This window comes from Trachemys scripta, chromosome 1 (genome assembly GCF_013100865.1).
Source record: "Trachemys scripta elegans isolate TJP31775 chromosome 1, CAS_Tse_1.0, whole genome shotgun sequence".
In the NCBI taxonomy this organism is placed as follows: domain Eukaryota; kingdom Metazoa; phylum Chordata; order Testudines; family Emydidae; genus Trachemys; species Trachemys scripta.
Window position 1 is genome coordinate 131,948,859 of NC_048298.1, and position 71,125 is coordinate 132,019,983.

The 71,125-nt window shown below is 46.5% G+C and overlaps 3 protein-coding genes across 5 annotated transcripts in view; all 3 read right to left on the reverse strand.

Annotated features, from left to right (window-relative positions):
* Nucleotides 1–22,075: 22,075 nt before the first annotated feature.
* Nucleotides 22,076–31,643, reverse strand: LOC117872702 (C-type lectin domain family 6 member A-like). Its single transcript, XM_034761468.1, has 5 exons — nt 31,388–31,643; nt 30,688–30,792; nt 25,321–25,472; nt 24,991–25,124; nt 22,076–24,634 (listed from the first exon to the last, which is right to left on the reverse strand). Exons 1-5 carry the CDS (start codon nt 31,641–31,643, stop codon nt 24,475–24,477), a joined length of 807 nt encoding a protein of 268 aa, XP_034617359.1. The 3' UTR covers nt 22,076–24,474.
* Nucleotides 31,644–34,494: 2,851 nt separating this feature from the next.
* On the reverse strand, nt 34,495–50,251 carry LOC117884752 (C-type lectin domain family 4 member A-like). Of its 2 annotated transcripts, XM_034785483.1 has the most exons (6): nt 49,348–50,251; nt 47,980–48,111; nt 43,979–44,083; nt 36,927–37,078; nt 36,597–36,730; nt 34,495–36,213 (listed from the first exon to the last, which is right to left on the reverse strand). In XM_034785483.1, the coding sequence occupies exons 1-6, from the start codon at nt 49,412–49,414 to the stop codon at nt 36,054–36,056; spliced, it is 750 nt and encodes a 249-aa protein (XP_034641374.1). In that variant the 5' UTR covers nt 49,415–50,251; the 3' UTR covers nt 34,495–36,053. The 2 variants fall into 2 exon arrangements, with proteins under 2 accessions (XP_034641374.1, XP_034641384.1); XM_034785493.1 differs by lacking the exon at nt 47,980–48,111 and having other exon boundaries at nt 49,348–50,249.
* An 18,750-nt stretch (nt 50,252–69,001) lies between these two features.
* Nucleotides 69,002–71,125, reverse strand: part of LOC117884757 (C-type lectin domain family 4 member E-like) — a 14,665-nt gene continuing 12,541 nt past the window's right edge. For both annotated transcript variants that reach the window (XM_034785516.1, XM_034785506.1), the window contains 4 exons: nt 70,942–71,040; nt 70,246–70,397; nt 69,858–69,991; nt 69,002–69,514 (listed from right to left, as the gene is read on the reverse strand). In XM_034785516.1, coding sequence (XP_034641407.1) covers nt 69,364–69,514; nt 69,858–69,991; nt 70,246–70,397; nt 70,942–71,040 — 536 coding nt within the window. In that variant the 3' untranslated portion in view covers nt 69,002–69,363. The remainder of the gene's footprint in view (nt 69,515–69,857; nt 69,992–70,245; nt 70,398–70,941; nt 71,041–71,125) is intronic.

Consider the following 71,125-nt stretch of genomic DNA (forward strand, 5'->3'; position numbering starts at 1 on the left):
AATATCTAGTGTTTTGGCCCCACAATATTTTTTTTTAAAATACCTCCCTTCTGCTTATCTTTTTCGATAAAGCCACTCACTTGCATGTACAGGCTGAATCTGTGTTGAAATCCCTTCCACTTATCTGCTGTATTGCCAGAGAACTTCAGCTCCAGCAGAACTCTCAGCTGCTCCATTTTCTTGACCCCTTTTGTCCTGTATGCTCTTCTCCAGTCACTCTCCCACCACTCCTGTTACTGTGTAGGTTTGTGGGTGCTTTGTAAGGAGACTCAAGACTAGTGTGACCAGATAGCAAGTCTGAAAAATCGGGACAGGGAGTGAGGGGTAATAGGAGCCCATATAAAAAAAAGCCCTAAATATTGTGACTGTCCCTATAAAATCAGGACATCTGGTCATCCGACTCAGGACTGTAGGAAGATCAGAATATATGATTTATTATAGATTCAGCTCAGTGTCTGGTGTTACAGCTTAGATGGCTGCTTCAGAAGTGCTATCAGCTCCTCCAATGTCACCATATGTCATCTGGGTGCCGGCAGACGTAGTACTGCATTGCTACACAGCAGCAGCTAATTGCCTTTTGGCAGTAGAGGGTGCAGTATGACTGGTAACCGTCATCGGTTATCTAGGTGCTGGCAGACGTGGGGCTGCATTGCTATACAGCAGCAGCTCCTTGCCTTTTGGCAGTGGATGGTGTATTATGACTGGTATCTGTCGTCATCGTACTTCTCACTGAGTTCGGTCAGAGGCGTCTGGGCAGACATATTTTGTCTCCTGGAGACTCAGTCCTGCCGGCAGTCCAATTGAACCATCTTGACGATGATGGCTAGCAGTCGTAATACAGCATTTTCTGCCAAGCACCCAGAAGATGCCGATGGCTATCAGTCATGCTGCACCATCTGCTACCAGCTTAAGATGTAAAAAATAGATGGACCAGATTTGTTTTGTATTCATTTGCTTCCCCCTCCCTTCGTGAAATCAACGGCCTGCTAATCCCAGGGTTTTGAGTTCAATCTTTGGGGGGGCCATTCTGTGTGACAGTTGTTTGTGTTTCTCCCTGATGCACAGACACCTTTGTTGATTTTAATTCCCTGTAAGCCATGTCGTCACTCGCCCCTCCCTCCGTCAGACAATAGTTTTGTGCCTTTTTTCAGCCCAGACACCATAGCACTGGGATCATGGAGCCCGCTCAGATCACCGGAGCAATTATGAGCACTATGAACACCACATGCATTGTCCTGGAGTATAAGCAGAGCCAGAACATGCCAAAGCAAAACCAGGCGAGGAGGCGATTGCAGCGATTGCAGCGCGGCGACGAGAGTGATGAGGAAATTGACATAGACCTCTCACAAAGTACAGGCCCCAGCAATGTGCAAATCATGGTGTTACTGGGGCAGGTTCATGCCATGGAACACCGATTCTGGGCCCGGGAAACAAGCACAGACTAGTGGGACCACATCGTGTTGCAGGTGTGGGACGATTCCCAGTGGCTGCGAAACTTTCGCATGCATAAGGGCACTTTCATGGAACTTTGTGACTTGCTTTCCCCTGCCTTGAAGCGCCAGAATACCATGATGAGAGCAGCCCTCACAGTTGAGAAGCGAGTGGCGATAGCCCTGTGGAAGCTTACAACGCCAGACAGCTACCGGTCAGTCGGGAATCAATTTGGAGTGGGCAAATCTACTGTGGGGGCTGCTGTGATCCAAGTAGCCAACGCAATCAAAGACCTGCTGATATCAAGGGTAGTGACTCTGGGAAACCTGCAGGTCATAGTGGATGGCTTTGCTGAAATGGGATTCCCAAACTGTGGTGGGCCGATAGACGGAACCCATATCCCATAACTGCCAAGATAGCCCGGGATGGGTGGGGGAGAAGGGAAGGAAAAGGACACACTGCAGTTTAAAACTTTAACACTTATTGAAGGCCCCCCCACCGTGTTCTTGGGCGTCTGGTTGAGGAGGCTATGGAACTTGGGGAGGAGGGCTGTTGGTTACACAGGGGCTGTAGTGGCGGTCTCTGCTCCTGCTGCCTTTCCTGCAGTTTGACCATATGCTGGAGCATATCAGTTTGATGCTCCAGCAGCCGGAGCATCGGCTCTTGCCTTCTGTCTGCAAGCTGACGCCACCTATCATCTTCGGCCCGCCACTTGCTCTGTTCATCCCGCGATTCAGCCCGCCACCTCTGCTCTCGTTCATACTGTGCTTTTCTGTAGTCTGACATTGACTGCCTCCACGCATTCTGCTGTGCTCTTTCAGCGTGGGAGGACATCTGGAGCTCCGTGAACATGTCATCCCGAGTCCGCCGTTTTCTCTTTCTAATCTTCACTAGCCTCTGTGAAGGAGAAACATTTGCAGCTGGTGGAGGAGAAGGGAGAGGTGGTTAAAAAAGACACATTTTAGAGAACAATGGGTACACTCTTTCACGTTAAATTTTGCTGTTCACATCACACAGCACATGTGCTTTCGTTACAAAGTCGCATTTTTCCTCTTATATTGAGGGCCTGCCGGTTTGGTGTGAGAGATCACTCACGCAGTGCCAGGCAACAGATTTCAGCTTGCTGGCAGCCATGGTAAGCCACAGTCTTTTGGCTTTTTTCACCTTCTTAACATGTGGGAATGGTTTCAAACGGTAGCGCCCTCATTTCCCATACCAAGCACCCGTTGGGTTGGCCATTTAAAATGGGTTTGCAATGTAAAAGGAGGGGCTGCGGTTTCCGGGTTAACATGCAGTACAAACCCAACTACCCCCCCCACACACACACCCAATTCTCTTTGATGATCACTTCACTCCTCCCCCACACTGCGTGGCTAACAGCGGGGTACATTTCTGTTCAGCCGAGCAGGAACAGGCACCTCTGAATGTCCCCTTAATAAAATCACCCCATTTCAACCAGGTGACCATGAATGATATCACTCTCCTGAGGATAAGAAAGAGCGATAAGGAATGGATGTTGTCTGCATGCCAGCAAACACCGGGACCATACGCTGTCATGCTTTGTTATGCAATGATTCCAGACTATGTGCTACTGGCCTGGCATGGTAAAGTGTCCTACCATGGCGGACGGGATAAGGCAGCCCTCCCCAGAAACCTTTTGCAAAGGCTTTGGGAGTACATGAAGGAGAGCTTTCTGGAGATGTCCCTGGAGGATTTCCGCTCCATCCCCATACACGTTAACAGACTTTTCCAGTAGCTGTACTGGCCGCGATTGCCAGAGCAAATTAATCATTAATCATTAAACACGCTTGCTTTTAAACCATGTGTAATATTTACAAAGGTACACTCACCAGAGGTCCCCGGTGTGCCCTCAGGGTCTGGGAGCATGCTTTGGGTGAGTTCGGGGGTTACTGGCTCCAGGTCCAGGGAAACATATCCTGACTGTTGGGGAAACCGGTTCCTCCGCTTCCTTGCTGCTGTGAGCTATCCACATTATCTTCATCCTCCTCTTCCTCGTACCCCGAACCCTCTTCCCTGTGTGTTTCTCCAGTGACGGAGTCATAGCACACGGTTGGGGTAGTGGTGGCTGCACCCCCTAGCATGGCATGCAGCTCCGCGTAGAAGCGGCATGTTTGCTGCTGTACCCCGGACCTTCCGTTTGCCTCTCTGGCTTTGTGGTAGGCTTGCCTTGGCTCCTTAATTTTCACGCGGCACTGCTGTGCATCCCTGTTATGGCCTCTGTCCTTCATGGCCTTGGAAACCTTTTCTAATATTTTGATATTTCTTTTACTGCTATGGAGTTCAGCTAGCACTGATTCGTCTCCCCATATGGCGAGCAGATCCCGTACCTCCCGTTCGGTCCATGCTGGAGCTCTTTTGTGATCCTGGGACTCCATCATGGTTACCTGTGCTGATGAGCTCTGCGTGGTCACCTGTGCTCTCCACCCTGGGCAAACAGGAAATGAAATTCAAAAGTTCACGGGGCTTTTCCTGTCTACCTGGTCAGTGCATCGGAGTTGAGAGTGCTGTCCAGAGCGGTCACAATGAAGCACTGTGGGATAGCTCCTGGAGGCCAATAACGTCGAATTCCGTCCACACTACCCCAATTCCGACCCGCTAAGGCCGATTTTTATCGCTAATCCCCTCGTCGGAGGTGGAGTAAAGAAACCGGTTTAAAGGGCCCCTTAAGTCGAAAGAAAGGGCTTCGTCATGTTAACGTGTCCAGGCTTAATTCGATTTAATGCTGCTGAAGTTGACCTAAACTCATAGTGTAGACCAGGCCTATAAGTGCTTCTATTGGTGTAACTTATAGTCAAGCCCTCAGTTGAAAATCTGCCCTCTTTCTGCACCTCCTCACAACAGAGAATGTGAGTCTCTAACGAAAGGGCTGATTCTTTTTCCTCTTTTTTTCTGGTAAGAATGTATTTAAACTGTTGAAGTGAATCAGTGACCATAACTGTAGCAGTTTGTGGTTTTACAGAGGTCTTAACTGCCCTGCTGCTCCCATGCCACTTTTGAATATTTATTGCAGATCATAATTATTAGGAATAATAGACATTCACTGTTATTGCTTAGGCCTCATCTACACTGCAAGTACAACCATTTTAGAGGGCCCAGCTAAAGCAGGAACATTTCCCAGCACAGTTTAAGCAGGTCTCGATCTTGTTGGTTTTAACTGTGGCCTTGTCTCCATGAGAAAACTGCACTGATTTAACTAAGTGGGTTCAGAGACTGATTAAGTTAAATTGGGGACAACCCTCTTGGTGTGGACACTGCTATTTCTGGATTACACTGTCACATATTGATTTAGCTTTCGGGTGATTCCGTACTGACTTCAACTCCATTGGTACAAGACACTAGTGATAAACCACAATAAAAGCCTCTGCACAAGGAGGTTATCCCAATTTAACTAAGCCAGTGCCTAACCCATTTAGTTAAATTGGTGCAATTCCATGGAAAGACAAGCCCTGAGTCCCTGGAGTGATGCAAAAGCTTTGGACTATTTAGCATTGCTCAGGGACATGAGCAAAGTCCCTTCTCTACTGCAATGGTGGAACGGAGTTGTAGTTGAGTTAGGGGAAAACTGGTTGGACCTGGTTATAGTTGTAGTATGGACAGGGCCTTATGCCTGGGTTTAAACTTCCCTGCTGTGCTATGCAGAAAATGTAAGTTATTAACTTGACCAGCATTAGGAGGGTTAATAGGAGGTCTCTTTTTTCCAGTGCAAACCCTGCCCTTTCAAGCCTGCCTCCTGCACCAGACCTCTGGGAGCTTTAGTGACAACACACAGAGCTTGCTACACTCCAGCTTCCCCCCCTCCACTTTAAATACTTTTAGCAGTTTATATTTTTCCAGAATTGATCTTTCCAATATAAGTTTGGGGCCCAAAAGCCCCCTCCCTGCCACCATAATTACAGCTCAGAACCCAGGGTGATCCATCCTCTCCCCCCAGATCTGCCTGTGAGCTGACACTAGAGAGAGATGGGCTCATCTCCAGCCTCACATCCAGGATGGGGTTTCTTTCCTCAAAGTCTAGTGGATGTGGTTTCACAAATTTAATCAACTTTTACAGAACATAGGTCATTTGTGAAAGTCTCTACCCTTATGTTCAGAATTATGGTAAATTTTGTACAAAGTATGCCTTGTGAGGTTATCATTTGAAAACTCATAATCTGCTGAACATCATTGTCCTGTTAATATATGGCAACATTGTATATAAAGTTATAAGATTCTACTGTATGGTGTTACTGAGACATGTTGCAATTCTGGGGAACAGCCACAGACCAGTTCCTCAGAGACAAAAAGTCTAGCCAATGCCTTGTCCAGCTGTAAATAAAATCAAATGGACAAGCATCTAGTTAAGCAACCACTCCTTGGCAGGCGAGAGGGAGTGGGAGAAGAAAGGTACATTTTGACCCAGGAACAGCTTGAGGTTCTGTCCAAACAGACTTTGTTTCCTAAACCTCAGCTGAAGATGATTCTTGTGCAAGAGAAGAGCTATAAGAAAGGGGAACAGATGCCACAAGTTATTCCTTCCTTTCTCTGTGCTCATGGCATCAACATCACCTGAAGGACAAGGAAAACAACACTGGACTAGGGGAGGGATCCTGGCTGAAAGAAATCCAGCCAGTAAGACTGCTAAAGCATGTGGTGAGAGAAACATTTTGTTTTGAATTCACTTTAGCTATTAGTTGTGTTTACTTTTATTTTCTTGTAACTAAATCTGACTTTATGCCTCATTACTTTTAATCACTTAAAATCTATCTTTCTGTATCTTATAATTGTGTTTTATTGTTTTATCTAAACCAGTATGTTTGGGAAACTATCTGAGATAACAGGATTTGTGCATATCATTTCCTATTAATAAAATTACAGACTTTATATGAGCTTGTGTTGTCCAGGAGAGAGCTGGGCAGTACAAGAGAGACACATTTCTAGGGCGAAGTCTGGGACTGGGAGGTTGCTGGTGTCCGCCTGCAATGTAACTCAGGAGTGGCTGGCTATTGCACTCATACAGTACAATTGGGAGTAATTTACATGCTAGAGAGGCTGTGTGTGAACAAGGCCAGGAGTGGTTGCTCTCACAGCAAAGCAGTGTAAAGGGCACCCCAGATTGGAGAATTGAGAGGACACAGCTGTTCAAGAGTCCAGTTTGTACCCTGGGTAACATCACATCTTTATCCCAGTTTCTGTTTCCCTGTGCGTACATGACATGACAGTACCATCCTCTTTGTTGTGTTTACTGGGTCTCCAGAGCCCGTAAGAGAGAGAAGCTCATGTATGTGAGACGCATTGTTAAGAGTGTGGTGGGGGGAGAGAAGCTGAACCAGGGAGGATGCAACAAGAAGGAGAAATACAGCACTTGGATCAGCCAGAGAGATTCCTCTTCCTCCTTTACACGGTTCCCAAAGCTGAGTTTATAGCCTCTGACCATGTTCCCTGTGTAAATTCTCTCAGTAGTGGGTATGGCACTTGCTCACGCTCTCTCTCTGACACCCCCCATTACATTATATATTATTATTAATCATGGCACTAAGTGGAGGATGCCACATAGTCTCCTCAAGCTGCAGTTTCTTTATACAGAGTTTGAGTCAGTGCCACTGGGCTTCTGTCTCCCAAGCAGTCAGACAGAGACCACAACTCTTTTCTTGGCTGCTTGTAACTGTTCTATTTACCTGAGTGAAAATAAAATGGTGGAAAAATAAAATAATATCCGATGCAGTCACTGAACAGACAGTAGGAGACTGGGGTCCCTATAGGGGACGTGATGGAGCTGGTTGTGATGGGTAAAGAAGCCTAGGATTGAATGGTCACCGAGCCTGAATATGCTGCTCATCTTCAGTTGATTAAGGCATCTGGGAGTGGGGGTAGAGAGGGGAAGGGAAACATCCTCTTCAAGGCTGTGCACTGAGTACCCAGAGGAGTCCATCCCTGGCTAGTGACCTGATCAATTGCTGTCCTGACCACCACCAGGATGGGAGCCCGTCCTTGTGCCGTTCTTCTCACTGTCATCACAGGTCAAGGTGTCATTAGAGAAGTAGTAGCTGCTGGAGTGAAAAGGCTCCCGGCCCTGGGGCAGCATGTTCCAACCTGCCATGTGAGGAAGAGAGGAATGAATCACTGAAATTTAAAATGGAAAGGACTTTATAGAGACATCCAACTCAGTCCCTGGGGCCAGCGCAGGATGGTTATATGCAGAACATCTTCATTTTACACATATCCCATATGATGGGCCTTCCTCTACTTCTTAGACTAACAGATGCCTTCAATCTTCAGTGACCTGAAACTCAAAAAAGAGTCAAACAGAAAGTGGAAACTAGGGCAAATTACAAAGGATGAATATAAACAAACACCACAAGCATGCAGGGACAAAATTAGAAAGGCCAAGGCACAAAACGAGATTAAACTAGCTACAGACATAAAGGGTACAAGAAAACATTCTCAAAAAAAACCATTAGAAGCAAGAGGAAGGCGAAGGACAGAGTAGGCCCATTACCCACTGAGGAGGGAAAGACAACAGAAAATACAGTAATGATCGAAGTGTTAAATGCCTTTTTTGTTTCAGTTTTTGCCAAAAAGGTCAGCAATGATCTGACTACTAACATAGCAAACATCAGTGTAAATGGGATAGGGTATGAGGCTAAACTAGGGACAGAACAAGTTAAAAATTACTGGACAAGTTAGATGTCTTCAAGTTGGAGGGCCTGATGAAATACATCCTAGAATATTTAAAGACTTGGCTGAAGAGATCTCTGAGCCATTAGTGATTATCTTTGAGAACTTTTGCAGGATTGGGGGGACCCCAGAGGACTGGAAAATGGCAAATACAGGGCATCTATAAAAAGGGGAAAAAGGACAACCCAGGGAATTATAGACCCGTCATCTTAACTTCAGTTCCTGAAAAGATAATGGAACAAATAATCAATTTGTAAGCACCTAGAACAGTGGTTCCCAAACTTGTTCCGCCGCTTGTGCAGGGAAAGCCCTTGGCAGGCCAGGCAGGTTTGTTTACCTACCACGACCACAGGTTTGGCTGATCGTGGCTCCCACTGGCCGTGGTTCGCTGCTCCAGGCCAATGGGGGCTGCAGGAAGGGTGGCCAGCATGTCCCTCGGCCCACGCTGCTTCCAGCAGCTCCCATTGGCCTGGAGCAGTGAACCGTGGCCACTGGGAGCCATGATCGGCCGAACATGCGACAGGTAAACAAACTTGCCCAGCCCACCAGGGGCTTTCCTTGCACAAGCGGTGGAACAAGTTTAGGAACCACTGACCTAGAAGATAAGGTGATTAAAATAAAAAAAAAAGAGTCAGCATGGATTTGTCCAGAACAAAACATGTCAAACCAGCCTAATATCCTTCTTTGACAGGGTAACAAGCTTTTGGATAGTGGACAAGCAGTAAATGTGAGACCGTATCAAAAGCCTTCTTAAAGTTGAGATATATCACAGGACTTTCTCATAAACAAACTAGAGAAATACAGCCATGACGAACCTACTATAAGATGTATGCATAACTGGTTGCAAAACCATAATCAAACAGTAATCATTGGTTCATGGTCAAGCTATAAAGGCATATAAAGTGGGGTCCCACAGGGATCTGTCCTAGGTCTGGTTCTATTCAATATATTCATCAGTGATTTGGATAATGGCATAGAGAGTACACTTACAGAGTTTGCAGATGATACCAAGCTGGGAGGAGCAAATGCTTTGGGGGAGAGAATTAAAATTCAAAATAATCTTGATAAACTGAAGAAATGGTCTGTAATAAATAAGATGAAATTCAATAGGAGAAATGCACTAAACGTACTACACTCAGGAAGGAATAAACAGTTGCACACACGCACACACACACACAAAATGAGAAATGATTGCCTAGGAAAGAGTACTGCATAAAAGGTTCTGGGGGTTATAGTGGATCTCAAGCTAAATATAAGTCAACTATATAAGACTGAGGCAAAAAAAGTGAACATCCTTCTGCAATGTTTTAGCAGAAGAGTTGTAAGCAAGACATGAGGAGTAATTCTTCCACTCTACTCTGCACTGATAAGACCTCAGCTGGGATATTGTGTCCAGTTCTGGGCACCCCACTTTGAGAAAGATGTGGACAAATTGGACAAAGTCCAGAGGAGAGCCGCAAAAATGATTAAAGGTCTAGAACAGGGGTTCTCAAACTGGGGGTCGTGACCCTTCAGGGGTTTGCAAGGTTCTTACGTGGGGGTCATGAGCTGTCAGCCTCCACCCCCAAACCTCACTTTGCCTCCAGCATTTATAATAGTGTTTAATATAAAAAAGTGTGTTTTTAATTTATAAAGGGGGTCGCACTCAGAGGCTTGCTAGGTGAAAGGGCTTGCCAATACAAAAGTTTGAGAACCACTAGAAAACATGACTTATGAGGAAAGATTGAAATAATTAGGTTTGTTCAGTCTGGAGAGAAGACTGAGGGAAGACATGATAGTCTTCAGTACTGTCTGTGAAAGGTTGTTATAAAGTGGAGGGTGATAAATTGTCCCCCTTAACCATTGAGGACAGGACAAGAAGTACTGGGCTTAAATTGCAGCAAGAGATTTAGGTTAGACATTAGGAAAAGCTTCCTAACTGTTAGGGTAGTTAAGCACTGGAACAAATTGCCTAGGCTAGGCGGGTTGTGGAATCTCTGTCATTGGAGGTTTTAAAGATTAGGGCAGACAAATACCTGTCAGGTATGATCTAGATAATACTTAGTCCTGCTTTAGTGCAGGGGAGTGAACTAGATGACCTCTCAAGTTCCCTTCAAGTCCTACATTTCTATGATGAATCAGATAATGATTCATGACCTCCAGACTGTTTTTTCCCCTACTACTTCTTCCTCTTTAAACTAAAATTTTCCCCCTAAAACTTTTCCCAATCAGTTCCTTCCCCACTTTGGTGCTTTCTCCCTTTGTAGATGGTTAATGCACAATAACCAATCCTGTGCTCAGCTACACCCCTCCTACTTCTGTGCTTGCTCCAGCAGTCTCTCCCTTAGTGTCTCCTCGTCCACTTTCTCCCCTTCTATCCATTTAATTCATGGATCCATCACCAGTCTCCTTCTCTTCTCAATCTACACCCTCACCCATAGATGACCTCATGAACTCAAATGGCTTCATATGTTGTCTTTGCTACGTTGATTCAAAAAAAAATATACCGTCCATTCAATCCCACCTCTCTCCATTTGACCCAGAGCTCCCTCAGTGAAACCCTCTTCTATTCCCTTCTATATCATTGACAACTATTTCACCATCCTCTCAGCCACTTAGGCTTGCAACCTTTGTGTCATATTTGATCCCGTCTCTCTCCTTTATCCTCACATCCAGGTGGCTGCTCAATACTGCCAGTCCTTTCCTCCCTCTCTCGCCATCCCTACTGCCAATTCCTCAGGCCATGCCTTGGCCATCTCTCTCTAATCTTGACTGCTGCATCTACCCCTCTGTAACGTCTCCAGGTTTCATATTATGCCCTCAAGTCCATCCAGCTTGCTGCTGCCATTTCATCTTCCTATCCCTCCCCACTTGAGTCTCTTCACTGGCTTTTGTTCTTCTATGTCAGATTCAGAACACTCACCCCACCTTCAAGGCCCTTCACAGCTTTGAAGCATCTCCATCTCATCTATAGTTGCTTCCTACTCCTGTGTTCATCCACTTCAGCTCACTCTTCTGTCCTTCCACAAGTAACTCTGCACCTTTTCTCACTATGCCCTCAATACCTGGAATATCCTCCTTGACTATGTGCTCCTGCCTCAAATCACTCCTCAAAACTCATTCCTTTCAGTCAGTCTTCCACCCTTGCCCTTTCTCCTGTCTATAATTTGTGATATTATGGTGGAGCAGTAATGAAGCCATAGTTGAGGTTGCATCAGAAATTTGTGTTTAATGGGAAAAGAATGGGAATAGCTGATAAATATTTTACTACACAAAAAACAGAGTGTAGCAGGGCTTTTAATTTTCTATCTAAATGGAATTTGTAAGAGTAACTGTATTTAACAATGAGTGTTTTGTTATTGGAGCCCTAGTGTCTCACTGTTGCAAGAGTACACATGAAAGAATCTATAATAAACTTCCCATAGAGGTACCCTTCCCATGTATATCTATATGTAGTGAGTCGGTGTGGCTCCCCTCCTGCCCAGAAGAGGGAGCCCACGTGCAGGCACCAGAGTGGGTGGAACCACCGCCGCCTGTCCCCACCCCCTGGAAGTCAAGGGGCGGGACAGGAAGTATAAAGGCCGGCCGCCAGAGCTCAGTCGGCGGCCAGCCACCACAGGGAGCAGACGTGCGGCCGGGAGCTCCCGACCCGGAGACCTCCAAGGCCCGAGGCCTGGGCCCTAACTGGCCTGAGCTACCCCGGGCACGCTACGAGGAGGAGCCGCCGGAGCCCGTCCGCTCCCGTCGCTGGGAGGATCCCGGGGAGCCCCCCCCACTAACACCGAGGGCGAGACTGCACCAGAACCCCTCCGCCCCTGCTGCTACCCGGAGGAGCCGCCCGAGTGCCGTTGGCTGGATTTCCCGGCAGAACTACCGGACCTGCCACCAAGCCCTGGCCGCGAGGAGCCCATGCAGATGGACTGGCCCGAGCCCGGTGTGACGAACGAGGTAGGCTCTGAGGGGGATCTCGGAAGTAGCCTGGGGGTAGCCGACCCCGGTCCGGCTGCAAACGAGTGTGAGCCAATGTCAGTGTGTTGCGGTCTGGATACCCCACTGACCAGCAGCGGCAGTAACTGCTGCTAGGGCCCCGGGCTGGAATGCAGTGGAGTGGGTGGGCCTGCGTTCCCCCCTGCCACCCCCACTCATGGGTGGCAGGCTTCCCCCTCACCCAACGCTCGGCTACAGAAGCCTAGGCGTGCCTCACCTGAACTGTTTATCCGCTCAGCCCCTGCAACTAAGGGCCTGAGCTTGAACTGTGTTTGCCCCGCCCTGATCCAGGGCCTGGGCCCCTGAACTGTTTATCCGCTCAGCCCCTGCAACTAAGGGCCTGAGCTTGAACTGTGTTTGCCCCGCCCTGATCCAGGGCCTGGGCTCCTGAACTGTTTATCCGCTCAGCCCCTGCAACTAAGGGCCTGAGCTTGAACTGTGTTTGCCCCGCCCTGATCCAGGGCCTGGGTTCTTTAACTGTTTGCCCGCCCAGCCCCCGCACCTACGGGCCTGGGCTAGAACGGTGTGGGCCCCGCCCTGATCTAGGGTCTGGGCTCCCTAGCTAGCTGTCGGTTTTGCTCCGTCCCTGCACCGGAGGGCCGGAGCTGCTGAAATAACTGTCTATCTACCCCAACTGTAGTGAGTCGGTGTGGCTCCCCTCCCGCCGGAAGGGCCGAGCCCTGACAAGGACCTATTACACTATAGTTTACACAAATACCACATATTTTTCCATTTGGGAATTTCAGAGAAAAATACTTTGTTTCATAACTGATGTGAGCTGTGCCAATTTGGAAGCTCTGCAGTGAAGATATGACAGATAGATAGACATATCTATCTATCTATCTATGCATGGAAGCAAATTCATCATATTCCAATAACACTGTCGAGTCTAATGTGAACATTGACTTCAGCATTGCTAATCTGGAAGTGCCACATTAATTAATGAGGACATTCTTTAACACATATTGCCCCATGTCTTTTGTGTGATACACATTTGCCAAGTTGCAGTGACTGCATTTAATTGAATGTCAACATTTCTCCATAGCTGAACACTTACTCAAGAACACAGTGGCTGCAGTATGTTGGCATTGTTCTTTGTAAGGCAATGTATTTACTTTTTATTTTTGATGTCCGGTTTACACGATTGCTTTTAAAAGTAGGGAAATTCACACAGAAAAATCTTTGTTAATTATGATTGCACTGTTGTACTTTAATAACATTTTCTTCAAATGGTGAAAAGCTAGAAAATAAACTGTTCAGGTCAACAACCATTCTTGTTTCTCTGTTTCTGACAAACAGAAAACTTTACAACTCTTACCAATTCCTATCCTCCTTCCACAGCACATGGTTCACACAATGGCTTCATAGACTACCATTCAGCCTTAACTCTAACATGCATATAAGAAAGATGCATATGTTAAGTGTGCTTTTAACATATGCCTTTGCACTGAGATTTTCTTTGATGAAAAGAGAATATTTAACCAGTGTGTCCTTCTTGTACAAACGATCATACACCCTGAACTCTGACATACATACATGGGGGAGTTTTTTCCCTTACAGTTCTCTGTTCGGATTCAGTAGGTATCTTACTAGGATAAATTGAACTTTGGGAAAAAAAAGTCTCCTTAAAACAGTAACTCTTGAAATATTTTTTCCACATTTCTTTAGATATAATCTGACTTGCTCTAATGCCCAAAATATAACTATGTTGTATAAAATCTATTTTGGAGATTCATCAAATGTAATGTTTTGATGACTACACTTGGCAACAAGGTATGTGAGCAATTTACATATTGATACAAGACATAGCTTTGTTTAGTGACAGTTAAGGCTGCATCAAGATGCACCCCACCCATTACATTAGAACCTCAAAAGCATGGAAACAACAAGTTAACGGCAAGGTTTCCTGCATTTCTTTCCTCTTTCATGTTGTCTAGACCATACTCCAATACTCCGTAAGGCTTTTGCTTCCATCGCAAACCAATACTGAAAAGCAATACGTGCTCCAGCTTCATCAAACTTGCATCCAACACAAAACCTTAACGGTGATCACAGCAACATTAAGGCAGAATAACTTCCCAAACGCATGGAACCGCGCCCTGCTGTGCTCTTCTAACTGCCCTGGTATCTGGCTGCGCGTAATCAGTGGCCAGGCGATTTGCCTCAACCTTCCACCCTGCCATAAATGTCTCCCCCTTACTCTCACAGATATTGTGGATCGCACAGCAAGCAGCAATAACAATGGGGATATTCTTTTCGCTGACGTCTGAGCGAGTCAGTAAGCTGCGCCAGCGCGCTTTTAAACGTCCAAATGCACATTCCACCACCATTCAGCACTTGCTCAGCCTGTATTTGAACAGGTCCTGACTACTGTCCAGGCTGCCTGTGTACCGCTTCATGAGCCATGGCATTAAGGGGTAGGCTGGGTCCCCAAGGATCATGATAGGCATTTCAACATCCCCAACAGTTATTTTCTGGTCCAGGAAGAAAGTCCCTTCCTCCAGCTTTTGAAACAGAGCAGAGTGCCTGAAGACGCGAGCATCATGTACCTTTCCCGGCCATCCCACGTTGTGTTGGTGAAAAGTCCCTTGTGATCCACCAGGGCTTGCAGCAGCATTGAAAAGTACCCCTTGCGGTTTATGTACTCGGTGGCTTGGTGCTCCGGTGACAAGATAGGGATATGGGTTCCGTCTATGGCCCCACCACAGTTTGGGAATCCCATTGCAGCAAAGCCATCCACTATGGCCTGCACCTTTCCCAGGGTCACTACCTTTGATATCACCAGGTCTTTCATTGCCCTGGCAACTTGGATCACAGCAGCCCCCACAGTAGATTTGCCCACTCCAAATTGATTCCCGACTGACCGGTAGCTGTCTGGCGTTGCAAGCTTCCACAGGGCTATCGCCACTCGCTTCTCAACTATGAGGGCTGCTCTCATCCTGGTATTCTGGTGCTTCAGGGCAGGGGAAACCAAGTCACAAAGTTCCATGAAAGTGCCCTTACGCATGCAAAAGTTTTGCAGCCACTGGGAATCGTCCCACGCCTGCAGCACGATGCAGTCCCACCAGTCTGTGCTTGTTTCCCGGGCCCAGAATCGGCGTTCCACGGCATGAACCTGCCCCAGTAACACCATGATTTCTACATTGCTGGGGCCTGTGCCTTGTGAGAGGTCTATGTCCATGTCAATTTCCTCATCACTCTCGTCACCGTGCTGCAATCGCCTCCTCGGCTGGTCCTGGTTTTGCTTTGGCATGTCCTGGCTCTGCATATACTCCAGGACAATGTGCGTGGTGTTCATACTGCTCATAATTGCTGCGGTGATCTGAGCGGGCTCCATGATTCTAGTGCTAGCTATGGTGTCTGGTCTGAAAAAAGATGCGAAACTAGTATCTGACGGACTGGGGGAGGGAGGGAGGGAGGGAAGGGCGAGTGACAACATGGCGTACAGGTACAGGGAATTAAAATCAACAAAGGTGGCTGTGCATCAGGGAGAAACACAAACAACTGTCACACAGAATGGCCCCCCCAAAGATTGAACTCAAAACCCTCGGTTTAGCAGGCCGTTGATTTCACGGAGGGAGGGGGAAGCAAATGAATACAGAACAAATCTATTTTTTAGATCTTAAGCTGGCAGATGATGGTGCAGCATGACTGATAGCCCCCGGCATCTTCTGGGTGCTTGGCAGAAAATACTGGGTGCTTGGCAGAAGATAGTATACTACGATTGATAGCCATCATCATCAAGACAGTTCGCTAGGACTGAGCATGTCTGCCCAGGTGCCCATGATTGACAGCCACTGCAATACGACGACAATGGATACCAATCGTAATATACCATCTTCTACCAAAAGGCAAGGGGCTGCTGCTGTGTAGCAATGCAGCCCCATGTCTGCCAGCACCCAGATCGCCCTCGGCATCTTCTGGGTGCTTAGCAGAAAATACTGGGCGCTTGGCAGAAAATGGCATACTACGACTGATAGCCATCATCATCATTGTGAAGGCAGCAGAATATGACTGGGAGGATGGGGGACTGGGGGACATACGGAGTTCCAGCCACTGCTGTACGATGACGACGGTTACCAGTCGTAATACACCATCTACTGCCAAAAGGCCAGGGGCTGGTGCAATGCAGCCCTACGGCTGCCAGCACCCAGATTGCCGATGAAGGCTACCAGTCATGCTGCACCGTCTACTGCCAAAAGGCAGTTAGCTGCTGCTGCTGTGTAGCAATGCAGTCCCACGTCTGCAGGCACCCAGATGACATATGATGACGGTGAGCTGAGCTGAGCAGGCTCCATGCTTGCCGTGGTATGTTGTCTGCACAGGTAACCCAGGTAAAAAGGCGTGAATCTATTGTCTGCCGTTGCTCTGACGGAGGGGGAGAGGCCTGACCACATGTACCCAGAACCCCCCGCGACACTGCATCATTCAGGCATTGGGATCTCAACCCAGAATTCCAATGGGTGGCGGAGATTGCGGGAACTGTGGGATAGCTACCCATAGTGCACTGCTCCGGAAGTCGACGCTAGCCTCGGTACTGTGGACGCGGTCCGCTGACTAGAGCACTTAGAGCATTTTATGTGGGGACACACACAATCGGCTGTATACAGCCGATTTCTATAAGGGTACATCTACACTACAGGGGGGAGTCTATTTAAGATACGCAAATTCAGCTACGTGAATAGCGTAGCTGAATTCGACGTATCGCAGCCGACTTACCCCGCTGTGAGGACGGCGGCAAAATCGACTTCTGCGGCTTTCTGTCGACGGCGCTTACTCCCACCTCCGCTGGTGGAGTAAGAGCGTCGATTCGGGGATTGATTGTCGCGTCCCGTTGGGACGCGATAAATCGATCCCCGAGAGGTTGATTTCTACCCGCCGATTCAGGCGGGTAGTGTAGACCTAGCCTAAAACTGGCTTCTATAAATTCGACCTAATTTCATAGTGTAGACATACCCTTTGTTAAGCTAAATAGGTTGAGCTCCTTGAGTCTATCACCATAAGGCATGTTTTCCAATTCTTTAATCATTCTCATTGCTCTTCTCGGAATCCCTTCAATTTATCAACATCTTTGTTGACACTGGAACTGGACACAGTATTTCAGCAGCAGTCTCACCAGGGCTAAATATGGAGGTAAAATAACCTCTACTCCTATTTGAGAGTCTACTGTTTATGCACCCCAGGATTGCATTAGGTCTTTTGGCCATAGCACCGTACTGAGACCACATGTTAAAATCTTTCAGAATCACTGCATCCCAGGATAGAATCCTCCATTCTTTGTTCCTAGATGTATCCATGTACGTTTAGCCTATTGAAGCACATTATTTGCTTGTGCCCAGTTTACCAAGCAATCCAGATTGCTCTGAATCAGTGATCTATCCTCATCATTATTTACCACTCCCCCAATTTGTGTGTCATCTGCAAACTTTATCAGTTTTTTGTTTGATTTTATGTTTTCTTCCAGGTCATTAATAAAAATGATAGATGGCATAGAGCCAAGAACTGATCCTGCAAGATCCCACTGGAAAAAACACCCATTCAATGTAAGGGGGACTCATCAATTACTTTGAGACCTATCAGCCAGTTTTTAATCCATTTAATATGTGCCATATTAATTTTATATTCAAGTTTATTAATCAAAATGTCATGCAGTACCAAGTCAAATGCCTCCCAAAATTTATGAATATTACCTTTATCACCCAAACTTGTAATCTCACAAAAAGTAATATCTAGTTTGACAGGATCTATTTTCCATAAACTCATGTTGCTTGGCATTAATTTTATAACCCACCTTTCACAGGCACTGACTCCGTGGGTGCTCTGGAGCTGGAGCACCCATGGGAAAACAATAGTGGGTGTTCAGCAGCCACCAGCGGCCCCGCCAATCAACTCCTCCTCCTCCCTCTCAGCGCCTCCCACCCACTGCAGATCAGCTGTTCAGCAGCATGCAGGAGGTGATGGGGGGGAGGGCGGGAAGAGGGGGGTGGGGTCTTGGGGAAAGGGGTGTAGTGGGGGGGCTTACGGCAGAGTGGAGAATTGAGCTCCCCCAGGAAAATTAGGAAGTCAGTGCCTATGCCACCTTTAGTTCTGTATTAATCAATTCCTCTATCAGCTGCTCCATTTTCTTGCCTGGAATTGTAATCCAACTGACAGGCATATAATTAGACAGGTCATCCCATTTACACTTTTAAAATATTGGCACAACAACATTAGCTTTCTTCCAGTCTTCTGAAACTTCCCTGGCGTTTCACTGACTTAGTGAAAGTCATCATTAACGGTCCAGCAAGTTTCTCTGCCAACTCTTCTAAGACTCTCGGATGCAAGTTACCTGGATCAGCTGATTTTAAAATGTCCAATTTTAGTAGCTGCTGTTTAACATCCACGAGAGATCATAGTGGAATGGAAAGAGTGTTATCATATATGACTGCATCATCTGTTTTTCCCTCATACTGCAGCACAGAAGTGTTTATTGAACACTTCTGTCTGGTCTGCATTATTTTGATAACTTTACCATTTCCATCTAGTAAAACGTACAATACCATTATTAGGATTCTTTTTGCTCCAAATATATTTAAACTGCTTATAGTCCTTAACTCTGCTGGCCATAGATTTCTCCTTGTGTCCCTTTGCTTCTGTTATCAATTTTCTATAATTCCTAGTGTTAGAAGTGTTAGTGATTCAGGCCTATATATTTGCCTGAGAGAGAATTTTGGGTTTTATTTGCCCATCTGATTTTTTGAGATGTATATCCTTACTAATATGTGTGAACAAAGATACTGTGTGTTGCTTCTGCCCAGCCAGATGTGTTTGTTAGTACAATGAGAAAGATAAAGGATAGAGCAAAAGTGTTACTGGGTATGGTGGGAGTATTATATATGAGCGCACACTTGAAGACTGCCTCGACTCCTATCTCAAGGCAAGGTCAAGCAACCAGTCAGGAGGGGCAAGAGGGATGGGAGGGGAAGGTATAAGAAACACTCAGGCCAAAGAAATGACTGTCACTGGCCGAAACACAGCCTCACTCCTTACCCCTCCCCATGGAATACAAAAATAGTGGAATGAAGCTGCCAGCTGCACAACCCCCCAAAATGGAACATGACCATAAATTGTAAGAGGTGGAACCAAAGGTGTGCACTATAGGTATATTTATGCCTGCTAAGGGGGATGGGCATGGACAGGACACTGGGAAACAAGGCTCTGTGGCGTCAGAGCTATGGATATGCTTGCTTGAAACTAACCCCAATAAACATGGAGGGGGGAAGGGATAGCTCAGTGGTTTGAGCATTGGCCTGCTAAACCCAGAGTTGTGAGCTCAATCCTCAAGGGGATCTGGGGCAAAAAAAAAAAAAAGTTGGGGATTGGTCCTGCTTTGAGGAGGTGGTTGGACTAGATGACCTCCTGAGGTCCCTTCCAACCCTGATATTCTGTTCTATGAACATTGCATTGCCTGCACTTTAGACTTCCCATCTTCTGCTTTCTGTCTGCATGACAAGAACCAGGGAGGAAGGTAGGGGGCTTTCCCTTCAACACCTAGTTTCTGACATATATTCATTACTTCCACTTTCATTTGTTTTATATTTTTTATAGCTGCCTTCACTTCCCCTCTGAACCAGGTCAGTATTTTAATCAATATGACTTTCTTCCTCTAGTTTAATAATGTGGCTTTTTAGGCATCTAGTAAAGTGTTCTTAAACAATTTTCAGTCACATTTTCCTGATTAAGTTCTTCCTCTCAGCACATTTGGCTCATAATTGCTTTGTGAAATTGGTTCTTTTAGCATCGTATATATGTATTACTGGTTTGGACTTAATTCTGTTTGCATATTATGAATCTGATCAAGTCATGATCATTTGTATCTAAATTACCATTAATCTTTAGTTCTGTGATCAATTCTTTATCAGCCAAGAAAAAAAAATCTAATATAGAATTCCCTCATGTTGGATGCAAAACTGTTTGAGTGAGGAAATTGTCATCTAATATTTAGATATTCCAAGACTGTTAGTCTTGGCAGCGTGAGACCTCCAGCATGTCACTCAAGTTGAAGTCCAGTGATCATGCAGCTTTCCCCCGCCCCCCCAAGAGATCTGCTTAAGGAGATGGTTACATGATGACCTGCATGCCTCACCAGCTGGGAGCAGTTAACCACTCAGACTTCAAATAGCAGAGCTGATCATTACTGTCTTTAACAAGGCACCAGCAAACAAAACTAAATGTTTAGCTATTCCCCAAATCAAAACCTTTAATTTTCCCAATGGAAAATTCTCCCCAAATAGACTATCCTTACTATCAGAGAGAACAGCACCCCCTACTGAGCCTCCAGCACCTCTCCCTCCAGCTCTCACTGCGTTACTTGCCTATTTACCCATCCATGTAAGGCAGGGCTCAACTGGCTGGCTTGTGAGATCTCACTTGGTTACCAGCCCCACCTAAGGTGAGGATCTCTTCAGGCTACACAGGAGTTTAAATCAGAGTCCAGGTCCCAAAAAGAAAGGTGGGGAGTGGTGGGGAGTCATATCTGCCAACTTTCCCTGCCTGACCTTCTGAGACATAAGTTCTTTCCTCAGAAGGTCTGTCTGGCCTCCCCTCCATTTTCCCAGCCAGCTTCAAACTGAAAACTCTCCAGCCCCTCCTCTGCCTTTGTCCCTTTCCCGAGCCAGGAGGGACCTGATCTTTGTTCTTCAAAGATGGCACCTTTGCAGGGGAGGGGCCCAGGCCATTAGTTGCCAGGACACAGAGTGTCGGCCATTCTCTGTGCAGATTGTATCACAGGGGCCCTCTTGGACTCTGCAACAATCACACCCCCTGTTCCTCCCACCTAGATACCTTAGAAATGCAAAGGTGAAACTGAGGCACCCACAGTATTCAGAGAAAACATTAAGAACATTCCCACTTCTTCACACTCCCCTGCTTTGCTTTGGCTTTTCTCTTCTCTCTCCCCTGCCAATTTCCTTCCCATCTCACCCCTAGTTCTTTTCTCTCTCCTTCCCTTCTCTCTCTGCCCCTCTATCTCATCCTCTCTCTCCTTGGATCACCCATTTCTGTAAGGCCCTTCTATTGATCTGACTTATCCATCAATCCTTGGCCATTCCCTTTTCCAGCCGTCATTACCACCATCCATCCCCCAGCACAGCAGAGATTAATTCCTCCTTGTCACCTGCAGTTCCAGGGCCTCTCCCAGATCTTGCTCTCCCTCTCAGTGACTTCGGGTTTCACATGTTGTCACGAGCACAGGGATGCCAAGCTGAGGAATTAGGTGTATTTGGAGGTGGCCAGACACAAACAAGAAGCATATACATTCTCTGCTGGGACTGGCAAGTAGCACTGGAGTTTGAGGAACCCACTGAGTGGGCACAAGGGGAAGCTGAGGTTTTGCTGCCTCTTGCATTACTTCTTATCACAGGGGGGATATAGTGAGAGGGAAACATGAAGCGAAACTAAAATGAGCCAAAAATAAACCTCAAAGGTAGAGAGAAGGATTTAGTGGAGTTTAGCTAGTGCACTGTAAAGTCACACTGTAGCTTGGTGCACACTAACTTCCCCTTGCGGACAAGGACTAAATGTGTCTGGGCTGCTGGAGGTGCCTGGAGTGTATTGAAGAATGACTATTAAACACCTGATGGTGGGACCTCAGAGGGTGCTGAACCAACAGTCTCCTCCTGCTGGCCATGAATCTCTATGTGGAGCCCCAAACTGGAATACAAGAGGGACCACAGGGCAGGACTGAGGGGCATTGGCAGAGCTGGGGTCCAGGCCATGGGAGGACAAGTGAGAGCCGTGCTGCCCAATACAAATGAGGGAGACTGGGTGAGATTTCATCCCAGCACATTGGGGAACTCGAACTTTGAAGAAGATCAAGCTTGGTGCCCAGGAATCAAGGTTCTGGGTCCTAAGATGTGACTTTATTAAGATACTGTAAATACATAAATAGATATAGCCGCAAAGTGTCCATACATGAAAGGTAACTTCACAGTATTAAGAGAAGGAGAGAACCATCTATACAGCATCATACATACATCCTCTAAATCCATGAACAGGATTGACACCTCTTCAAGTAAGTGGTGGAAACCTCATTGCTCAAGCCATTCAAAGTAGGGTGAGATAAGGAAGTGGAGAATGTGCTGCAGGGAATGACCCTGCCCTGGCTCCCAGACCAGAGTGAACTAGAAGATCTTTTCAATGCCTAGGAGGTACAATCTTCCCTCTTTCTGTGCCTCAGCACAGCAGGGTATTAGTGGCTCTAACACAATCTTTGGTTTGGTTTGTTCTAATAAGAATATATTTAAACTGTTGACAAGAATCAGTGACCATAATTCTTACAGTTTGGTGTTTTTAAAAGAGGTTTTCCAGCCCTTCTGCTCGCACAGCAATTATAAATATTTATCACAGACAATAATGAATAATAATAGCTATTCACTGTACTGCTTAGGCCTGGTCTACCCTGCAAGTACAGCCAGATTAGAGGGCCCAGATAGGGTGACCAGACAGCAAGTGTGAAAAGTGAGGACAGGGGGTGGGGAGGTAATAGACACCTATATAAGACAAAGTCCCAAATATCAGGACTGTCCCTATAAAATCAGGACATCTAGTCACCCTAGGCCTAGATAAAACAGGAATGTCTCCCAACAGAGTGTCAGCAGGGCTCAATCTTGTTGATTTCAATTGTGGGCTTGTTTCCATGAGAAACAGCACAATTTAATTAAATGAGTTTAGATGCTTGTAGGCATATATGCATGTATGGCCTCCCCTCAATGTCAATCTCCCAGGGAGGCCATGCCTCTTTGCTGTCACACACCTAGAACAGCAGTCTGTAGAAGGGGGAAGTTCGCTGTCTCTAGGGCTCAAATCCTTAGACAGGAGAGAGTAGTGAATAGTCTATAAGCCCAGACCCTGAGGCGGGGCAGGGAACCAAGCAGTTTGGAGGTTCAGACCTCAGGCCAGGTAGAGCAGTGAATAGTCTAGGAAGGACAGGGCACCAAACAGTCAAGGGGCTCAGGCCGGGTGGAGCACCAATAGTCTAGGGCCTCAGGAGGGTTTCTCTGACCCATGCAGTGGGCCAGAGCATCAGACAGTCTATTGCCTGACGTACTGGCTCAGGCACACAGCAGACAAACACAGGCCTCTTGGCCTTTGGTGGGGTGGCAGGGGGACCCAGGCCCACCCAATTCCACCAGGCCCCAACAGTGGCAGAGTTTCCACTACTGGGTCAACAGGGATCCAGCCACAGCACACTGAGCTTGGATCAGGCAGCAACATGCCAGACTGGAGTCAGCTTTTCCCAGGTTACTTCCTCCCCTCCAGGTGTTCCTTAGTCCCAGGGTCAATCTCCATCTCCCCAGGATACACTGCCAGTGGCAATCCCAGCAGCTCCTCAGGTTGGCTGCATCTGGCAGCTCAGAAGTCCTCAGGACAGCAGATATCTGCTCCTCACCCAACAGCAGAGTGGAAGCATCTGTCTCCCTCAGCAGCTCCAGCCCAACTGAGTGACAAGGCCTGCCTTTTATACTTCCTGTTCCTGTGTCACCCCTCTGCTTCTGGTGTGGTGGGCATGGCCTTGCTGGTTCCACCCACTAGGGGTGTTTGGCCGTCCCTTGCTGTCAATCTCCGAGGGAGGCTATGCCTCTTTGCTACAACGCTGACTGGGTTAAATTGGTGCAACCCCCTCCCTGCGAACACTCTTATTTCTGTATAAAGGAGCCCTACAGTAATTTAGGTTAGGTGATTTCTCACTGACTTGGTATAAAGCATCAGTCCTAAACCATGATAAAAGCCTCCACACAGGGGGGTTGCACCAATGGAACTAAACTGTTTGTAAACCTATGTAGTTCAGTCAGTCCAATTCCATGTGTAGACAAGCCCTTGTCCCTGAGTGACGTTAAAGCATTGGACCATTCAAGGGTTTTAGCATTGCACAGGGACACGGACAAAGCCCCATTTCTGTTAAAAGGGGGAGCTGAGTTGTAGCAGAGTCAAGGGGAAAGAAGATCAGACCTAGTTATTTTTGCAGCATGGATAGGACCTTATTCCTGGTAAGTTGCTACCTGGACCAGGACTGGCAGGGTTAATATGAACAGGAAACCCCCTTTCAACATGTCTCAGGGCAAACCCACTGGTCCTGCCTTTCCCAGCCTGCCTCCTCCACCAGTCTCCTGGGAGCTTCAATGACATCACAGGCAGAGCTCACTGCACTTTGGCTTGTTCCACATTAGATATTTTCAGCAGTTTTCAGATTTTTCCAAAATTGATCTAGTGAATGAGTTTGGGTCCCACATCATCCTCCACCACCTACGCCCAATGTCATGATAGCCCAGGGCTGATCCAAACCCTCCTGCCAGATCTCTCTGTGAGCTGACCCAAGCGAGAGATGTGCTGACTCTCCAGCTTCATATCCAGGATGGGGTTTCTTCAAAATATAAGTGCTGCAGTTTCACAAATTCGATTATATAGTTTGAAACATGCGATGTCATTCCAATTCCTGTTTCCATGTTTGGTTTGTTTTCCCTCCACATGCATGACAGCACAGTACTCACTGGGATCATTATTGGGTTCCCCAGGTCTCCAGAACCTGTAAAATAGAGAAGCTCACGTGCTAGAGATGCATCACTATAAATGTCGCAGGGGAAAGTGTTGTAGCTGATGATGATGAGGGAGAAGGAGAATTGCAACACTTGAATCAGGCACAAACACTGCTCTTCTTCCAGCACACTGTTCCCAAAAATTCATTCATAGCTTCTATCCCTTTGTAAATCATCTCTCTATTGCAACAGAAATAGTTAGTTCCAGTTGTGGGTAAGCCGCTCTCTCTCTTTCTCGCTCTCTCTCTCTCCCCCAACACAAACACACACCCACCCATTACATTGTGTATTAATCCTGGAACTAAGTGGAGGGTGGTAACTAGTCTCCATCCCAGGAAATACTCACGCTGCAGTATCGTTATATGGAGTCTCATCCACCCAGTGCCACTGTCCTTTCTTCTCCTTATCAGTCAGACCAATACAGTAATTCCTTCCTTCGCTGCCTGTAACTGTTCCATTTACCCGAGTGAAGATGAAATCCTGGATAAAAATAAAATCATATCTCCATCAGGTGCAGTCCCTGGGTAGACAGTAGGAGATCGGGGTCCCTGTGGGGGTGTGGGGGTGCTGGATGTGATGGATGAGGAAGCCCAGGATTGAATGAACAAAGAGCCCAAACATCCTCTCCAGGGCTGCACTCTGAGTGCCCAGAGGAGCCTGACTCCCAGCAAGTTACCTGCTCAGCTCCTGTGTTGATCACCACCAGGTGGGAGTCCATCCCTGTGCAGTTCCTCTCACTGTCATCCCAGGTCATGATGTCATTAGAGAAGTAGTAGCAGCTGGCCTGAAAGAGCTCCCAGCCCCTGGGGCAGCACGTCCAGACTTGCCCTGTGAGGGGAGAGAAGAATGAAACACAGAAAATAAAAATGGAAAGGACTTGTTAGGTGACACCCAGTTCAGTCCTCAGGTCCAGTACAGGGTAGTTCCATCCAGTCCATCTTCATTTCACACATATCTTGAGCAATGGGGACTAACAGAGGCCTTCATGGTGAGGAAATGATTCACAACCTGCAGACCAATTATTTTTTCTCCTACTTGGTCTTTTTTATACCTAATTCTTCCCCCTAAACCCCTCCTGGTCAGTTCTTTTCCTCATTGTTGCTTGCCCCCTGGAGGCACTTGTAGGCCATTAACACACACTAACTAGTTCAGTGCTGGACTGTTTCCCTTCCTCCTTCTGTGCTTGCTCTGGCAGCCTCTCCTTTAGTGTGTCCTCCTTCACCTTCTCCCCCTCTGTCCTTTTCCTTCAGTGTTCCTCACTCTTCTCCTCTTCTCACTCCATACCCCACCCCTAGATGACCTCATCCACTTCAATGGCTTCATGTCTTGTCTCTGCTATGACATTGTCTCTCACCCTTACCAGCCATTCATTCCCACCTCTCTCCATTCGACTTATGAGCTACTCCAGAGAAACCCTCTTCTGCTCCCTTCTATATCATAAATAATAATGTCAGTATCCCCCACTTAGACTTGTAATCTTTGTATTTATTTAACTCCTCTGTCTCTCCCTCCTTTATCCACAAATCCATCCTGCTGCTCAACACTGCCAGTCCTTTTCTCTTTCCATTGTTACTGCCAAATCCTCAGCTCATGCCTTGGCCATCTCTCTGTAATCTTGACTGCTGCACCTACCCCTCTCTGGCCTCCCTACTGTGTCCCTCATATATAATATTGCTGCCATTTCATCTCCCTATCCTTTCCCACTTGAGTCTCCTCACTGGCTTTGTTCTTCTTCTGGGTCAGATTCAAACCCCTCACCCTCATCTTCAGGGGCCTCCACAACTCTGCCCCTATCTCCATCTCATCTATAGTTACTTTCTACTCCTACATTCAGCCACTTCAGCTTATCTCATCATTCTCCTGGTCTTCTTCCACAAATAGCTCTGCACCTTTTCTCGCTGTGTCCTTGAAACCTGGAATATCCTCCTTGACCTCCACGTATTCCTGCCTCAAATCACTCCTCAAAACTCATTCCTTTCAGTCAGTGTTCTACCCTTGCCCTCTCTTCTGATTGCCTCTAATTTGTCATATTATGGTGGAGTGGTCACAAAGCCATAGTTAAGGATACATCAGAGATTTGTTTTAATGGAGAATAATGGGGCCCCTGCTGATTCTAATGTCAACACCGACTTCAGCATTACCAATTTGAAAGTGCCCAATTAATCAATGAGGCCATCCTATACTACATCTTTTATGTGTGATAGCACATTTGCCAAGGTGCAGTGGCTTCATTTAATTGAACTTGGCATTTCTCCATGTAAGAACATTCACTGCAGTCACTGTGTTCTTCACTACATTGGCATTGTTCTTTGCAAAGTTCTGCATTATTTGCTTTTTTATTTTTCATGTCCAGTTTAAACAGTTTCTTTTAAAACTAGGAAAATTCACACAGAAAAATCTTTCTTTAATGTTAATTATCCTTGCTCTGTTCTACTTCAAGAACATTCTCCTCAAAGACTGAAAATCTAGAATACAAACAGTTCAGGTCACAACCACACTTCTGTTTCTCTACTGACACCAAGAGAAAACTTTACAACTTTTACCTATTACTGTCCTCCTTCCACAACACATTGGTCACACCAACAGCTTCAAAAACTGTCATTTAAGCTTTAACTCCGACATACACACAAGAAAAACACATATGTTCCATAGATTCATAGAATTTAAGGCCATTAGATCATCTAGTCTGACCTCCTGCCTCCTGTATGTCACAGGCCCTAGAATTTCATCATTACCCCTCTATCGAGCCCGAGAAATTGTGTTTGACTTATTAAGAGATCAACTTTTAATTAATTGACAAGCAAAACTGTGAATGGACAATCAGTACCTCTACCTCCAATGAGGACATGATCCCTATTGCAACCTCTTGCCTTCTTCACAAGGTCTTATTCGGCCACTATTACTCACATTGAGTCGTCTAGTAGAAAGAACCCTGGACTGGAGTTCTAGGTTCTGTTCCCAGTTCTGCCACTGGCCTTCTGGGTGACCTTGGGTAAAACCCCTGCCTCAGTTTCCCCATTTGCAGTTTGAGGACAATGATACTGCCCACCTTCACAAAGAGCTTTGAAACCTACGGATAAAAAAGCACTATACAAGAGCTAAGCAGAAGTAGTAGTACCTAGCTTCATGTTGAGGCTGACTGAAGTGAATGGGACTATTTCTGAAGTAAGGTATAATGGGCTGCGAATAAAGGGGCAGATCTAGTCCACTGTCTGACAGTCAGCTGGACTGCTCTGTTGATAAATGAATGTATAAGGTCACTGTTAAAGTTTGCGTCTGACGAAGTGGGTATTCACCCACGAAAGCTTATGCTCCAATACATCTGTTACTCTATAAGGTGCCACAGGACTCTTTGTCTGTTTTTACAGATCCAGACTAACACGGCTACCCCTTTGATACTTGTTAAAGTTTAGTGACCCACTTTATCTCATAGTGTGGGCATTAGAGCACATCAGATTGCAGTCACAGACTTTATTAGAAAATAAAATATTTAAACACTTAGCGTGAAATCCTGGTTCCATTAAAGTCAGTGGCAAAATTCATATTGACTTCAATAGGGCCATGATTTCAACCTGTTTATTTTTATGGAGATATATGTTTAAAGTATAACTCCTTTTAAGATATGATTGTCTTTTGGGATTTCTTAGAGAAAAAAGAAAACATCTTTAACTTCTGTCTCCCTCTTGTATGTAGAGCTGGGTGAAAGTTTTTGAATACACCTTCCGTTCACCAAAAAATGCAGATTTAGGTCAAAGGAAACATTTTAAGAATTTGTGTCAAATTAAATTCTTGTTTTAAATTTTGCATGAGTTTTCTTTTAAGAAATCTTTAAAAAACTCAAAAAATGAAATGTTTCATTTCAGGTCAATCAAATAGTTTTTTTGACCCAATATGATTTTTTTTCAACTTTTTTGATGTGCCTAGTAAACCAAAAACTCAGTAATTCACACAGCTCTCCTTGTATTTAAGTTTGAGTTAAGGCTGTGTAAATTACAAAAAGGAGACATTTGTTAAAAGTTATTCTTTACAGTGGACCAAAAGAGAGAATTTCTGTCTCAAGGGAAAAACAATATTTTGACATTTGTATTCATCCTCAATCGGGATGAAAACTGAAATATTGAAACTTTAAGGAACAAAACGTTCTGAAAATTTTTGACTCCAAAATACCAAACATTTCATTTTAACATTTTCAATTGAAACTAAATATTTAGCCATTCCCAAATCAGAACCGTTAATTTTGATTTTCCCAGATGGAAAATTCTCCCCAAATAGACCTTCATTATCATCTCAGCAAAAACAGCACCCCCTACTGAGCCTCCAGCATCATTCCCTCCAGCTCTCGCTGTGCTACTGCCTATTTACCCATCCACGTAACTGAGGGCTCAACTGGCTGGTTTATAGATTCATAGATTCATAGATTCTAGGACTGGAAGGGACCTCGAGAGGTCATTGAGTCCAGTCCCCTGCCCGCATGGCAAGACCAAATACTGTCTAGACCATCCCTGATAGACATTTATCTAACCTACTCTTAAATATCTCCAGAGATGGAGTTTCCACAACCTCCCTAGGCAATTTATTCTAGTGTTTAACCACTCTGACAGTTAGGAACTTTTTCCTAATGTCCAACCTAGACCTCCCTTGCTGCAGTTTAAGCCCATTGCTTCTTGTTCTATCCTTAGAGGCTAAGGTGAACAAGTTTTCTCCCTCCTTCTTATGACACCCTTTTAGATACCTGAAAACTGCTATCATGTCCCCCCTCAGTCTTCTATTTCCAAACTAAACAAACCCAATTCTTTCAGCCTTCCTTCATAGGTCATGTTCTCAAGACCTTTAATCATTCTTGTTGCTCTTCTCTGGACCCTCTCCAATTTCTCCACATCTTTCTTCAAATGCGGTGCCCAGAACTGGACATAATACTTCAGCTGAGGCCTAACCAGAGCAGAGTAGAGCGGAAGAATGACTTCTCGTGTCTTGCTCACAACACACCTGTTAATACATCCCAGAATCATGTTTGCTTTTTTTGCAACAGCATCACACTGTTGACTCATATTTAGCCTGTGGTCCACTATAACCCCTAGATCCCTTTCTGCCGTACTCCTTCCTAGATAGTCTCTTCCCATTCTGTATGTGTGAAACTGATTTTTTCTTCCTAAGTGGAGCACTTTGCATTTGTCTTTGGCCTGGTCGACACTAACCCCCCATTTTGAACTCAGGTACGCAAATTCAGCTACGTTAATAACGTAGCTGAATTCGAAGTATCTTAGTTCGAACTTACCGCGGGTCCAGACGCGGCAGGCAGGCTCCCCCGTCGATGCTGCATACGCCTCTCGCCGAGCTGGAGTACCGGCGTTGACGGCGAGCACTTCCAGGATCTATCTGGGATCAATTTATCGCGTCTAGACAAGACGCGATAAATCGATCCCAGAAGATTGATTGCTTACCGCCGGACCCGGAGGTAAGTGTAGACCTACCCCAAGTTAAACTTCATCCTGTTTAACTCAGACCATTTCTCCAATTTGTCCAGATCATTTTGAATTATGACCCTGTCCTCCAAAGCAGTTGTAATCCCTCCCAGTTTGGTATCATCCTCAAACTTAATAAGCGTACTTTCTATGCCAATAGCTAAGTCGTTAATGAAGATATTGAACAGAGCCGGTCCCAAAACAGACCCCTGCAGAACCCCATTTGTTATGCCTTTCCAGCAGGATTGGGAACCATTAACAACAACTCTCTGAGTACGGTTACCCAGCCAGTTATGGACCCACCTTAGAGTAGCCCCATCTAAATTGTATTTGCCTAGTTTATCGATAAGAATATCATGGGAGACCGTATCAAACGCGTTACTAAAGTCTAGGTATACCACATCCACAGCTTCTCCCTTATCCACAAGATAAGTTTGTGTGATCTCACTTGGTTACCAGCTCCACCCAAGGTGAGGATCTCTTCAGGCTACACAGGAGTTTGAATCGGATTCCAGGTCCCAGAAAAAAAGGGAATTGCATGTGGTGGGGAGTCATTTCTGCTGACTTTCGTTCATACTGACCTTTCCCTGCCTCTGAAACACAAGTTTTTTCCTTCGGATACCTGCGCAGCCAAGACAGTTTATCTTGCTCTTCATGCCGTGTCCTAGTGTCCCAACGCCAGGTAACTACAGACACAGAGAGGGTGAAAACCAGAATTACAGCACTAGCCAGTGGGAGAGGGGGACCGGATCTGCAGGGTGAGAACAGACTCTTGGTCTGTCTGTTGCCAAGTGCCTCACAGGAAGGCTCATCCTCACATCTTGTGTCTCATTGTGCAGTATGATCCCAGACTGGAGGAAAGGAGGATTCTACCTGACCTCTGCAGTGACTAGATCATGCCCTGAAACAGGACGGCTAGTACCTCTATCCATGCTAGCAGCAGCACCAATGTAACTGCTCCTCATAAATGTATCCAGCCCCTCTTTAAACCCAGTTATTGTATCTGACTCAATGACCCCTGCAGCAGTGAGTTCCACCAGTCGTCAATATGCCGTGTGAATGTGCATTTCCCTTTACTGGTTCTGAATGTACCAGCCACTCATTTCACTGGGAACCTCTTTATTTTTGTAAGTTAGGGCTTAGGGAAAAAGCAGAACAGATCCTTTCATAATACTCCCCACAGGGGCAACCAATCCCCCACAGAGCCATACAATCCCTGCTTATTGCATCTTATCTGGTGTTCTTTCCAATCCAGCTGAATAAGCAGCAGCCAGAACCCACCGAGGATGCTGGAGATGAAACAGGTGCTGAGGACCAGGATGGAGATCACAGCAACGACCCAGGGGCTCAGACAGGGGCAGCCTCCCCTCTTCTCTGCAGGGGCTGAAATACACCAGGCAGCCATCACACAGACCAGACCCAAAGGAGCAGGAGGGCCCAGGAGGCCCAGCAGGTCTGTTTCTAGCACAGTGCCTGGAGGCACTGCATAGGTTTTTCTCTCTTCTGTGTGCTCACAGGAACCATCTCTTCTCCCCATTTACTCTTTTGTCTTTCCTTTTCTTCTACCTCTCCCTCCTCCCTCCTCAACTCTCTCCTCACTCTCTGTTCCTTCACTGCTTCTCTCTTCCATTTCTTCCTTTCCCCAAATTTCATTCTTGTTCCCTTTCTTTGCTTGGCTTTTCTCTCCTCTCTCCCCTGCCAATTTCCTTCCCAGCTCACCCCTAGTTCTTGTCTCTCTCCTTCCTTTCCCTCTCTGCCCCTCTATCTCATCCTCTCTCTCCTGGGATCACCCATTTCTGTAAGGCCCTTCTATTGATCTGACTTATCCATCAGTCCTTGGCCATTCGTTTTTCCAGCCGTCATTACCACCATCCATTCCCCCAGCAGAGCAGAGATAAATTCCCCCTTGTCACCTGCAGTTCCAGGGCTGATTTCCCCTGCTGGGCTCATGGTCGCTCCTAGACCTCGCTCTCCCTGTCAGTGACTTCGGGTTTCACATGTAGTCACGAGCACGGAGACGCTGAGCTGAGGAATTAGGTGTATTTGGAGGTGGCCAGACACAAACAAGAAGCATATAAATTCTCTGCTGGCACTGGCAAGCAGCACCGGAGTTTGAGGAACCCACTGAGTGGGCACAGAGGAAGCTGAGGGTTTGCTGCCTTCTTATCGCATGGGAAAAATATTGAGAGAGGAACATGAAGTGAAACTAAAATGAGCCAAGCATGAGCCTCACAAAGATATATAGAGAAGGAACCTCGCTCCTCTGAACGCCACAGAACTCCATGGTCCCCCCGTCCCAAAGTCAGTGGAACTCTCCTTGCGCGGATCTCCTCAGTGGCTGGAGCAAGCCGTCTCTGTCTCACTTTTCCCCTAGACCCCACCAATAACTCTCTAGTCCAGGATTGACTTGTGAGACGTGGAGAGCGACACACATCCTCTCCTATGGGCCCTTTGTGTGGTATCCAATGCAAACTTTGTCATGTGTTGCACAATCATTTTACAAGTATGAACATGGGGATGCTTGGTGTTCCCCCAGATACAGAGCATCATACCCCACAAATAGCTCACTAGTCCAGGATTGGCTTTTGAGACATGGATAGTGACACACATTCTCTCCTATGGGCCCTTTATGGTTTCCCTAGGGTAGATAATGCTGCCCTGGGCTCTATTACTCACCCTACCCCTTATACTCTGAGATGAGAATCCTTCTTGATGGGTGTCCCCTGAGCAGGCACTGGCTGTGAAAGCACTGGCAGCTTGACTCCAATGGCACTGCCGTACTGGGTTGGATGGCAGTTGGAGGAGAGGAGGGTGAGATGCAGGATCCTCAGGACCTTAGGAAGACACAGGGCCTCCAACAGGGTGGCCTAGACATCCATCCAATCCCATGTGGGGCTCCTGAGAGCTGGATTTCAGCCCCACAATCTCTTCTGAGGACTGGGGGGAACAAGCCGCACTAGCTGAAGGAACAGTGAGAGAAGGAGCCTGAATGAAACACAGCCCCATTAGACCTCTTACAGGATGTCCCAGGAGTAAGTCTTTGCGCACTAGCTTAATACACTTTAAGAACACATCAAGCCAAACTTCCCAAGGGCACTCTTAGTGCACAGTAACAGTATCCACACGGGGAGTTAGTGTAAAGTAGCTAGTGCACTTTAATGGACTTTAAAGTCACACCATAGCTTAGTGCGCACTAATTCCACATGCGGACAAGGTCTAAATGTGTCTGGGATGCTGGAGGTGCCTGGTGTGTACTGAAGAATAGCTATTAAACACCTGGCAGTGGGATCCCCTAGGGTGCTGTACCAACAGTCTCCTCCTGCTGACCATGAACGGGATTGCTCTGGTTACCTCCCTCAACTGCTGAATCCACTTGTTCCCCCTTGTACCCTGGGAGAGTTACATGTGACTCAGCCAGTTTAGACCCTTGAACTCCAGCTGGAATAAGGAACTGGTTCCATTTCCCCTCAGTGCTCCAACATGACTGATCAGGGAGCTCATGCCTCCTTATATCGGGTGTCTGTAAGGTGGCCATATTTTCCCAAAGGGAAAATGGGACACTGCACGGGGTTGGTCTGAGGCCCCCCTCCTGTCCAGTTTGCTTTTGCCAACTGATGATCAGTTGGCAAGAGCAAAGGACAAATGCCCAATTTTGCCAAAAAAGTCGAGACGGCTGGGACAGAGCTTAAAAAAGGCACTGTCCCACCCAAAACAGGACTTATGGCCACCCTAGGTGTTCGTTATACAGTATGAGTGTTACTTAGGAGGTATGAGCATTTCCTGGGTCTTTTTAGTTGGTGCAACATTTGAGACTGTGGTTTGCTCTGAACATATACGGTCTGTTTGCAATACACCCTTACACTACCTAATCCATCCATCTACCATCCTTAAATCCTATGAGACAGAAAGAAATAGGAGCCCTGTATGTAGCCCTGGGAATGTGTGACAGGGGACTGATCACTTGATGATTACCTGTTCTGTTCATTCGTTCTGGGGCACCTGGCATTGGCCACTATCAGAGGACAGGATACCGGGCTAGATGGGCCTTTGGTCTGACCCAGTATGGCCGTTCTTATGTTATTATGGTAGGGGGTGCCATAATAATGCTGTGTGGGAAGCCTTTGACTGAAACAGCAGATTGTGCTGCAGGGCAGGACTGAGGGGCATTGGCAGGGCTGTGTGGGGAGTCTGGAACTGGAATACAAGGGGGCTGCAGGCCAGGACTGAGGGGCATTGGCAGAACTGGGGCCCAGGCCATGGGAGGACAAGCAAGAGCTGTGCTGCCCAATATGAATGAGGGCGATTGGCTAAGATTTCAACCCAGCACATTGGGGAATTTGAACTTTGCAGGAGGTCGAGCTTGGTGCCCAGGAATTAACCAGCTTAGGTTCTATGTATTAAGATGTGACTTTATTAAGATAAAGACGTCAATAGATACAGCCTCAAAGTAACCATGTATGAAAGGCAACTTTATAGTATTCAGAGAAAAAAAGATAGGACCCCACCAGGAGAGAACCATCTACACAGCATCAGACATTTGACCTCTAAATTCATTAACAGGACTGAGACCTCTTCAAAGAAAGTGGTGGAAACCACATTGCTCAAGTCATTCAAAGCAGAATGAGATAAGGGAGTGGAGAATGTGCTGCAGGAACCAACTCTGCCCTGGCTCCCAGGTGAGATGAGAACTAGAAGATCTTTTCAAGGCCTAGGAGGTACAGTCTTAGGATCAGGGTGTCCATTGACATTCTGCCCTCTTTCTGCACCTCAGCACAGCAGGGTATTTAAGGCTCTAACACAATGGTTGATTTGATTTGTTCCAATAAGAATATGTTTAAACAGTTGACAAGAATCAGTGGCCATAATTCCACAGTTTGTGGTTTTACAGTGGTTTTCCGGCTCTTCTGCTCACATGGCTCATATGAATATTTATCACAGACAGTAATTATTAGGAATAATAGCTATTCACTGTACTGCTTAGGCCTTGTTTACGCTGCAGGTAAAGCCAGATTAGAGGGCCCAGATAAAACAGGTACGTCTCCCAACACGGTATCAGCAGGGCGCGATGTTGTTGATTTTAACTGTGGGCTTGTCGCCATGAGAAAACGGCACTGATTTAACGAAATAAGTTTAGACGCTGATGGAGTTAAATTGGTGCCACCCCGTCCATGCTGACACTCTAATTTCTGTATGAAAGAGCCTCTATTAATTTAGGTTAGGTGATTTCTCACTGACCTGGTATAATGCATCAGTTCTAAACCACAGTACAAGTCTCCACATAAGGGAGTTGCACCAATGTAACTAAACCGGTTTGTAAACCCATGCACTGTAATCCAATCAGTCCAGTTCCATGCATAGACAAGCCTCTGTCCCTGAGTGATGCTAAAGCATTGGACCATTTAAGGCTTTAAGCATTGCTCAGGGACATGGACAAAGTCCCATTTCTTTTACAAGGTGGAACTGAGTTGTAGCAGAGTCAATGGGAAACAGGTCTGACCTAGTAATTTTTCAGTATGGACAGGGCCTTATTCCTGGTTTTTACAGCCCTGCTGCAGTATATACACAATGTAAGTTGTTACCCTGCCCAACAATGGGAAGGCTAATATGAACAGGAAACCTCCTTTCAAGATTTCCCAGGGAAAACTCACTGGTCCTGCCTTTCCCAGCCAGCCTCTTCTACCAGTCTCCTGGGAGCTTCAATGACATCCCAGGCAGGGCTCACTGCACTTTGGCTTGTTCCACATTAGATATTTTCAGCTGTTTTCAGAGTTTTCCAAAATTGATCTAGTGAATGAGTTTGAGCCCCAATATCATCCTGCACTGCCTACACCCAATCTCATGATAGCCCAGGGCTGATCCAAACCCTCCCACCAGATCTCTCTGTGAGCTGACCCAAGTGAGAGATGCACTGACTCTCCAGCCTCACATCCAGGATGGGGGTTCTTCCTCAAAATCTAAGTGTTGCAGTCTCACAAATTCGATGACATGCACTGGAACAAGGGACGTTATTCCAATTCCTGTTACCATGTGTATTTTGTTCTCCCGGCACATGCATGACAACACAGTTCTCATTGTTGTGAGGACTGGGTTCCCCAGGTCTCCAGAACCTGTAAGAGAGAGAAGCTCATGTGTTAGAGATGCATCATTATAAACGTCTCAGGGGAAAGAGTTGTAGCTGGCAATGATGAGAGGAGAAGGAGAATTGCAACACTTGAATCAGCCACAGACAATTCTCTTTTTCTAAAATTCATTCATAGCCTCTATCTATGTTCCCTTTGCAAATCTTCTCTCTATTAGACCAGATATGGTTAGCTCCAGAGCTCCAGTTGTGGGTAAGGCACTCTCTCTCTCTCCCCCAACACACACACACACACACACACACACACACACACACACACACACACACACACACACACACACACACCATTGTATACTAATCCAGGAACTAAGTGGAGGGTGGTAACTGGTCTCCATTCCAGGAAATACTCACGTTGCAGTATTGTTATATGGAGTCTCATCCACCCAGCACCACTGTCCTTTCTTCTCCTTATCAATCAGACCAATACAGTAATTCCTTCCTTCGCTGCCTGTAACTGTTCCATTTACTCGAGTGAAGATGAAATCCTGGATAAAAATAAAATCATATCTCCATCAGGTGCAGTCTCTGGGCAGACAGTAGGAGATCGGGGTCCCTGTGGGGGTGTGGGGGTGCTGGATGTGATGGATGAGGAAGCCCAGCATTGAATGAACAAAGAGCCCAAACATCCTCTCCAGGGCTGCTCTCTGAGTGCCCAGAGGAGCCTGACTCCCAGCAAGTTACCTGCTCAGCTCCTGTGTTGATCACCCCCAGGTGGGAGCCCATCCCTGTGCAGTTCCTCTCACTGTCATCCCAGGTCATGATGTCATTAGAGAAGTAGTAGCAGCTGGCCTGAAAGGGCTCCCAGCCCCTGGGGCAGCACGTCCAGACTTGCTCTGTGAGAGAAGAGATGAATGAAACACAGAAAATAAAAATGGAAAGGACTTGTTAGGTGACACCCAGTTCAGTCCCCAGGGCCAAAACAGTGTAATTCCACCCTGTCCATCTTCATTTCACACGTATCTCGAGCAATGGAGACTAACAGAGGCCTTCATGGTGAAGGAAATGATTCACAACCTGCAGACCAATATTTTTTTCTCCTACTTGGTCTTTTTTATATCTAATTCTTCCCCCTAAACCCCTCCTGGTAAGTTCTTTTCCTCATTGTCGCTTGCCCCCTGGAGGCACTTGTAGGCCATTAACACACACTAACTAGTTCAGTGCTGGACTGTTTCCCTTCCTGTTTCTGTGGTTGCTCTGGCAGCCTCTCCCTTAGTGTGTCCTTCTTCACCTTCTCCCCCTCAGTCCACTTCCTTCCTCAATGGTCTTCTTATATTCTATCTCTGCACCCTACCCTTGCCTGTGCTCATCCACTCTAATCACTTCATGTGTTGTCTCTTCCGTGAAGACTCTCACCCTTACCAGCCATTCAATCCGACCTCTATCCATTTGATCCCTGAGCTCTGCCTATCCTTTCCTCCCTCTCTCCATCCCTACTGCCAATTCCTCAGGCCATGCCTTAGCCATCTTTCTCTAATCTTGACTACGGCTCCAGCTCCCCATCTGGTCTCCTCAGGTTTCATATTGTGCCCCTCAAGTCCATCCAGCTTACTGCTGCCATTCCATCTCCAATCTCCCGCTTAAGTGTCTTCATTGGCTTTTGTTTTCTGCTTGTGTCAGATTCAAACACCTCACCTCATCTTCAAGGCCCTCCACAGCTCTGCCCTGTCTCCATCTCATCTATAGTTGGTTCCTACTCCTGCATTCAGCCACTTCAGCTTATCTCAGTACTCTACTGACCTTATCCCATAACCAACATTGCAACTTTTCTCACTATGTCCTCGATACCTGGAATAACCTCCTTGACCACATGTGCTCCTACCTCAAATCACTCCTCAAAACTCATTCCTTTCAGTCTTCCATCACTGCCCTCTCTCCTGACATCCTCTAATTTGTAGTATTATGGTGGAGTGGTAACAAAGGCATACTTAAGGTTGCTTCAGAGAATTTTGCTATATGGGAAAAGAGTGGGAATAGTTGCAAAATGGTTTGCTACAGGAAAAACCTGGAACATACAAAATAGGCGTGTAGGAGGGCTTTTCATTTGCTGTCCATTTGGAATTTGTAGGAGAGTAATGTACTTAAAAATATTTCAGATACAGAAATGTTTTGTTATTGGATCCCTGGTATCTCACTTTTTAAAATAGTCTTTTGCAAGGGTACAGATGGAGGCACTTTATGTGTATTGCTATAGTTTACACAAACACCACTTTATAGTTTTCCATTTTGGAATTTCAGAGAAAAATATTTTTTGCTTCATAACTGATGTGAGCTGCAGCAAATCGGAAGCACTGCAGTGAAGATATGAAAGTGTTTACTAGCCAGCAACCTATGTTGCTAGGCAGTGACTTATGTCTGTACCTGGTGTTAAGAGAATGTGAAACAAAAAGGGTAAAGACCAAACAATAATAATCTTGCTTCTGGCCTTGCTTTTAATTTAAACAGGCTGAATAAGCAAGCAAGAGAATGTAAGTGAAAGCACAAGGCTGTCCCCGCACCACACAAAGTGAAAGCCTTGCCTTTCTGTAATAAGAGAAGATAAGGGGACCGAATCCAGCAAGGGGTTGCTGTGGTAACCAAGCAGCCAGGGCCGGCTCCAGGCACCAGGCCTCCAAGCATGTGCTTGGGGCGGCACCTGGAGGGGGGTGGCGCTCACCCGGGGAGAGCGGGGCCACGGCCGGGCTCTCCACCCTCCTCCCGGTGCCCCGGCCGGTCGGGGAGAGCGGGGCCCCGGCCGGGCTCACCGCCCTCCCCCCCGGCGCTCTGGCTGGCCGGTAAGAGCAGGGCTGCCCTCCCCCAGCGCTCCGGCCGGCCGGGGAGAGCAGGGCCCTGGCTGGGCTCTCCGCCCTCCTCCCGGCGCTCCGGCCAGCCGGGAAGAGCTGGGCCACCCTCCCTCGGCACTCTGGCCAGCTGGGGAGAGCAGGGCCGCGGCCGGGCTCTCCGCCCTCCTCCCGGCGCTCCAGCCGCCAGGGAGAGTGGAGCGGCGGCGAGCTCGCCGCCCTCCCCCGGCGCTCTGGCCGGCTGAGGAAAGCGGGGCCCCGGCCAGGCTCTCCGCCATCCTCCTGGCGCTCTGGCCGATCGGGGAGAGCGGGGCCACCCTCCCCCGGTGCTCTGGCTGGCTGGGGAGAGCAGGCCTGCGGCCGGGCTCGCCGCCCTCCTCCCGGTGCTCCGGCTGCTGGGGAGAGCGGAGCTGCGGCGGGCTCGCCGCCCTCCCCTGGTGCTCCGGCCAGCCAGGGAGAGTGGGGCCCTGGCCGGACTCGCCGCCCTCCCTGTGGCGCTCTGGCTGGCTGGGTAGAGCGGGGCCATGGCCGAGCTCGGCGCCCTCCCCTGCCACGCTCCCCACCGGGGGGGGCGGGGGCGGCGGGAGGATTTTTTGCCTGGGGCGGCAAAAAAGCCAGAGCCAGCCCTGCAAGCAGCGGGAAGGGGGGAAGGTGTAAGGAAGAGACACTGAGTCTGTGAGAGAGTGATCATGGCCAAAAGTAACCCCGCTCCTTACCCCTCCCATCAGGTATGAAAGAGGTGGTATTATCACCCCCAGACTCAAGACCCCCCAGAACGGAACATGACCATATATTGGAAGGGGTGAGACCAGGGGAAGGTACAAGTATAATTAAGTTTGCCAAGAAGAGGGGGGAGAAGAGGGAGCTCCATCGGTGTGCGTGGCACTAGGGGTTAGAAGAAGAAGGGGGTCTATCAGTGTATAGAACTGTAGTTGGGGGAGTGGAAGAGGAAAGCCCTATTGGCATATAGAGATAGCCCCACTGGTGTGAAGGGTTTTGGAATATGCTTGCTTGTTTAGCTCCAAGAAACCCATCACATTGCCTGTAGATTGAACTCTGGACTGTTATTTTCCAGCGAACTGTGTCTGGGAACTGAGAGGGAGGGGGGAACTGGACTCCTGCCAACACATGGATGCAAATTCATCAGATTCCAATGACCCTATTGATTCTAATGTCAACACTGACTTCAGCATTGCCCGTTTGAAAGCACCATATTAACTAGTGAGGACATTCTTTACTACATATTATCCTCTGTCTTTTATGTGTGACAGCAGATTTGCCAAGTTGCAGTGGCTGCATTTAATCAAATACATTTCTTCATAGCCGAACCCTTACTGCAGCTGCTGTGTTCTTCACTATCTTGGCATCACTCTTTGCAAGGCTCTGTATTATTTGCTTTTTATTTTGTGTGTCTAGTTCACACAGTTTGTTTTGAAAGTAGGAAAATTCACACAGAAAAACATTGCTTAATGTTACTCTGTTCTGCTTTAATGACATTTTCCTCAAATGTTGAAAAGTTAGAAAATACATAGGTGAGATCAACAGGCACACTTCTTCTGCCTGCACCTACAGAGAACTTAGCACATCTTACCTATTACCATCTGCCATCCACAACATATTGTTTACACCCAATGCAGCATAAACTACCATACAGTACTGTATTAACTCTGGTATACATTGGAGGACACATTTTAAAAGTATCCCTCTTTGTAAGACTTGCTTCTTTTTCAGGATTTCTTTGAAGAAAAATGAATAACTTTTAACCTATGACTGTCTTGTATAAACTACCATACAGCCTGAACCCTGCCAGATGTTCAAAAAGGAGACATATGTTGAAAGTTTTTCTTTTTTTCTAAGAAATCCAAAAAGAGACCCCACATCTTAAAGGACTGAGTTATACTTTTATCATGTGTCTCCATAGGAACTGTAAGTCTCTAAATATTTTATCATGTAGATCTTTGAATATACTCTCACTTCCTCAAATGCCCACAATTGAAGTTGAAATTTATGTTGTACACTCACCAGATGTATTACTACACTCAGCAAGTACATCTGTGAGCAATTTCCCAGAAACAAAAGCTTTGTGTAGTGACGGGTAAGGCAGCATCCAGACACCCCATCCACCAGCCCAGAATCTAAAAAGCATGGAAATAGCAAGTTACGGGAAACTCTCAGTCATCTCAGCAACATGAAGGCAGGGTAATTTCCCAAATGCATGGACTGTGTCAGTCAAACATGTCAATCTGTTAATACACTAGCATACGAGATCACTGATAAGGTTTTGTGTTAGAGTGTGAGTTTGATGAAGTTGGGGTATGTGTTGCTTTTCTGAATCTGTTGGAGATGGCAGCAAAAGCTTTATGCAGTGTTGAGACAGTTATCCAGGAAACGTGAAAATAGCAAACAATTCATGAGTTCTCCCTTAACTTCTGACTTCCATGCTTTTAAGATTGTGCTTTGGTGGGGTTTACCTTGATGCAACCTTAACTGTCACTAAACAGAGCTTTTGTTTGTGTTAACATGTATGTTGCTCACATATGCTGTTGCTGAGTGTGGTAGTAAAAACCTTACCTTTGAGGAGTGTACAAAATATATTTTATAGACCACATTTTATTTTATATTTCAGACCTTACAGGAAGTCAGAGTATATTCAAAGATCTACATGATAAAATATTTCAAGACTTAGGGTGACATCCTGATCTCAGTGAAGTTGAAGGTAAAACTCCAATTCACTTCAATGGGATCAGGATTTTACACTTGGGGTACATCTATGCTGCCCTACAAAGTTAACCTGGACTTTTACCTGGGTTTTAGACCAACCCAGCCCCCCACCCACCACCATCCACACAGAAAAACCTCTGATCTGGGTTTGGCGGAGCTTTAAATCTGGGCCAGCGTATTTGGCTGGGCAGTGGGGTTTAGAATCCAGGTTCCACATTCATTAGGGCTGGAACCTGCCCACTTTTCATTGAGGCAAAATGTGCTGATAGTTCTCCCAATACCTTCCTACAGTTCCCCCAGAAGGAAAACCAAACTCTCCTGAAATTGACCCAGTTGACTGGGGAAGCATCCTAGAGCATCTCAGCACACAGAACCATGGGATATGGCCCCAGAGAAACATGGATGAGTGCAGACACCATGATGACACAGTAACTCAGGTTTGGTTATACAGATTCAGACTAGGTTCACCCCCAGGCTAGGTTCACCCCCAGGCTAGCTAAACTAGATGTGCAGATTCAGGTGCTGAGCACCCAGGCTCCCTGTAATGAAGCTCCTTACTGTTTTTATGTACACTCGTGCTAAAAATATATCTCCTTCTTTTAAGATCTGGTTCTCTTTTTGGATTTCTTTGGGGGGAAATAACTTTTTAACATATGTCTTCTTCTTGTGTGTCCGAGTTCAACTTATACGGCAGTGTCTACAAGAAAGAGACGTATGTTAAAAGTTATTCTCTCAAAAACAGAGAAATTCCATCCCACAGAAAATGATGATATTTTGACATTTGTTTCCATCCCAAATCAGGATGAAAAATTGACATAAAACTTTTTGTGGAATGAAAAGTTTTGAAAAGATGTGATCTGGAAATGTCAAAATGTTGTGTTTCAGCATTTTTGAGTGAAATGAAATGTTTTGACATTCCCAAATCAAAACTTTTCATTTCAATTGTCCTGATGGAAAATTCCACCAAAATCTAGCTTTTCTCATGGAAAATTTTTATTTAGATGAAACTTCATTTTCTGTTCGAAAAATATTTAGTTTGAAATTTTTCAGTCAGCCTTATTCTCTTTTCTTCAGAGAAATCCCCAAACAAAAGCATATGTTAAAAGAAGGCTATATACATTTAACATATGTGTCCTTGAATGTATGTCAGAGTTAAGGCTGATGGTAGTGTATGAAGCCTTGGGTGGGAATAAAGTGTTGTGAAAGGAGGACAGTAATAGGTAAGAATCGGTAAGTTGTTTTTACCTGTGTGGGTAGAGAAACAGAACGGTGGTTGTTGAGCTGAACTACTTATTTTCTAACTTTTCAGGGTTTGAGGAAAATGTAGAACAGAACAACTTTAACTAACATTACATGAAATTTGTTCAGTGTGAAATTATCTCAAACAATGAAACAAAAAACTAGAACTAATGAGAGAAGCACTTAATATTAAATCCACCTCATGATCTTTCACTGATATAAAGTTCATCTACATCTACTCCCTCCACTGCTCTTTATTTATTGTCTTCCCTCACTGTGTTCAGTCTAATTCAGGGTATGACTTCATTTCAAATTAGAGGTGTAATTTCCAGCTCAAGTAGGCATACTTGCACTAGTTCCGATTGAAGTAGCGTACTAAAAATAGAGTGTAGCCACTGTGATGTAAGGGCTGGGAGGGGCTAGCAACCCTAGTACATACCTACGGTCTTAGACGATATGTACTTACGGTGGCTAGCCCCGTCTACTGCTTTTGCTGCCAAAGCTACACTTCTATTTATAATGCACTAGCTTGGTCAAAGCTAGCACGGGTATGTCTCTTCAAGCTGGGAATTACAGCCCTAGCTCCAGTATATACTCTTAGCCAGTAAGCTCCTTAGAGCAAGGACCTGTCGCTTGATTGGTTTTAAAGCATTGTGTGCACCTAAGGTGTTGTATAAATAAAAGATGCACATCTCTAGGTAGTTATCACTTATCCAGTCAGTGGGGATCCTATGCAGTGGGGTAGTGGTAACAAAAGAAGTGGGTAAATTAACTTAACCTAAACCCCATATTCCCCAAATGAGAAGTGGGTAAACTCCATTTACCTGCATTTACCCTTGACTACAATACTGTGCCTATGTGCTTATCTTATTCTTTCCTCAAAAGTCAATCTCTCCATACCCCTTATTTGCTGTTAATTTAGGTCTGAATATGAATCAGGCCCCAACCCCAGAAAGCTGACTCTGGGGTCTTTTCTTCTCTTTTAGTGTTATTGACCTTTCCCTTCAGGTTCTTCTTCAACACAGTTCCTCTTCCTGAGATATTGCCTCACCATCTCGTACTCTTCACAACTTTGATTTGTCCTGAGGCCAACTTGGGTAACTGTAAAGGAGAGAGAGAGAGAGAGAGAAAGAGTGGGTAAAATATTTCCCTCCTTCTTGCCATCTCTTCCATACATTGTGACTTCTCCTGGTGCTCACCAGGGACTGCTTCGCCTTTGTTTGTTTTCTTGTCACAAATGCCATCACAAACCTCCCCAGGGAGCAGAATAGGGCAGCTCTCTTGGGTTCCCTCTGTTATCCTGGGGGCCCAAGTGCACTCTGTCATAGGGACAAATTACCCTGGTCTAGTTGAGGAATAGAAATTATTGATGGGGTATGAGGCTGTCTACCAGGTGCCAGCTCAGGACAGGGCTGCAGGTTAATTCACTCATATATTAATAGAAATCAAAGAAGTGTTAAAAGATAGTGGTGTAATCAGGCCCATTCACTTGTGTATTAGTTTAGTTTAAAGGAGATTGTAATGGTATTGTCTTCACTTATCTATAACCTGTTGATATAGGATGACCAGGTGTCCGGTTTTTGACCAGAACACCCAGTCGAAAAGGGATCCTGGTGGCTCCAGTCAGCACGGCTGACCGGGCCGTTGACTGTCCGGTTGGTGGTGCTGTGCAGCGGGGCTGGCAGGCTCCTTGCTAGCTGCTGCGTCACAGCTCCCAGGAAGCAGCCGGCATGTCCGGCTCCTAGGCTTAGGGGCGGTTAGGGTGGGTCCGTGTGCTGCCCTGCCCCCTGCCTGCAGGCGCAGCTCCCATTGGCCGGGGCAGGGCAGGGGACAAACTAGCGCATCTAGCAGGCGGCTGTTGAGGGGTCGTGGCACATGTCTCTCCTGCTGCTGCCGGCCCACTTCTCCTCCTTGCCCTCCTCCCGTGGCTGGGCTCAAGCTGCAGCACATGCCCTGTGGCGAACCACGATTAGTTGCCCCATTGCCGGCACCCAGGGGATCGAGGTATGTATCCCCATCTCCGAGTGCTGGGAATGGGGCTGAACCCCCCCATCCCTCTCACTGCATCCCTCCCTGTCCCAACCCCCCGCACCTCCATCCCTCCATCATTGCATCCCGCCCCATCCCAACCCCCCCATACTCCCATCCCCCTCATTGCATCACTCCCCGCCCCAACCTGCCCTGCCCCCCACCCTTACCCATCCCAGTCCTGTACCCCTTACAGTGCTCTCCCACCCATCTCTCCACCTCCCAAAACCGCCTCCCCATGTCCCTAACCCCCCACAGCCCTGCACTCCATTCACCTCCATACACTGCTCCACTCCCATTATGTCCCTATACACTCCTGTGCCCCCCCACATACTCAAGCACCTGTAGCCTTCTGTCTCCCCCTGCATCCCCATCCACCCCACATACCCTTGCACACCCCCTCCTCTCTTCTTCATTGCCCCCTCCCACCCCCACCTTGCTCTCTTCCTTGATCTCTTTCCCTCCTCACCCTCTCGCCTCCACCCCCACCATCTTTCCCCTTCCAGCCCCCCCACTCCTTTCCCAGCTGGGTGTCTCTGTGTGTGCATGCATGCATTGTATGTGTGTAAGAGACTGTGTGTCTTTGTGTAGGGAGGTGTTTGTATTGCTGCATGTGTGTATATCTGTGTGAATAAAATTTGCAGCCTAACTCTTTGACTTATATTCTTTTTGCTGGTTTGCACACAAAAAAATTGATGATATAAAATATGTGTGTATTAATTTCATAACAAGTTTTTAAAAGGGACGGGAACTCTAAAAGAAATATATTATTTCTTAAAAAGAGAATGTTGTTGACTAATAATTGCAGAAGAGCCAATGTATCATACATTTCTCCCCACCTTTGTCTAGCTACATTATAAACTCTTTGTTGCCGACTCTTTCTTTTTATGTGTATGTCCAGCATCTACCACCCTGGAACCCTGATCTGAATTGGGGTCTTTAGGCACTAAACAACAATTGCAATAATAAATAATGTGGAAGTCTATGTGTTAGTGCATGCTAGCTGTGTACACATGAATACACGTGTGTACGGATGCTCCCTGGGTTATGCAAACCCGACTTACGCAAATCTGCACTTACGGAAAAAGTTCCATAAGCTAGAAAGTTTTTTGTTTGTTTGTTTTTGCGTAATGGTCGGGTACACGTTCCCGACTTACGCAAAATTTGAGTTACGCAAGGCGTTCCGGAACGGCATGCTTGCGTAAGTCGGAAAGCATCTGTATCTACATATAGGTGTGGGAGTCAGTTTCTACAGATTTATTTATATAGGAATATGGACAGGTGTGCATTTCTGTGGTTGTGCTCTATGGATTTGTATTTGGGCTTCAGGAGTGGGCCTTTAATGGACCCATTGCAGCTGTGATAATGTGTGGCCCTAATTCCACACATAAAATTACAATAACTTTAGTGAACAAAACCCATGGAGCTGGTTACGAAAAATGGGAAGAGGGGAGGGAAAGAAAAATGAAAACTTTTGTGAATTTTCATTTTTTTTTAAATTACCCTTTCTGACTATTTTGCTGCCAGCTCTAGTGTACTGTAACAAATAAAACCTGAACTTAGCATAATACATCTGTCAAAACAATAAGTATGCCTTTTTGGGCCTTGCAGTGAAAATGAGCACGTGAGCGAGGGTAGGGGAGAGCAAGCAACGGAGAGAGGGGGGAATGGAGTGAACAGTGGGTGGGGCCTCGGGAAGGGGCGGGGCAGTGGGTGGGGCAAGGGTGTTCAGTTTTCTGGAATTAGGAAGTTGGCAACCCTAATTACATTATGTATAACCCTGTAAATTAGTTAACCTTAGATCAAAAGTGTGTGTTAGTGTTAAGATGAGAATGTACTTCATGAAAACTAATGAAGGCTTGCTATTGACTATTATATTATCTTTTGCATTATGTATATCCCTGTAATTAAATTACCCATCAAACGTGATTGGAGCCTTGGAAATATAAATGAAGAAGGTTGCTAACTTCAAACAAAAGCCATTGTGTTCCACAATGGAAATTCACTGACTCAGTTTGCATGTCTGACTCATTATAACCCACATGGTTAGAAAGACTGTCAGCTTGTCTTCTGTGAGAAGAAGATATAAATATGGATTCAAAGAAAGATCCTGTATCTCTCTGTTTGGGCTCTGGCAGGAAAGTATACGAAAGCAGAGCTCCCCAGACAAAAGCAGGGTACCCCTGAAAAGACTTTTGGGAAACTGGCAGATTATTACATCACCTGCTATCATTTGGATTTACAAACCTTGACTTTCCTGTTAATGTATTTTACCTATTTTAACCTCTCAGTAACTCTCATTTCTTTTTCTTAGCTGATAAATCTTTAGTGAGTGTACTAGAGAATTGGCTGCCAGCATTGTCTTTGATCTAAGATCTGGAATACCAATTGACCTGGGGGTAAGTGGCTGGTCCTTTGGGACTGGGAGCAACCTGATGTGGTGTGATTTTTGGTTTATATGACCATTAGCACTAAGTCCAGTTTGTCAGGGTGGTAAGATTGACTGGAGAGCCTAAGGGGAATGCCTGTGACTCCATGGTAAGACTGGCGTAGTGATCCAGGCGCTCACATTTATTACTGGCTTGGTGAAATTTAATTATAGAATATATCATCAGTTTGGAGTGTCTGCCCTATTTTCTGACAGCCTGACCTGAAATCGGCACTTACAGTTGTGTGCCACTCCAGACAGCGTGACATGGGGAAAAGCTTATGAGGCCACAGCTTGTCCAGCCAATCCCCCATCCTCCCTGGGCAGGACCGTGCAGGAGTGTTCCTTACAGTATAATCTCCAGGTTTGTCCAGACCCAGGTGATGGGGTTTCCTTTTCCCTTCTTTTCGGAAGACTCTTCCACAGTCTAACCGGCCTCCTCACTGTTAGGAAATGTTTCCTGATCTCCAGCCTGCATTGACCATCTTTTGTCCCTAGTTGTTCCCCTCCCTCCTTGAATAATCAGCCCATTTATACTCACCAATGAGGGCGATGAGGAGAGAGACAGCCAATAGCAGCAATAGTGCAGCAATCAGCCATGGGAGCCACTGGGTGTGCTTCTGGGGTGCACTCTGGGATATTCTCTTCTCTGGGTGTGCTAAGGGTGAAGAAACTCCCAGCCCCAGGACAGTTAGTTCTTCTCATATCAGCCTCTGTCTGTTAGGGTTCTGCAACCAACTGAAAACTTTCCTGAAAAGCCCATACTCTGGACAAGACTAGACAATCATGAGTAGCTGCTGCTGTTGCAGCCTTCTATTGACCCTTATTCCAGAGTTTTAGGTTATTAGGGATGGAAATAAATTGGAACACTGGGTCTGACTCCTGACCTCTCCAAGCTCCGCCGAAGATCAGATTTAGATCCAAACTCTATGTCTCCAGCCCATCTAATGAGCAAATATTCAGACCCCAAGTATTAGGGAGTGAGGGCCTAGCAGGAGGTTACGGGTTCAAGGGAGCTTTTCACATCTCATCAGAGCAAGCCCAGTGCTGCTGAAGTTCATGTTGCTTTTCAAATGTCATTTGTCTCAGATGATCAGAACAAGGGGTCTTTGAGGAGTTCTTAGGCCACCCTGCACTCCCTCATAATGTGTGATTCTAGCTCCTATTCCCCTCTCACCATGATTTTGGATGTGGTGGGTGGTAATGTAACATGTAATGCATCAGCAAGTGGACTGAAGGGAGGGGAGTAGACGGTAGCAGTAAGTGGGAAGGGAGTGGGAAGGAGAAGGCTCTAATTAGTGCCCCAGCAGCCCCTTCCATATCTGCTGAATCCAAGCCAGGCATTGAAGAGACTCTGTGTGGTGACATTAGGTATCCCAGCTGTTAGTCTGGGAGCTCAGGGTCTAGCAGTTTCAATAGAAAATCCCCTTTATATTCATCATTCCTGAGTCCCGTCTTCTTCTCTACCATGAGGGACTCCACAGAAGGGTGAGAGAGGTGGGAGGGGTAGATCTCACACTGAAAGGGAAGGAAAGGAGGGCACTCCCTGAGGGACTGGCTGTCCCAAGTGGCAATAAGCAGGAACACTTTAGAAATATGGGAGCGTGGGTAAAAAAAGGAGGACACTTTAGGCAGTTGTGCTATTCACAGTTGCAGGAGAGAGGTAAAGGAAGTTGAGTTCTGCTGCTGAGGGAAGGTCCTTTAAGTGGCTATAATTATTATTAAAACCAGAAAGACCCAGTTTCCACCTGAAGGCTGAAAGGCTCCAGAGCACATTCCCTAATCCCACTGAGCTAGTTGGTGCCTCTGAGTTGAGGCTGCATGGGAATCAGTGTCACAAAAATGAACCGCTCCATAGCCCATCCACCAAATGCTTTGAGCCCGTTCCCCTAAATAGCTTGTTATTTACCTTTGGCCTCTGCAGGTGGTGGTGCATTCTTAAACTTCACCTCGGCGTAGGTGATCTCCGACGCCATTCAGAGACTGTGTGGACTGTGTTCTTTATATATTTATAATTCCATCACAATTAAAAATTGATCTTTTAATTCCCTAGAGCCAGAGGGTGACACTTGCCAGTCACGAGTCCTTCCCCTCAAGAAGCTCTGCTACATCCTCTCCAAGCAGTGAGAGAAGGAGAGGCTGAGAGTGGAAAGCCCCTAAGAATTGCTGAAAGACGTTTGGAGACAGAGTTACACCCTGGACAGCTCTTGGGCTTCTTCACCCAGAAACCCAGCCTGAGGTTTCCAGAAACACATTAAAAGAAAAGGGAAAACAGGAAGCTAATGGCTGAAAAGGAAGTTGCATCCTCAAACCTAACAAAAATGCACACTCATCTCCCAGCCAGCACAATTTCTTTTTCTTTCTCCCTCTTTTTTTTTTTGGTCCTCTTGCATTTTCCTTTTTTAATTTTTCTGGCTCTCTTTCTCTGAGTCAGTCTTCTTTCATTGTTTTTGCCCGTTGTGACTCCACAGCCTCAGCTACGTTAACAAAATCACCCTTTGCTGATAATGTGTATCATCTGCCATAACCTCAAGTGCAGCCAAGGACAAGCAGTCAGCACTGGTTGAGACACTATGGTTAAGCCCTGCCTCTCAGACAAAGGGCAAGATGTGAACTAGTAGTGTCTCTCCAGCTCTAGGAGTTTCAGTCTAGGCTCAGTCTCTCAGGGCTTATCTACATAGGAAAGTTTTACCAGTATAATTATAATTAAACCACTGGTGTTGTCCCAGTACAATTCCCCATGAGTATACCCTTATTCTAGCCTAAGAGTAGCATTTTGGGGGGGTTGCAGGGGTTAAGCTTAAATCCCTTACAAAAAGAGATAAGATAAACTAGAGAAAGATGCTCTTAAACCAGAATAAGAGTGTTCCCACAGGGAATTATACCAATGTAATACAGCACTTTACATTCACATCCCACCTTATTCTGGTATAATTTACCATGGAGACAGGCCCTCCTTTGAAAAACCTGCCCTCTTTCTGTGCCTCTTCACATCAAAGTATTTGAGTCTCTAACACAAGGGGGGGTGAGCCTTTTTCCTCTTCTCTTCTGGTAAGTATGTCTTTAAACTAACATGAGTCAGTGGCCATAACTGTAACAGTTTGTAGTTTTTACAGAGGTTTTACAGTCCCTGCTGCTCACACAGCACTTGTGACTATTTATCCCAGACAATAATTATAAGAAATAATAATTATTCACTGTACTGCTTAACCCTCATCTACACTGCAAGTACAACCAGGCTAGAAGGCCCAATCATAACAGCAACATCTCCCAACAGAGTTTCAGCAGGGCTCCATCTTATTGAGTTTAATTGCGGGCTTGTCTCCATGAGAAAACTGCACCGATTTAAATAAATGGGGTTTAGATGCCAGTTTAGTTAACTTGGTGCAATCCTCTGGGGGCTGACACTCCTATTTCTATATAAATCAGTGTGACACTTTTAGCTTAGGACAATTCCTTACTGACTTGCATGCCATTGACTGAAGGCCCTTGACATAAACCACAATAAAAGCCTCTACACAAGGGGATTGCATCAATTTAACTGAAACCTGAGTTACTCTAAGACTTCATGTGGGCCTCTCTAAAAAGCAATTGTAAAAATGGGCTCCTCATTGCCCTACAGACCCACTCCTTGTGTGAGTTCCCAGTCAACCTACTGACTTTACAAGTTTGCTGCCTTTTACTCCTGTTAGTCCTGCAGAGCCAGTACAACTCAGAGAGAGAAGTAGAGTCTGTTCCTGCCTGTGCATCATCAGCAGAGTTATTTGCTATGCAATTCTGCCCTAAGTCACACACTCAGGAGACACAATGAGGGTTGTGCAGGCATCCTTGAGGGCAGAATTTGCCCTGCAGAATCTTAATAGCAGTGATGATGAGTGAAGAAGAAAGAGCCCAGCTTGATTCTCAGAGCCCAGGGGGATTTGCAGGGATGGAAATTAGAAAATATATCTATCTATATCTGGACTCATTAAGAGACAATGAAGATCTATGAATCCTTGTGACAGGGTGTGACAGGTCCTTTGATGTCCACTGCTAGAGCCCTTCCTGTCCTGCCACACCCTGCCCAGGAAAGGAGCAGTGAAGGTGGGTCCTCTAGACACATCTAGAAAGGCTGCAGGGAAGCAGCCAATCAGAGTTCTGAAGCCTCAGTTAAAAGGAGCTGCAAGGGCTAAGTAGGTTAGATGCTGGCTGGGAGTGGAAGGATAAGGAAGGTAGTGAGAGGCTCCTGGTGAGGAAACCTGTATGAGACTCTGCTCAGAGAACTTCAACCCTGAGGTAAGGGTGAAGAGGAAGGGGCTATGTGGGAAGTAGCCCAGGGAATAGCGGCAGCAACTATGAAAGGAAGTCATGTGGCTGCTATTTGTAGGGTCCCTGGGTTGGGACCTGGAGTAGTGGGGGGGGTGCTGGGTCCCTTCACTGGCAGAGTTGCCAAAGACCTGAGAAGGGGAAAAGCTTTGTGTAGAAGCAACAGGCTGGAATTTAAAGGGCTTTAGGCTGGAGCTGAAGACCCTGCAGAGGGCCAACCATTTGATGAATTTTGTTACCCTGGGGATGGAAATGAAAGAGTGGAGAGCTGGGGACATCACAGGACTGCTAAAGGCAAAGAGTCTCCAGGGAGACAGCCCTGGGGGCACTGCTCCATACCAGGGCAGGAATGGACTTAAAGTTAGCCCAGAAGGGGCTGGGAACGGAGCCCAGAGACAGGGCTGCAGATACCAACCAGGGCACAGTGATAGGCCCTGTTGGACTTGTGTTACCCTGGAAGGGGTTTCTTTATATGGTTTGACTGCGTGTGCCTGGACCAGAGGCCCACCTGATGAGGTTAACAGCTGACAGAGTGGGTGTGAACTTGTGCACAATTGACAAGAGGCACTGATAAGGTGAGTGTCCCCTATCACAATGCTAAAGAACATGGGACCCTACAATGCTCTTTTACAGCACAGTCCCAAGAGAAGGGAGGGAGAAGGAGGCACATTGTTATTAACAGTAGCTTGTTGTTTTGCAATATATAGCCTTTACCTCATACCCTGCAAAGGAAACAGCCTGAGACTGTGATCCCATTAGATCTCACTAGCTAGGGGCTAGGCCAGGTTACTAGTAAGATAGGAGACTGCCAAGGAAGAACCAAATTACTGCAGGGAATGCTGTGGGTGGATCCATAGAGGGTGCTTATTTCCCTGTGTCAGTACTGACACAAGGTAGATTGTATTGAAGAATGACTAATGAACACACATCAGTGGCTCCTGCTAGGGGGAGCTACCCGCAGTCTCTGGCCTGCTGGCCATAGGGGAGAGCACCATGGATACTTCCCTTTCCTATTTAATCCACTTGCTTCCCTCCTGTACCCTGGGAAACACCAGGAATACAGTTGCATGTGACTAACAGCCAGTCTAGACCCTTAAACTCCAGTCTCATTCCCTTGGCCTCTAGGCATTGGTACCATTTACCCTGGGAGTCACAACTAAGCCTGGGGTGCAGTTTAAGCTCTTGACTAGCTTTTCCCATTGATGTTAAAGAGGAGTTGGGCTGGATTTGGTTCAGTCCTTTGGCCTAGATCCCAAACCTAATGACACCTGCTGCTTCTCTCTACAGCCTGAACTGACTTCAAACCAGCCACCAACATGGGTGGTAGGGACGCTCCCTTGTAGCCCTGCTAGCTGAGGGAGTCCACCATTTCCCTTACTCTAGGTGTATGTCATACACAAGGAGTGTTACTTAGCAGGGACTGAGGAAGCACAAGCATTTATGATTTCTTTTCGCTTGGTATGTTGTGTGAGATAGAAATGGGATTTTGATTCCAAAGAGCTTCTGTGCTGTCTACCTAATCTCTGATGGGATGCAGTGAAGACTGGAGGGAGGAGCACCATGTGTAGGGATTGGGGACCACTAGCCAAGCTGTAAGGGAACTCATTGACTGGACTAGCAGGTCCTGCTGGAGGTCAGGAGTGAGGTGCATCAGCAGGCCTGTGAGGGGATCCCAGGACTGGAATAGCAGGGAGATGACTATTTAAAGAGTGAGATGCAATGGCAGAGCTGGAATCAAGGGCATGGAAGCAGTGAGTGAGAGCAGTGCTTCCCTGTATGAATGAGAAGACCTACTGCATGTAAGATTTCATCACAAAATACTGAGGTTTTCTGCATTTGTGAGTTTAGGTCTCGGTTCCTAGGAATTAACTGGATTATATTCAGTATTTTCCGAAAAAAATTACTTTAGTCAGATAAAGACTTCAATAGACCCAGCCCTGAAGTGAGCCGAGAGCTATGCTGCCCTTTGTGAATCACAAGGCCTTCGTAAGAGGTCATCCCAGTACTCTGAGGGTCACTTTAGGGCTGGTTGTTCAAGAAATGGGCTTCCTGGAATGATCTGGATCAGAGTCTGTTTACATCTTAACTTTATTAAGATAAACACCATAACAGACACAGCCCTGAAATGAGCAGGGAATTCATGAAGGGGCATTGTACACAGTGAGAGTAAGGAGAGAGAGAAGAAAGAGGACAGCACTAGAGAGAGAACTTTATATAGAGCATCAGACCGTCTGCCTCAAAACCCAACAACAATGAGATCGAGGCCGGTGGTCTCCTCTGAGGAAGTAGTGGAAGCTCTGTCGTTGCTGCTGCCACTGTCTAAGTCCACTTTTGAAAGTGGAGAATGCACTGCAGGGAACAATCCAGCACTGGCTTCTGGGCAGTGGCAGCAATCCCTAGATTGATTGATTGGGTTTTTTTGGACTGAAGCTCCTGTAGTTTGAAAACCCCTCCTTTTTCTACAGCTCCTCACAGCAGGACATTTGAGTCTCTAACGCCAGACCCAGGTATTCTTTTCCCAGCAAGAATGTAGTTCTAATGTCTAACAAGACTCGGTGATTGCCAGCCTTAGAGTTTTGGGCTGCTTTTCCATCCATATGTCTGCACCCTTCCACAAATAATAATTAACAGGGATGATAAACTCTTTGGTTTACATCTTATACCCCAGCTGGCTTAGAACTATAAGTGTGGTGTGGGAAGTAGTTACAATGTGGTCATCTCAGCACAATTCTATCTACTGAGTTCTAAATGGGTTAGAGGATACCAGTTTGGCCCTACCTGTATTTCTAATATATACACTAGTAGACACAGCCCTGAAATAATCAGAATTCTTGGAGAAGAGTTGTAAGGAGTAAGCAGAAAGCGATGGCACACCAGTAGGTGATACACTTCCCCTGGGTTTAAATTTGTCTGCTTCATTATAAGAGAATAGTATCTTTCCCTTCAAGTGCAAGGCAAATCCCCTGGCCCTCCCCTTCCCAAAGCTACCCTCTCCACCAGATTTGTGGGGAGATAGCATTGGTAGCTTTTGTGACATCACAAGCAGAGCTCAGCTGACATGTGGCATTTTTCCACTTTAAACATTTTCAGCAGCTTTAATTTTTTAAAAATTACTTTGAGTTCAGGCCACTGAGTGCAGGAACCTCCACCACAGTCCCCACCACTCCCACATAATTGCAGATCAGGGCTAATCTGACCTCTCCTATCAAATCTTTGTGAGCTGCTCCGAGTGAGGAATGGGTTCTCTCTCCACTCTGACATCAGGATGCTTTTTTAATCAAATATTTGTTGCTGCAGTTTTACAATGTCGATAAGTTGCTGTGTAATGGGAGATTATTCCAATTCGTAGTCCTCTGAGTATGTGTTTCCCCTCACATCCATGGCAACACACTTATCCTTGTCAAGGTTATTGGGTTCCCTATCTTTCCAGAACCTATAGAAGAGATTCATTGTGAGTGTCACAGAGGAAACAGTTGTAGCTGGTGAGGATGGAGGAGCAGGGAAAAGTACAGTTTTGAATCCTGCTGACAGATTCCCCTTCCTCCCTTTATACTGTTCCCTAAAATAGAGTGTTGGCCTCTGATCATTTCCCCAACAAATCTACCCTTTGCTGGAGCAGAAACATTTAGCTCCAGTACGTGACAGAGGTCTCCCTCTTAACACTCGCCCCCTTCCCATTGCCTTGTATGTTAATCTGCTGGGCTAAGGGGAGGATGGTAAATAGTCTCCATCCCATGAGATATGTACACTGCAGTCTGGTTATTGGAGTCTGATCCACCCAGCGCCACTGGCCTTTCTCCTCCTGATGAGTCAGACCAATATAGTAACTTTCGGCTTGGGTGCCTGTATAAGTTCCATTTGGAACTTTCCAACTGGAAAGGAAAGCCTGGATGAAAAATAAATGTAAATCTGGCCAGATGCCATCAGTGAGCAGACAGTAGGAAGGCAGAGTTCCTGTAAGATGCGAGTCTGGTGCTGGTGGTGACGACTGAGGAAGATCAGGATGGAATGAACATGGAGATTGAATTTCCTGCTCAAATTCAAGAGCAGGTGTAAATGTGTGGAGGTCTCCTCCAGAGCTGGGCACTGAATTCCCACTGGAGACCAATCCCTGGCAAATTACCTGCTCATCTCTCAAGTTGATCACCACCACCAGGTGGGAACTCATCCCTGTGCAATTCCTCTTGCTGGCACCCTAATTCATGGTCTCTTTAGAGAAGTAGTAGCAGCTGGTGTGAAAGGGCTCCCAGTCCAAGAGGCAGCATGTCCAGACTTTCCCTGTGAAAGGGGAGACAGCCAAGAAGAATGAATCAATAATTACAGATAGAAAATCTCTTAGCAACATCTTTGCCATTCTCTGTGGACAATGCAGGGTTGCTCTCATACATCTGAGGGGCTGCACATCCTCCATTTCTGTCAAAGTCAGTGGGAGCTGATGGTGCTCAGGATTGGGCTTAGTCCTCGGTGAGGGAAAAATGTCATAACATGTTTTTTAAAAAAACTGGTTCATAATTTAGTTAGAAGTGACTAGAGATTTCTCTAGGAAGTGGTGTCCTTTATGAAAAGACTGCATTCCATTCCCCCTGAACTGGAGCCAAATTGGAACCAGTGTCCTGGAGCTGAAAGGCTGTGTATCTCATCCCCCAATCTGTTTGGGTCACCTGGACCCCAGAAGCTGGGGCTGGATTGGGACTGATGCCCTAGAAGTGAAAGGCTCAAAATCCTATTATCTGATCTCTAAAATCGTCCCATCTCCATGACAGTTGGATTAGAACTGGTGCCCTGATGTGGCTCTACATATTTTCCTCTGAGCATCTCACACGCTACCATTGCTAGTTAACATCCAGGATCTTCTGGACACTTAACACCCACACCACCCAACTTTTTCCACTGCCAGAACCTTCCCTCATGTCTCAGACATATTCTTCCAAAGAAACTATATTCCTTGCTGCCCATCTCTAATCTTGTACATCCACTCCTCCATCCCCCTTCGCCAGCCACAGAAGGATTGCTCCTCTAATGTATTCTCCAGTGCTTTCTCCAGGCCCAAACATTGGAGCTCCCGCCCTGTCCTCAGGGAAACTTTTCCACATTCTAACAGACCCCTCACTAATAGGAACGGTTTCCTGATTGCCCAGCAGAGTTTTTTTCCTTCTTTGCTCAATTTTATTCACTTTAGTCCCAGTTCTCCTCCCACAGGCACCCCCCCCAAACAATTACCCTCCCTCCTTGGATAACCAGCTCATATATACTTATCAATGAGGAGAGGGAGACAGCAATGCAACAGTGCTGAGACTAACCCTGGGAGCCAGGTGATGGGTTTCTGCGGTGCACTCTGGTGTGCTCACCTGTGGGGGTGCTGAGTGTGAAGAGCACCTACAAAGCAATCAGTTCTGCTTAAGCCAGCTCTGCCTACTAGGGACATGCAACTGAATGAAAAACTGAAGAGACCAAATAACTCCTGAATAGGGTTGATAACATGTTCATAGTGATAGGCCCAGACTGGAACACTGGATTCAGACTTCTCAACTCTAGGGACAGTCACATTCAGATCTTAGCTCCTTAACTCTGGCCCATCTAATAAGCCAGTCTTCAAATCCCAAGTATTTTGGAGTGAGGCCCCCAACATAGGGTTTAAGGGAGCTCTTCATATCTCACCAGAGTATTCCCAGAGTTGCTAATATTCCAGTTGCACTTTGAGATCTACTGGAGACAAGCCTTGTATAAAAGCTAAGTGGTATTGTCTTGGATGATCTAAGTGAAACCTTTTCTAGCATATTCCCAGTGAATGAACTCACCACAGAACACTTTATAGTTCTAGCTCCTGTTTCTCCATGTGTTCTGACCTAGTGGGTAAGGGCGGGCTAGGCAGTGCACCAGCAGATAGAATAAGGATTGGGGGAAGGAAGGTGTGAAAGGAATGCAATGGTGACCCTTGACTTGATAGTGTGTCCTTCCACCACTATTTTCCCCCACACCAGGATTTAGGAAAAGCTGGTGTGGTGACAGTGGGCAGCGCAGCTCCATTACCCAGGTTGGGAGCTAGGGAATCGGGGAGAACCACCGGAGGGTCTGAACATGTACAGCTGCCTCATTAAAGAATCTATTTTAAATTCAACACAGCTGAGTCCTGTCTGTTCCCTACAGCAAGGGACACCACAGATATCCAGGAGGTGGGAGAGGAGAACATTAATTGGGAGACTGACTGCTCCAGGTCCCAGTAAGGATCACAGGAGGGTGGAGAATAAGGGAGGGGACTAGCAATAGCTGCGCTCCTTGCAGGAGAGAGTTAAATGGGCTGGGGTGCTAATACCAGGTGAAGGTCTCTTGAGCAGCTGCCACCATTATAGCAATTTAAGTCAGGCGAGACAATTTTTTTTTCCCATGGCTCAATCTGAAATCTTGAGTTGCCCCCAGCAGCAGACAGAGTAGAATACAGTCTGTAGCAAGGCTTGTGGTAGCTCACTCTGCTGGGAAACTGTATATGTTCTTCCTACTCTACACAGTGAGTATACCGAGGATCTTGCCCGCATGCTCGGGGTTCAGCTGATCGCCATATTTGGGGTCGGGAAGGAATTTTCCTCCAGAATAGATTGGCAGAGGCCCTGGCAGTTTTTTGCCTTCCTCTGCAGCATGGGGCAGGGGTCACTTGCTGGAGGATTCTCAGCGATTTGAAGTCTTTAAATCATGATTTGGGGACTTCAACAGCTGAGTCAAGAGAATTCTTCTAGGAGTGGGTGCGTCAGCTTTTGTGGCCCGCATCATGCGGGAGGTCAGACTAGATGATCATAATGGTCCCTTCTGACCTTAGAGTCTGAGTCTGAGCCTATAACTATTAGGACTGGTCAAACATTTTCCATTGAAACTCTTTTTGGGCAGGAATATTGCATTTTTTGACATAATGGAAATTCTCATTGTGTGTGTGTGTGTACTAGTTGTATCCCAGTGCCCTATAACTGGGAGTGTGTAGTTGTCTGTGCATAATCTTTGTAGGCAAGACCAGGAGGCCTCCTCTGGGAGACTATTAAATCCCTGACTCCTGTTCCTTCTGCCCCATTTCACAAGTAAGAGTGATTGTTCAGAAGTATTTTTGAGTCCCTGAGATGTGTCCCCTCTGACAGTGATCTATTTATCTATCACTGTGGAGCTATCTGAATGGCTGGTTCTGCAGTAGCCAAAGAGGCAGTAAACTCCTGGATCAAAGGCAGAGAAATCACTCCAATCTTCCCTTCACTCTGATGACCTTTTAACATGCAGTTCCTAGGAGTTTCCAGGCTTCTCCAGGATGATGTTGGGGGTTCTCTTTCAAGCTGCCCATATATCCATGTCTTTGACAGACAGTCCACTGGAGCAGTTACCCTCAAAGCGATGCTGCTGGTTAGTTATTTGCTGCCTCCTTGTTCCGTTGGCTCTACCAGTTGTCTATCTAGTGCCAGCCCCACTCATGGGAGGCCCTCCCCACACCAATCTACACACACCAGAACATTCTGCTAGGGCAGGGCCAGCTTTAGGCCAATTCGCCCGATTCCCAGGAATTGGGCCCCATGCACTCATCCCAGCGTCAGTCGTCTTCAGGGGGCACCGCTCTCCCGGCTGGAAGGCGGCAGCCCTGTGGCCCTGGCCGGACCGGGGCTGCCCCACTCTCCCGGCCAGACTGCGGCAGCCCCGCGACCCTGGCCGGACTGCCGGCCGGAACACGGCAAGCCCCGCGGCACCCCCTCCCCCAGCTGGCAATCGGAAGTGCCACCCCAGGAATCGGGCCCCGCACTTGCTAAAGCTGGCCCTGCTGCAGGGAATCCTGGGAATGTGGCTAGAAGATGGGCAGCTGATGGTCATTTTCTTGTCACTGACCATGGGGTCATCATGACCAAAGTAATTATTCACAACCACTAGAGCAGCAGCCAGCACTCTGGTCACACCCCTTTGTGACATTGCACCCATAATGCTTTGTAGAAATATGCTTATGAGTGTAAATATGACATAACTGGAATATGTTTTATGCTAGATATGCCATGTAACATATCTTTGCAAAGGTTATGATCTACTGAATATATTCATCCTATTTGTATGCATGTATCATTTTTATATCTGAAGTTATGAGCGTTGGCTCTATGCTTGTATTTAAAGTGTTTGCTATAGGAAGCACATAAGGCAGATTTGGTCAACATAGTGTGAAGGGGTAATTCAAGTAATTGGGAGTAATTAACTAACAATGGACTTCGGGAGATGCCAATCCACATCTGAGCTTTCCTGGGAACATTCAAACTAACTTATAAACAATGGTATTGGCCTGAAAAAAACTGAATAATTTGTAGACTTGTGACTTGCCCAGGTGGCTACAGACTCCATCTTGTTGCTGTGATTTTGCACAGGAGAACAAAGGGGTTTCCGCCCATGAGTGAGAATATAAAAGCCCCTGGAAACCCCTCTATTTTGTCTTCAGCTGGCTTAGAAGATAGCCTCCCCACCTGAAAGGGATGCCTGAAAGAAACTGGCACAAAGGATAGCAACTATGGGGGTGTGTGATTGCTGGACCCAGACTAGGAAGGAGTCTAGTCTGTGAAAGAAGCTTATTGGAGCATCTCTAAGGGTGAGATTTACCTGTATTTAGTTTCCTACTGTATTAGGCTTAGACTTCAATGTTTTGTTTTATTTTGCTTGGTAATTTACTTTGTTCTGTCTGTTATTACTTGGAACCACTTAAATGGTACTTTTTATACTTAATAAGCAAAAAGTGATTTTATTAATTAACCCATAGCAAGTAATACATGGTGGACCAAATAGCTGTGCATCTCTCTCTCTGTTATAGAGGGTGAACAATTTGAGTTTACCCTGTATAAGCTTTAAACAGAGTAAAACAGATTTATTTGGGGTTTGGATCCCTCTGGAACTGGGTATCTGGGTGCTGGAGACAGGAACACTTAAGCTGTTTTCAGTTAAGCCTGCAGCTTTTGGGGGACATAGTTCTGACCTGGGTTTGTGTTTGTTTGCAGCAGGCTAGCGTGTTTGGCTCAACAAGACAGGGTACTGAAGTCCCAAGCCGCCAGGGAAAACGGGCTCAGAGGTAGCCTCAGCACATCAGGTGGCAGTCCCAAGGGGGTCTCTGTGACCCAACCTGTCACACCCTTCTCTTCTAATCACTCACCCAAGTCATCTGGAGAGGCCCTAACTCTGAGAGAACACTGCAACAGCATGCAACATTGGTGGATATTTCTACTGCTCTTGGAAAGCAATGTACTAGCGATGGCCAGTCCAGAGTCCATTAGGAACCCCCCAGAGTACAGGCAGCAGTGTTTGAGCATGCCCAGGAACCTCCCAGTGTTCATCTGGCACCAGCTGAGTGAGCAAAACCAAACTCTTCAAATGCCTTTCGAACAGGACATTGCGGGGCTGGGGGGGGGTAAATATTAAACTAGCACAAGATCATCATGATGGGAGCATAAGTGAGGGCAGAAGGCATATGACTACAATCCATCCAAGCCTCAGTGACAGCACAGTGTCAGTGAGTCAGTCACCCCAACTGTGCATGCGCATCTCACTTCTGTGACTCATTTCCTGAAGCAGGGAAGGACGCCAAGCAGGTCCCTGTCAAGGCAGCTGAGGTTGGCAAATCTGAGGGCAGAGCTGCAAAATCAGCTTGCAAATATCCTTGACAACACTGAATCCATCTACATAACCCTGCTGGATCTTGGTGTTGTGCACAAGGCCCTGCAGCTTGAGATGGAGACCCCACAGGGCAATTTCTATATACTGTATAAAGGAATATGGGCCACCCTGCATTTCCTCTCTGATACCCCTTCTCTTCCTGCTGATCCTCTCAAACCTGTCGTCTTACTGCTTCCTTTGTTTCCTTCCCCCCACTCTCAGCTTTTTTGCCTTCTCTCATGCTGCTTCTGATATGTGCAATTTTCTCCCTGTCCTAATTTATAAAGTGAGCGTGCGCTCTCTCTCTCCTTAAAATCCACTTCATTCCTCCCTGGCTTCTCCTCCTGAGTGATTGCTCCACAGGCTTCCACTGCTAAACTACAGGGTTCTTCGCCTTGCTGGTTTTGTTTTGTCTAACTTAGACTGCACGCTATTCTGGGCAGTGAACATGAATGGTAAGTTGTAAGATCTTCAGGGTAGGAAGCTTGTCTTATATTTGTAAAGTGCCTTGTAAATTTATAGCATTAAATGTGATTGTTAATAGCAATAGTAATTCTTAATGTTTGTGGGGCTTCTAAGTATTTTTCAGTAGAGATAAGCATGAGCCACAATTTGGGTCTGGTTCCAGATTTCAGTTACTACGTCCCCTTAAAGTCTCTAGAGATTTGGTTCAAGCCCATCTCTCCTTTGTAGAATTTGGTTCCTTGTTCTCTCTGTAACAACATTCTCCATACAATTGTGACCACCACCCAACTGAGACACTGTTCCTTTGCTGGCCAGCACTGACTCCATACAGAAGGACACTGGGAGAGGCAAATGAGCACCCATAATGAAATCAAATCTGCTCGGGGCTGTCCCTGCATGCCCTGGAGATGCTACAGGTGCTGCTCATAGACCAGACAACAATATATGGAATTGCTGCTGCCCATCTTCTAGGCAATGGTCTTGAGAGGTCTAGTCCAGTCCCTTGCACGCAAGGCATGACCAAGCATTATCTAGACCATCTCTGTCACATGTCTGTCTAACCAGTTCTTTTAAAAAAAACTCCAATAATGGAGATTCCGCAACCTCACTAGGCAATTTATTCCAGTGCTTAACCACCCTGACAGTTAGGAAGTTTTCCCTAATGTCCAACCTAAAGCACCCTTGCTGCTATTTAAACCCATTGAAGTCCTCTTGTTAATCTGATAGTACAAGAACAACTTTTCTCCCTTCTCCTTGTAACTACCTTTTTATGTACTTGAAAACTGTTATGTCCCCATCTCAGTCTTCTCTGCTCCAGACTAAACAAATACAATTTTTCAATCTTCCCTCATAGGCCATGTTTTCTACACCTTTAATAATTTTTGTTGCTCTTCTCTAGCCTATTTCTTTAATTTGTCCACTTCTTTCCTGAAAAGTGACACCCAGAACTGGACGCAATACTCCAGCTGAGGCTTTATCAGCACAGAGTAGAGTAGAAGACTTTCTGTTTGTGTCTGGCTTACAAGACTCCTGCTAATATCTCCCCAGAATGATGCTTACAGTTTTTTTTCCAATCAGTGTGACACTGACTCATATTTAGCTTGTGATCCACAATGATCCCCAGATCCCTTTCTGCAGTACTCCTTCCTAGCAGTAATTTCTTATTTTGTATGTGTGCAACTGATTTTTCCTTCCTAAGTGCAGTACTTTGCATTTGTCCTTATTGAATTTCATCCTGTTTACTTCAGACCACTTCTCCAGTTTGCCCAGATTATTTTGAATTTTGATCCTATCCTCCAAAGCACTGCAACCCCTCCCACCCCCAGCTTGGCATCATCGGCAAACTGTAAAAGAGTACTTTCTATGCCATCTAAATCATTGATGAAGATATGGAACAGAACCAGACCCAGAACTGATCCCTCTGGGACCCCACTCGTTATGCCCTTCCTGCTTGACTGTGAATCACTGATAACTACTCTCTAGGAACAGTTTTCCAACCAGTTTTTCACCCTCCGTATAGTAGGTCTAGCTAGGTTACATTTCCTTAGCTTGTTTCTGAGAAGATCATGTGAGACAGTATCAAAAGCCTTTGGCTATGTCTACACTATGAACCTTACAGTGGCACAGCTGTACTGATTACCCACTCCACTGTAAGGTCTCCTGTGTAACCACTCATCAACAGGAGAGTCTCCCACCAACATAGCACTGTCCACATCCCTGACAAACATTTTGCTGAAAAAAGTGCAAGTGTAGACAAAACCATAGTCAAGCTAAGATATACTGCTTTCACCTCACCGCCATCCACAAAGCTTGTTACCCTGTCAAAGAAAGCTTTTAGGTTGGTTTGACACAATTTGTTCTTGACAAATTCATGCTGACTGTTACTTATCACCTTATTATCTTATAGATGTTTGCAAATTGATTGCTTAATTATTTGCTGCATTATCTTTCCTGGTGCTGAAGTTAAACTGACAGATTTGTAATTCCTCAGGTTGTCTTTATTCCCCTTTTCATAGATTGGCACCATATTTTCCCTTTTTTCTATCCTCTGGAATCTCTCCCATCTTCCAAGCCTTTACAAAGATAATCGCTAATGGCTCAGATATCTCCTCAGTCAGCTCCTTGAGTATTCTAGGATGTATTTCATCAGGCCCTGCTGCCTTGAAGACCTGTAACTTGTGTAAGTAATTTTTAACATGTTCTTTCCCTCCTATTTCAATCTCTGATCTTACCTCCTTTTCACTGGCATTTAGTAAGTTAGATGTCCAGTTGCCACTAAAGTTTTTAAATCTTCTTTCATTGTTTCTGCTTATTGTGACTCAACATCCATGTTACCAGAATTATGCTTAGTGCTGACAATGTGTACAAGTGACCTGTGCTGACTGTAAACTTAACATCTAGTCCTTGGCTTCACTTGAGGTTATCCTCCTGCAGCCACACATCTCAATAGAGGTGAGTCTTGCCTCAGTTCTCTGCCCAGGGCAATCATGTTTCTCTTCTTCTCCATTGCAGATCAGAACAGCCATCTCCCTTTCCCGGGAAAGGAATGATGTCTCTCGGAGTCCAATTCAATCCCTGCTTCTAGGCATAATTCATTAATATAGCTTTCAAGCTTCAGCAGATCCCACCAAGTAAAACAACTTTCAAAACTCCAGAGTAAGACTGGTAAAAATGCAGCAGTGCTTCATCCTCACACCAAGGTCCAGTCACACAACTGAGAGTGAGGAGCCTGAACAGGAGGGGGAGGGAGAAGGTCAAGGACCCGCAGAAGGACTTTGCCTGCTGGTTAGACCAGCTCCTGGAAATGCAGAGGAAGATGCTGGACTAGAAGTGGGAGAGAGTTCATCAAGTATGTCACAGCAGCTAGGAAGCTGAACCAGCAGCAGCAGAGAGAACTGATTAGCCTGATGGACAGCAGGCAGCCTGCCCAAACCCAGTATCTACTTTTGCCCTAGACCAGTCACCTACAATGGTCTCCCTCCATGCTACCCTATCATGCCACTGCTGGAGATTTCTGATTGGCTCATTCCCCAATCAATGCATTCCAGGACTTGGTATGTGTCTGCTGAGATGTACCCTGTTCACTCTACCCCATACATCCACAGGGGAAAGATAGTAGTTGCAGTGGTGACTTCTCTTAACTTCACACTGATCAGATGTGGTATCAGTTTATTTTCTGCACTTTTCTTAGAATTTTCACTTCTGTGGTAGTGACTGCTGGGCTGCCTGTGGTTTTTAATAAAATGTTTAGTTGCACCATACATGCATGGATGAGTGCTTGGGAAATAGACTGGAAGTTCAAACCAAAGCTTTTACTAAAGTCAGATTAACAGTAGATCCACTTATAATAGCTGTATTGGACACTTGAATCCTATTTACCCCCACCCAGCATTTGTAGGGGGAAACAAGGCATCCCTTACTACCCACACACTCCTAGACCCAGCCCCACTTATCAGAGACATGTTCTCCAGATATCAAATATCTGGGGGTGGGGGGGTGTAGCTGTGTTAGTCTGTATCCACAAAAACAACAAGGAGTCCAGTGACAAAAACAGACTTCAAAGAAAAACTGCAGAGCTACAATTCATTTGCAAACTTAACACCATCAATTTAGGCTTGAATAGGGACTAGCTGGCTCACTACAAAAGCAATTTTCCCTCTCTTGGTATTGACACCTCCTTATCAATTATTGGGTGTGGACAACATCCACCCTGACTCAATTGGCCCTGTCAACACTGGTTCTCCACTTGTAAGGTTACTCCCTTCTCTTCATGTGCCAATATATACTTATGCCTATATCTGTAACTTTCACTCCATGCATCTGAAGAAGTGGGTTTTTTGCCCACACAAGCTTATGCCTGAATAAATCTCTTCATTGTTTTTATGTTCTCCAGATGCCTGTACTGAGCCTGTAAAGCAGCACTATCTTCAACCCCCTCTGGAGAAAGTTCTCCCCCTTCTCACTTATATTGTGCAGTGTCCAGCATGCTGTTAACATAAATGGCATTAAACACACGAGCCCCTAAACAGCTTGTAAGCAGTGCCATCTTGCCTTATTTCACCAAATGCACATTCCACCATAATCCTGGAACTGCTGTGTGTGTAATTAAACCTTCTTCTGCCAGGTATTCTCACATCAGGGTAGGGCTTCATGAGCCAGGACAGTGGAGGATAATTTGGGTCCCCTGAAATATGAGGCGTCCAGACACCATTACTATTCATATTACGGGGAGAAAATGAAGTCTTTTCTTGTCCAAACAGGTAAATGTGAGATCTTTGGAATACCCTGGCATCATGCACTCTGCCAGTTCCTCCCATGTTGGCATCCTTGGCCATCCCTTTATGGTCAACCAAGGCCTGCATAATGAGCAAGTAGTATCCTTGCCAGTTGACATATTCATGTGCACCTTGTAGCAGGGCCAGCTCCAGGGTTTTTGCCGCCCCAAGCGGCAGGAAAAAAAAAAGCCGCAATTGCGATCGACAGTAGCTCAGCCGTGCAGCTTTCTTCTTCAGCGGCAATTCGGCGGCAGGTCCTTCCCTCCGAGAGGGACCAAGGGACCCGCCGCTGAAGAGCCCGACGTGCCGCCCCTTCCTCTTGGCCGCCCCAAGCACCTGCTTGCTAAACTGGTGCCTGGAGCCGGCCCTCCCTGGTAGGGGCAAACAGTGATCATATATGAGCCACCACTAGCCCCAGCACAATTCAGGGAACCCATTCTCTTAAAGCTAGGTCTTATTTTGGGGACACTAGCAGCCATCCCCACCCCTGGATAAACCACACAAACCTTCTGCACCACAGCACCAACAGTTGACTTGCTAACACCAAACTGATTGATTAGCCAACAAGCTGTAGCCCTCTGGGATAGCCAAGTAGTAATAGCAACCTGCTTTTGCACTCGTAAAGTCCTCTCTCGTCTGCATGTCCAGGTACTGAAGTGTCAGGGCAAGCTCCTCACACAATTCCAGGAAAATGGCCTTCCTCGCCTGGAAGTTCTGGAACCCCTGCTGTGCATCCCAGCTTTGCATGACCATGTAGTCCTACCACTCTGTGCTTGATGCCACAGCTATTAAAATCTGCATCAGCTATCTTCACTCCACTCTGCAGGCACACTGCCTGCATGATCTCCATATCAAGGCACATAGCCACTTTCTCAGGGTGATGAGCCACTGCGGACATGCCCTCCATCCAGGGCCGGTGCTTCCACTAGGCAACCCTAGGCGGTCGCCTAGAGCAGCAGGATTTGGGGGGTGGCATTTTGCTGTCATCGGCAGAAATTTGGCGGCGGGGGGTCCTTCCGCTCCAGGTCTTTGGTGGAAATTTGGCGGTGGGTCCTTCACTCCCTCCAGGACCCACTGCTGAAGTGCCCCAAAGACGCAGAGCGGAAGGACCCCCGCCGCCAAATGCTCAGAGGAGGAGCACTGCCGCCTAGGGCAGCGAAAACCCTGGCGCCGTTCCTGCCTCCACCATGTCTCAGGCCTTGCATTCACCTCCTGTTCCCAAAATAAAAGTTTCGCTAATGCCAACAGCTGGACTAGGTCATTGTTATGAGCTGAATCCATGTCTTGCTATTTGGGGGGACAGAGGCTGCGCACAGCAGTGAGGGGCTTGCAGAGTTAGCTTGCCAACTCAGTAAAATAAAATGCTTCTAAGAACTCTGTCTCACAGGAGCCCAGGAAGGACAGACAACTTCTTCTACAATACACTGCAAAATCATTCATAGTGTAGTGCTAAGAACCATGGGATATGCCCACAGAAATCATAGCATCTAACCTGCATTAGTAGAGTATCAGTGTGGATGTGGCTATGACTTGAGTGTGGCTTAGCAGTGTATATGCTCACCCTGGGCTTGGCTAACCTGATGTCCCAGACCTGGCTTCCCACACTCTGCAGTGAAGACATCCCCCAAGGTCAGAGCCGTCCTTAGACATATGCAGCATACGCGGCTGCGTAGGGCACTGGAAAATTTGGGGCACCATTCCCCTCGCTGGCTGCGGCTGGAATCCTCTCTTTCCTGTCCCCTCCATCACTCACTCTGCCGCCCCAGCCCCGGGGAGTCCAGAGCGGCGTGGCCAGTCACTGGCAGTGCGGCGGCCTGGCCCACTGCTGCCCAGAGCAGAGTCCCTCCCTGGACCTTGCCTGCCCGCGCCGCTTGGTCTCCATCACGCACCCACATACACACTTGTATTACTGTTGTTGACTTGTTGTTATTACTGCTTGGTACTTCCTGTCAAAATGCTCGTGGTGAGCCAGGACTGGCGAGGGGCTGCAGGAGGGCTGTGGGCTCTGGCAAGATGCAGCCCCATGTGACAGCGTGAAGCCTGCCTTGAGCCACTGCCGCAGAGTCTGTTGCATACGAAGCTGTGTGTGTGTCAGTAATGGGGGGGATTCTGGGAATCCGCGGGCGGGGGTGGTGGCTGTGCCCCCTCGACACACTGGAGTCAGCGGCACCGGCTGGTGACCGCCTTCAATGGAGCATAGGGGCACCAGTTTAATAATACTACGTAGGGCCCTATAAATCCTAAGGACGGCCCTGCCCAAGGTATACACTTCTACCTCGATATAACGCTGTCCTCGGGAGCCAAAAAATCTTACCGCGTTATAAGTGAAGCCGCGTTATATCGAACTTGCTTTGATCCGCCGGAGTGCGCAGCCCCACTTCCCCTCCCTCCCCCCCGAGCACTGCTTTACCGTGTTATATCCGAATTTGTGTTATATCGGGTCGCTTTATATCGGGGTAGAGGTGTATGTTGGAACTGGGTTACAGGACAATGAGGCTGTATGCATCTGGATTTGTGGCATAGAGACACCTTACTTCTGGGCTTAAATTCTGCTGACCTGCAGACGCACAAAGGTCTTTTCATGTAACAATTATAAAATGTGTCCCTTTGGCCCGTCCCTGATGGATGTGCAGACACACTGTTTGCAGTGAGAATGAAACAGCAGCAGCTCTAAAGTTTGGGTTTGGTTCATGCATCGTTATCCTGAAAGCTGAAACACCCATTAGAAACTGCAGTTGCAAGGACTGCAGGGACAGGATGAGAGACTCCCCATTTACAGCACTGATCTCCGCAGGGACTGACACATTAGCACCCTGGAAGCGATGACTTTACATGGGATGTTATTAACTTTAGCAGCACTGAGTGGGTTAATTGTGAATAGTAACTCTCTCTTCAGCTCTTTCAAGGCCAAAGCCACTGGGCCCTGCCCTTACCAACCCAGGTCCTCCAGAAGTGTTGGGTGCTGGCATAGTCCACCTTTGTGACATCATAAACAGAGTTCTGCTGAAAATTACCCCTTTTCCACTTCAGAACATTTTACCAATTTTTTTTTCAAAATTCTTTTGTGCATATGGGTGAGTTTGAACCATTAAACACAGTAACCTTCCACTCCATAATTACAGCACAAGTCCCACATCTGAACCAAACCCTCCAATCAGATCTCTCGCTCAGCTTCCTCTAGCCAGGGATGGGCGCTCTCTCTTTCTGGCTTCACGTCCTGGACGGGGTTTCGTTCCTCAAAACCTTGTTGCATCAGTTTCACAAATTCTATTTACTGTAGTGGAACACGGAATGTCATTCCAATTCTTCCTATTTGCATTTGTCTTTACATGCATGACAGCACAGTTCTCCATTTTGCTATTACTGGGTTCACCTTGTCTCCAGAATCTGTAAGAACCATGTGTGAGATACATATTGGTATGAGTTTTAAGAGTTGAACAACTTGTAACAGGTGAGGATGAAAGAAGGGGGCAAATTAAACCCTTTAGTTAACCCGAAAGATTCTCCTACCAGGCTCTACACTGTTTCCTTAAAAGGGATTTATAGAACCTGCTCATGTTCCCCCAACAAAGCTGCTCTTTACTGGACAAGAAGCACTTGTAGCTACAGTACGACCGGAGCTCCTTTGCCCTCCCTGCAACCCTCACCCCCTTGCACGACTGTTACTCTATGTTAACCTGTGGGACTAAGGAGAAGACAGTAACTGGTCTCCATCACAGGAGATACTCACGCTGCAGTCTCATTATATGGAGTCTGATCCACCCAGTGCCACTGGCCTTCCTGTGCCTGATCTGTCAGACCAATATAGTAATTCTTATTTTGGAAGGATGTAACAGTTCTTTTTATCCAATTTAAAATGAAATCCTGAAAAAAAATTACAAATTAATTGCCCACATTCAGTCATTGAGTTGACAGTAGTGGGCAGGAGTCCCTGTAGCACATGTATGCATGCGCATGAGAGAGAGAGAAGGTGATGGCTGGGAAATCCCATGATTGAATGAACAGGGAGACTGAATTCCCAGCTCACCTTCAATAGACCCCAAATACCAGGGGCGCATGGGGTCTTCTAAAGATCTGAATACTCAGCTCCCCAAAGAGTCTAATCCCCAGAGAGTTACCTGCTCAGTTCCTGTGTTGATCACCACCAAGTGGGAACTCATTCCTGTGCAGTTTGTCTCACTGTCACTCCAGTTCATGGTGTCTATAGAGAAGTAGTAGCAGCTGGACTGAAAGTGCTTCCAGCCCATGGGGCAGCATGTCCAGACTTGCCCTGAGGGAAGAGAAAGTCAAGGAGAAGAACTCGTAATAATGAGAGATGGAAAACTAGACTAGGCTAGAAGATGCGTTGTTAGAACATGTTAGCTCAGACAGTCAATAAACCCAGTGTAGACGAACGTGTTAACTGACATCTAGAAAAAGGTAAAATGACTCAGTTAATGTTCAACCCCTTTCCTTGGGGAGACTCGTGAATAGTCTAATAGGCCCTCAAAGGTAGGGAATGTTTCCTCATCCCCATCCTGAAATAAGTTTCTTTTGCTCCCCTTTATCCCTCCCTCCTGTGACCACTCTCAGCTAACCCCTCCCTCTCCTTGTTGTTCACACTCTGCCTGGACTTGTAGAACGTCGCTATTTCTCCTCTTAGCCCTCACTCAGTCAATCTGTACAGACTTCATTTTGTTCCCATCCTCTCCCCCATACATCAGTCCCTCCGGCCCCGTGTTGATCCAGAGCTGGGTGTGAATCAGGCCCCTAACCCAGAACGATGATGCTGGGGTTAATCCCTCCCTCCCTCTCTCTCTTTCAGTGTCACTGACCTTTCTCCTCAGCTCTCCCCAGGACACAATGCCACTCTGCAGAACTCTGGGGCAGGGCCTTGTGCTCTTCACAGCCTCCAGTTCCCTTGAGTAGAGTGACTGGAAAACAAGAGAGGAAAAAAAGAGAAGGGATCCAACTCTATCCTCCTTCTCCCCTGCCTGGGTGCAACCTGATTTCTTCATC

Excerpts from the sequence above, each read along its gene's own strand:
- LOC117872702 (XM_034761468.1), bottom strand. The coding sequence starts at position 31,643 with ATGGGGAGAAGAGATGGTTCCTGTGAGCACACAGAAGAGAGAAAAACC. Across the intron at positions 30,793-31,387 it reads TTTCATCTCCAGCATCCTCG|TTACCTGGCGTTGGGACACT; the intron begins GTGGGTTCTGGC and ends CTGTGTCTGTAG. Across the intron at positions 24,635-24,990 it reads CCATATAACGATACTGCAGC|GTTCTGGAGACCTGGGGAAC; the intron begins GTGAGTATTTCC and ends TCTATTTTACAG.
- LOC117884752 (XM_034785483.1), bottom strand. The coding sequence starts at position 49,414 with ATGGCGTCGGAGATCACCTACGCCGAGGTGAAGTTTAAGAATGCACCA. Across the intron at positions 48,112-49,347 it reads ACCACCTGCAGAGGCCAAAG|TTTCTTCACCCTTAGCACAC; the intron begins GTAAATAACAAG and ends TGGGGCTGGGAG. Across the intron at positions 37,079-43,978 it reads AGAAGAACCTGAAGGGAAAG|AGCAAGTCTGGACGTGCTGC; the intron begins GTCAATAACACT and ends CTTCTCTCACAG.